General features: G+C 44.7%; 1 protein-coding gene across 1 annotated transcript; it reads left to right on the top strand.

Moving 5' to 3' along the window:
• The first annotated feature begins 31030 nt into the window (after positions 1 to 31030).
• On the top strand, positions 31031 to 70579 carry TMEM35B (transmembrane protein 35B). The gene is made up of 3 exons (XM_040337300.1): positions 31031 to 31226; positions 51158 to 51338; positions 69874 to 70579. The coding sequence occupies exons 1-3, from the start codon at positions 31119 to 31121 to the stop codon at positions 70002 to 70004; spliced, it is 420 nt and encodes a 139-aa protein (XP_040193234.1). The 5' UTR covers positions 31031 to 31118; the 3' UTR covers positions 70005 to 70579.
• The last annotated feature ends 1510 nt before the right edge of the window (positions 70580 to 72089 follow it).

The raw sequence follows: 72089 nt of genomic DNA, 5'->3' as shown, positions 1-72089 counted from the left end.
TTTGTCCTTGCCGTCTTCTGCAATCCAGAATAGTTTCTACCACAAATTCCTCGCAGCCATCGATATGGATCGGTTCAGGAGGTTTGGTTCCCCTATTAGGGAAGGGATCAGGAACTGCGGGTTTTAATAAAGAGACATGGAACACAGGATGCACTTTAAGAGAATCAGATAAGGATAGTTCATAAGAAACTGCATTGATCTTTCTCTTGACCGGAAAAGGTCCCAAAAATTTAGGTCCCAATTTTTTGGACGGACAAGCTAACCTGAGGTTGTTTGTAGAAAGCCATACCTGGTCTCCTGGTTTCAGATCCAGCTCTCCTCTCCTTTTCCTGTCAAAGAACCTCTTACTGTCAGCCTGGGCTTTGGTCACAGCTTTCCGTAATAATTGGTTGTTGCGGTTGAGGAACTCCACGGTACTCTGTACTGCCGGAACTGAGGACTCTGAAAGAAAATCTGGTAAGAAGGTTAGGTTGAAACCATAATTGGCAAAGAAAGGAGATTGTCCAGTAGCAGAATGACTGGCGTTGTTGTACGCAAATTCTGCTAGGGGTAGCAGAGAAACCCAGTCATCTTGGGAAAAGGTTGTAAAACACCTGATGTACTGTTCCAAAGTCTGATTAGTTCTTTCAGTTTGCCCATTGGTCTGGGGGTGATAGGCTGAGGATAGAGCGAGTTCAATCTGTAGTGTTTTGCAGAGGGCTTTCCAGAACCGAGAGGTAAATTGAACTCCTCTATCTGACACGATGTTGGAGGGCACCCCATGTAGCCTGACGATTTCTTTAATAAAGACACTAGCAGTTTCAATGGCAGAAGGCGTATTCTTTAAAGGAAGAAAATGGGCCATTTTGGTCAAACGGTCCACGATCACAAAAATTGCGGTACAACCTTCAGAGCAAGGAAGTTCTACAATAAAGTCCATGGCGACCATTTTCCATGGTCTATCGGGCACAGGTAGTGGTTTCAGTAGTCCCCAAGCTTGGTTCCGGGGTGTTTTGTTCCGGTTACAGATAGGGCATGAGTTAATATAGGATCTGCAGAAATTCTCCAGGCCAGGCCACCAGAAGGTGTGGCGCACTAATTCCAGCGTTTTACGAACCCCAAAATGTCCTGCCAGCGGATGATCGTGAAGGTGTTTTAGAACCTCTATTCGGGTATCCTCAGGTACAAAAATCAGGCTTCCTTTCCAAAATAATCCATCTCTGGACTCTAAAGAGATATTGGGAGGTTTGGAAGAATCCGAAGATGCTCCCCTGAGCAGAGAAAGCAGGTCGGTATGTAGTATTAGGAAGCTGTTTTCCGGTAAAATGGTGTCAGGGATAGAGGTATCTTTCGGGTTGTCAAACATTCGGGATAGAGCATCTGGCTTGACATTCTTTGATCCTGGATGGTAGGTGATGTGGAAACAAAAACAGGAGAAGAAGAGAGCCCAGCGAGCCTGTCGGGGTTTCAATCGCTTGGCAGATCTTAAATATTCCACGTTTTTATGATCCGTATAAATTAACACGGGATGTGCAGCACCTTCCAATAAATATCTCCACTCTTCCAAAGCGGCCTTGATGGCCAATAATTCACGGTCACCTATGTCATAGTTTCTCTCCGCAGGGGAGAGTTTTCGGGAGAAGAACCCCACTGGGTGTATTAAGTCCTTGTTCCCCAGTCGTTGAGAGATAACGGCCCCCACTGCGATTTCAGAAGCGTCCACCTTCAAGAGAAAAGGTAGAGCCGGGTTGGGGTGACTGAGAATTGGGGCAGACGTGAAGAGTCCCTTCAGGGTGTCAAAGGCCTTCTGGGCCTCAGGGTTCCAGCGGAAACAGAAATTTTGTCTGGTGAGCTGTGTAATGGGGGCAACGATTGTAGAGAAACCTTTAATAAAACGTCTACAGAAATTTGCAAATCCTATAAATCATTGTACCCCCTTTTTATCCAGGGGTACTGGCCAGTCCAGACTAGCAGACACTTTCTTTGGGTCCATCTCAATTCCCGTCGGGGAGATCACCAGGCCCAGGAACTGGATGGTTTGTAACTCAAATTCGCATTTCTCTGCCTTTGCGTATAAGCCATGCAAGCGGAGACGGTTCAAAACTCTGCAGACATGCTCCCGGTGTTTGTCTAATGAGCCAGAGAAGACCAGGATATCATCCAGGTAGACGATGACGAAGATGTCTAAAAAGTCTCTAAACACATCATTGACAAAATGCTGAAAGGTAGCGGGAGCGTTGCATAACCCGAAAGGCATGACTAGGTACTCGTAGTGGCCATACCGAGTGCGAAAGGCAGTTTTCCACTCATCGCCGTCCCTGATGCGGATTAGATTATAAGCCCCCCTCAGGTCCAGCTTAGTAAAAATAGTGGCGGATCTCAGTTTTTGGAACAGTTCGGGTATTAGGGGCAACGGATATAGGTTTTTAACCGTGATGTTGTTGAGCTCCCGGTAGTCGATGCATGGGCGAAGGGTCTGATCCTTTTTGGCGACAAAAAATATTCCAGCACCTGCCGGTGAGGTGGATGGACGAATGAACCCCTTATCTGGGTTCTCATCAATGTAAACCTTCAAAGCATCTTGTTCCTTCTCGGATAGTGGAAAAATGCGCCCAAATGGGATTTCAGCCCCAGGAAGTTCTATCGGGCAGTCATAAGGACTGTGAGGTGGAAGGGAGTCGGCCCCCTTTTTACAGAACACATCGAGGAATTCATGATAGTGTTCCGGAACAGACTGGAGCAAACTAGGGTCAGTGTTCAGACATAGCAGAGTGGGAGAAAAACTGGGTAGTCCGGGTAAGCAGTGTTCCTGACAGCAACGGGAAGGAAACCGTATAGTTCCAGAAGACCAATCGACCTGGGGGTTATGAACCCGGAGCCAGGAAAAGCCAAGAATCACTGGGAATAGGGGAGAGGAAATCACGTCCAGAATTAATAGTTCCCTATGGTCAGCAGAAGTAGCAGCAGGCAGAGGAAGGGTTTCTTGGGTTACTTGACCTGATTTAATGTGGGATCCGTCGGCCAGAAAGACGGAGAGTCTGAAGTCCTTTTTTCGGAGAGGAATGTTGTGCAGGTTGGCGAAGGTGGCATCAATGAAGCAACTGCAGGCGCCAGAGTCAATAATTGCGTTGACCGTGATCATTCTTCCTTGGAGCTGAAAAGACAGAGAGAGAGCAAGGTGGGTTGTATTGGCTGAGAGAGCGTAAGCGTTGATAGGGACAGAGGAACGTCACTTACGCATTTTGATGGGGCAGTTGGCGACGTAATGACCAGGCTCACCGCAGTAGAGGCACAGGTTTAGTTGATGATGATGACTCGTTCTTCAGGAGGCAATGTGGGTCGCATGACACCAAGTTGCATGGGCTCAGAAGTGTCTGGAGGAGAACTGGCAGGACTTGGGCAGACAGGCGGTTGATAACGAGAAGCAGGCATGGGTGCTTTAGTAGTGACCCATAATGGGCGGCTTAGATGAGAAGATCGCTCTGCTCGTCGCTCCCGTAGACGTCGATCAATCTGTATAGCCTTGTTGATCAAATCCTCCAAGGTGTCAGGGACCCCAATACGGGCCAACTCATCTTTCAGGGCTTTTGAAAGTCCTAAGCGGAACTGATGTCGCAGAGCTGGGTGTCCGCACTCCAGCAGCGGAAGTCCGTAACATACTCCTCGACCGCTCGGCGGCCTTGCTGGAGTGCAAGCAGGGCGGCCTCAGCAGTGGTAGTCCTCTGAGGATCATCATATAGTTGTGCCATGGTCTGAAAGAAGGCAAGTAAAGTCTCTGTACTGGTGCCATTTTCCTCCAATAGTCGGTGCGCCCAGGTTAGGGGCTCCCCTTGAAGAAGAGAAACCACAAATCCCACTTTTGTGGCCTCTAAGGAAAAAGTCCTTGGTTGGAGGGCAAAATATAATTGACAGGCATTACGAAAATCCCGGAACTTGGAACGGTCCCCGGTGAACCGCTCTGGCATCGGAACCCTGGGTTCGGGTGGTAGCATCACTATGGTTGGAGCAGCGGCCGATGAAGATGGTCTGGCGGAAGGTGCAGGAGCTGCGTCTCCGGACAGATTCTGTACTTGACCTTCCAGTCGCATATAGCCGTCCTGTAGATTTTTTACTGCTTGGGTGAGGGATGCAAGGTGTTTACAAATCTCCTCCATGGCTGAGGCCACTCCTGAAGGCTCTGTCATGGCTGTCTGATACTGTTATGTACCACGTACCTGGTAGCCAGAGCCTGATGGTAGGAAGAGGCCTCTCTTATGCCCCGTACACACCATCACTTTATGTGATGAAAAAAAACGACATTTTCTGTGAAGTAAAAAATTACGTTTTTGAAACTTCAATTTTCAAAGACGAAGTTGCCTACACACCATCGTTTTTCTCACAATGTTCTAGCAAAGCGAGGTTACGTTCCACCACGTTTTTCCATTGAAGCTCGCTTCATAAGTAGCTTCTGGGCATGCGCGGGTGAAAAAACGTTGTTTTAAACAACGTTTTTTACTACACACGGTCAATTTCTGTGAAGTAAAAGTTGACGTTTTGAAAAACGACACATAAAATTGAAGCATGCTTCAATTTTTTTTGGTCGTTTTTTAGAAGACATAAAACGACGTTTTCCCCCACACACGGTCAATTAAAGTGACGTTTTTAAAAACGTCATTTTTTTTCATCACATAAAGTGATGGTGTGTACGGGGCATTACAACTCCGGCTCGTGAGCTGCTGGATTGGGAACAGCAGACTCAGGAGCCCGGCGGGGTAGGAGTGCCGGCGTGCTGGGTAGGTGAAGCGGGTGCTGACTCCTCTGGAAGGGTAGACTGGAACCACTGAAGCCAGGGACGTGGGTCAGCGACCCTAGTGGAAGGTAAAGGTTCACGACAGCAGGCTGGAGAGGTAAGCTGGTTAATGGACAGCAGACGGAAGCAGGGTCAGACAAGCCGGGTCACAACAGGTAGTTCAGATAATCAGATACAGCAGGCAGAAGAGTAATCGTGGTACAGGCAGGAGGATCTGGCAGCGGTGGATCAATCAGGAGGATAAGTCAATGGAAGCCGAGGTCAGGATCGGAGAGGTACAGATGGTCAAACAAGCCGGGTCAGAAGGTTCAAACAGGTAATCAGGTTTTCAGGTTCAAAGATTGCTCAGAGACTGCAGATCAGACAGCAACGTGTAGGAAGGAAGACTGACCTTTTAAAGGCGTTTTGGCGCCAAGGAGGACTCACGTGCACGCGCGCGCTCCCGCTGCACGCGCACGTCCCGCAAATGCGCACCGTTGTCTCAGCCCAATGATGGGCTGGCGATTTTGAGAGGTAAGTTCCTGACAGCTAAGGGTGCATACTGTTCGGGTCTCAGCCTAAAATGGGCTCCAAGTCCCACAGAGGTGTCGTCAGAGGGTGGTCGTCAGAGGGAAGCAACTGAAGCAGGCTCAATCATATTGGCTGGTTCAAAAATGAGTGACCATATAAAGATGAACTAGATGGTTCAAGGAACAAGGGGACGGAAAAAACCCTTAGGAAGCAACTTAGTGTGGACTATCGATCTAAAATCCCAGCATCTGCTTGCTGTGGGGACACCCAAGCCTAGCCGCTGCTCTGTGTGTCCATTCAGGCATGGAGCCGTGGCTCAGCCCCACCCCTCTCTCTCCTCATTGATTCCTCATCCCCTTTCTTTTTGTCCCCCCTCCTCACTTTTCCCCTCCACCCCAATTTCCCTCTCCCCTTCCACCCTTTTTCCCACCTATCACCACACACACCTACCTCCCTTCTTCCTTTTTCCCTGCCACATCCCTCCACATATTTCTTGGCAGGGCATTTCACATGTCTTAATCTCCACTGCACCACCTATGTTACTCAGACACTGTTTTATTTGGATACGATATTTTAATATTTAGACTTCCATATTAGGCAACATTCTTGGGTATGAGTAAGGCCGCGTACACACGGTCGGTCCATCCGATGAGAACGGTCTGAAGGACCGTTCTCATCGGTTAACCGATGAAGCTGACTGATGGTCTGATGTGCCTACACACCATAGTTTAAATAACCGATCGTGTCAGAACGCAGTGACGTAAAACACAACGACGTGCTGAAAAAAGCGAAGTTCAATGCTTCCAAGCATGCGTCGACTTGATTCTGAGCATGCATGGATTTTTAACCGATGCTTTTGCATACTAACCGTCGGGTTTGACCTATCGGTTAGGCATCCATCGGTTAAATTTTAAAGCAAGTTCTACATTTTTTGACCGAAGGATAACTGACCGATGGGGCCCACACACGGTCGGTTTGGTCCGATGAAAAGGTCCTTCAGTCCGTTTTCATCGGTTTTGACCGACCGTGTGTACGCGGCCTTAGCGTTGGAGGATTTGGTTTTGTTCCCCATGGGCCTGGCAGACTATTTGCTATCAGCTCTTCATGCATTCAATATACAGATAATTATATCCGGTTGATGCAGTGTCTGTGAATTTTAAATAATAAAATAATGACCTCTATCCTATAGTTATGACGGATATTTAGAGAATATACTGCAAAGTCTTTGATCCATGCCTCCCCTTTTTAAATTCATGGTGAATATGATACCTCTATGTACTGTACAGTGAGTTAAAAAGATATATGTAGAATGCTTATGGTGATACTATGCCAGCAATGGTTAAATGTCTCATGTAAGTTTGTATATAATTGCAGCACTTTTATCTAAGGCGGGGTAGCCCACTTAACACATTGGCCAATACACTGGATCCCAAGGCCAAGACAGGGATCTATGGGCCAGATTCACAGAAGAGATACGACGGCGTTTCTCTGAAACGCCGTCGTATCTCTCAGAGTATCTATGCGACTGATTCATAGAATCAGTTACGCATAGATAGCCCTTAGATCCGACAGGTGTAATTGATGCAGTACCTCGGCCGCCGCTGGGTGGAGTTTGCGTCGTATTCCAGCGTCGGGTATGCAAATTAGCAGTTACAGCGATCCACAAAGGTTTTTCACGTCGTTACGTCGGCGCAAGTCTTAGTTTCCCGTCGCAAAATTAGGGGTACTTTAACCACTTAAGCCCCGGACCAATACGCTGCCTAAAGACCCAAGGTGTTTTTACAATTTGTCACTGCGCTGCTTTAACTGGTAATTGCGCGGTCATGCAATGTTGTACCGAAACTAAATTTGCGTCCTTTTCTTCCCACAAATAGAGCTTTCTTTTGATGGTATTTGATTGCCTCTGCGATTTTTATTTTTTGCGATATAAACGGAAAAAGATCGAAAATTTTGAAAAAAAATTATTTTTCTTATAACAAAAAGTAAAAAATATCGAATAAACAAAGTTTTAGTCAAACATTTAGGCCAAAATGTATTCAGCCACATGTCTTTAGTAAAAAAAATCGCAATAAGCGTATATTTATTGGTTTTCGCAAAAATTATAGCGTCTACAAACTAGGGTACATTTTCTGGAATTTACACAGCTTTTATTTTATGACTGCCTATCTCATTTCTTGAGGTGCTAAAATGGCAGGGCAGTACAAACCCCCCCCCAAATGACCCCATTTTGAAAAGTAGACACCCCAAGGAAACTGCTGAGAGGCATGTTGAGTCCATTGAATATTTTTTTTTTTTTGTCCCAAGTGATTGAATAATGACAAAAAAAAAAAAAATTTACAAAAAGTTGTCACTAAATGATATACATGCCATTGTTATATGTGGAATTGCACCCCAAAATACATTCTTCTGCTTCTCCTGAGTACATGTGTGGGACTTTTTGGGAGCCTAGCCACGTACAGGACCCCGAAAACCAAGCACCGCCTTCAGCATTTCTAAGGGCGCAAATTTTTGATTTCACTCCTCACTACCTATCACAGTTTCGAAGGCCATAAAATGCCAAAATAGCACAAACCCCCCCCAAATGACCACATTTTGGAAAGAAGACACCCCAAGCTATTTGCTGAGAGGCATGTTGAGTCCATGGAATATTTTTTTTTTTTCCCCAAGTGATTGAATATTGACCAAAAAAATAAATAAAAAATAAATTACAAAACGTTGTCACTAAATGATATATTTCTCACACATGCCATGGTTATATGTGGTATTGCACCCCAAAATACATTCTGCTGCTTCTCCTGAGTACATGTGTGGGACTTTTTGGGAGCCTAGCCACGTACGGGACCCCGAAAACCAAGCACCGCCTTCAGCATTTCTAAGGGCGCAAATTTTTGATTTCACTCCTCACTACCTATCACAGTTTCGAAGGCCATAAAATGCCAAAATAGCACAAACCCCCCCCAAATGACCACATTTTGGAAAGAAGACACCCCAAGCTATTTGCTGAGAGGCATGTTGAGTCCATGGAATATTTTTTTTTTTTTTCCCCAAGTGATTGAATATTGACCAAAAAAATAAATAAAAAATAAATTACAAAACGTTGTCACTAAATGATATATTGCTCACACATGCCATGGTTATATGTGGTATTGCACCCCAAAATACATTCTGCTGCTTCTCCCGAGTACGGGGATACCACATGTGTGGGACTTTTTGGGAGCTTAGCCGCGTACAGGACCCCGAAAACCAATCACCACCTTCAAGATTTCTAAGGACATAAATTTTTGATTTCACTCACACAAATCTTGAAGGCGGTGATTGGTTTTTGGGGTCCCGTACGCGGCTAGGATCCCAAAAAGTCCCAATCTTATATATGATGCAGAATTAGCAAGAAAACAGTATGAGTAAGATAAGTAATAAAAAGAGGGGAGGGAAGAGGGAGGAAGTGTTAATATAGATCTCTCAATTTAATATAATTTTTCCTTCTGAATATCATTTATTATAATGTTCCTACAGTATCAGAGAACATTTAAGTAATACATTATACTCTTCAAAGTATATCCAAATGAATTGGGTATTGATGTAATGATGTATCATATGCAGAGCTACCAGGATTAGCTCATCCATTTTAAAAATGTAACCTATACTCCAAAACAAATCTATTATATTTGGAGTATAGTCAAGATGTCCAGTACAAGAGGATGAGTAATTTCGCTCCATTTCTCAAGTGAATTGTTAAAGATTTTTTGGAGTAAATCTTTATTTATAAAGTTTTAACAACGAGAAAGACAGAACATGTACAATGTTTAACAAAAGGTAGTATAAAACAATCAATATGTAGTCCACAGAGCCTGAAAGTCAATATAGTTAACAATGGTGCAAGTAACCCAGGACATTGGAGCAATATAAAAACAAAGGCCCGGATTCAGTAACAATTGCGCTTTTTTTACGGAGGTGCAGGACAACGTTTTTGTCCTGCGCCCCCGCAATTTTTTTGCGCTGCCCTCGATTCACGGAGCAGAAGCTCCGTAAATTGCGCGGGCGCGCCGGCAAAATGCCCGGCGTAAGCGCGCGCAATTTAAATGATCCCGTAGGGGGCGGGAATCATTTAAATTAGGCGCGTTCCCGCGCCGATCGTAGAGCGCATGCTCTGTCGGGAAACTTTCCCGACGTGCATTGCGGCAAATGACGTCGCAAGGAAAAAACCGCCGTACGGAAACGACGTAACCTGTGTACGCAGGGCTCGCGCAACGTTGTGAATCGGCGTTAGTATGCAATTTGCATACTATACGCTGAGCACAACGGCAACGCCACCTAGCGGCCATCGCAAGAATGCAGCCTAAGATATGTGGGCATAAGAGCCTTATGCCGCGCATATCTTAGGCTGCAGTCGGCGTAACGAGGTTCCTGAATCAGGAGCATTCGTTACGCCGGGTTCTTTTTCTGTTGCTTGCAACTGTAAATGACACTTACTTCAGGCCAGGATTTCCTGTGATGTGATGATGAATAGGCAGGGCCGGCCTTTAGATGTTCAGGCACCCTGTGCGAGATAATCCCGTGGCGCCCCCCCCCCCCAATGGCCCCTGTAAATTAAAGTATAGGGTGGTATTGGGCCGGCTGGGGCGATATAGGGCAGGTTGGGGTAATATAAGGCAGATTGGGGTAATATAAGGCAGGTTGGGGTGATATAGGGCAGGCTGGGGTGGCATAAGCAGGATGGGGTGGTATAGAGCAGGGTGTGGTGGCATAGGGCAGGTTGCGGTAGCATAGGGCAGGTTGGGGTGGTATAGGGCAGGCTGGGGTGGTATAGGGCAGGTTGTGGGGGCATAGGGCAGGTTGGGGTGGTATAGAGCAGTTTGTAGTGGCATAGGACAGGTTGGGTTGGTATAGGGCAGGTTGTGGTGGCATATGGCATGTTGGGGTGGTATAGGGTAGGTTGCGGTGGTGTAGGGCAGGCTGGGGTGGTATAGGGCAGGTTGCGGTGGTATAGGGCAGCCTGAGGTGGTATAGGACAGTTTGTGGTGGTATAGGGCAGGCTGGGGTGGTATAGGGCATTATTGTGGTGGCATAGGGCAGGTTGGGGTGATATAGGGCAGACTGATGTGGCATAGGGCAGGTTGGGGTGGTATAGAGCAGGCTGGGGTGGCATAGGGCAGTTTGTGGTGGCATAGGGCAGGCTGGGGTGGTATAGGGCAGTTTGTGGTGGTATAGGGCAGTTTGTGGTGGTATAGGGCAGGCTGGGGTGGTATAGGGCAGGCTGAGGTGGTATAGGGCAGTTTGTGGTGGTATAGGGCAGGCTCAGTTAGTATAGGGCAGGTTGCGGTGGCATAGGGCATGTTGGGGTGATATAGGGCAGACTGATGTGGCATAGGGCAGGCTGAGGTGGCATAGGGCAAGTTGCAGTGGCATAGGGCAAGTTGTGGTAGCATAGGGCAGGTTGGGGTGGAGTATAGAGCAGGTTGCGGTGGCATAGGGCAGGTTGCGGTGGCATAGGGCAGTTTGTGGTGGTATAGGGCAGGTTGGGGTGGTATAAGGCAGGTTGTGGTGGCATAGGGCAGGCTGGGGTGGTATAGGGCAGGTTGCGGTGGTATAGGGCAGGCTGAGGTGGTATAGGGCAGTTTGTGGTGGTATAGGGCAGGTTGGGGTGGTATAGGGCAGGCTGGGGTGGTATAGGGCAGGTTGCGGTGGTATAGGGCAGGCTGAGGTGGTATAGGGCAGTTTGTGGTGGTATAGGGCAGGCTGGGGTGGTATAGGGCAGGTTGTGGTGATATAGGGCAGGCTGGGGTGGTATAGGGCAGTTTGTGGTGGCATAGGGCAGGTTGGGGTGGTATAGGGCAGGTTGCGGTGGCATAGGGCAGGCTGGGGTGATATAGGGCAGGTTGCGGTGGTATAGGGCAGAATGATGTGGCATAGGGCTGGTTGGAGTGGTATAGGGCAGGTTGTGGTGGCATAGGGCAGGCTGAGATGGTAAAGGGCAGTTTGTGGTGGTATAGGGCAGGCTGAGGTGGCATAGGGAAAGTAACAGTGCAGTAACTAACTTGAAGCATGCCTGGAGATGCTGCTGTGTCCCCGTTTCTTTCTCCTTCAGCTGTGGGATCAGCCAGAGTGAAGGAGTCTGTGGGAGGATCTCGGAGGAAGCAACCACACCCCCAGCTACGCCCACCAACTCAGGCTGCCTCCGGAGACATTGAAGATCCCTGAGGGACAGCATTAGATGGGAGAGTGTTGCAGGCAGCCCCCCCCCCCCCCCCCACGGCTTGTGGGGCGAGGGGGGGGGACCAGGACAGACCTGGGAAACAGCGCGGCGGATGTGAGCTGCGAGAGAGACACCAACAAGGGGGAGGAGGAGGGAGGGGAGCACTCTGGCACTTGAGCGCCCCCACCTCTGTGGCGCCTGGGTGAACTGCACCCCGTCTAGGATTGGCCCTGATGTGACACACATTCTGCAAACTGTGTGTGCCGCACGGCACCCCTGTTTGCCATGGCGCCCTGGCCAGCTGCACGGCTTGCACACCCCAAAGGCCGGCCTGGATCAGAGTAGGCACTGGCAGCGTATCACTCCGCGGCTCAGCCACTGACTGCACTGAGTGGGCGGTGCTGGTGCTGGCTGGATCTACACAACATTTACACAGGCAGGCAGCCAATTACTGCATTTACTTCCTGGAATCCACCTGCCTTATCTCATGCATGCAAGCAGGGTGTGCTTAGCTGAGAAAGCCTCTCCTCCCCTACTGAAGACTCCTGGGATATATGACATAATTTGCCTAGGCATAGAAAACAGGAGGTGACTAAGGAAATGTAGAAAATGGCCCAGATTCACCACGTAGATCGGCGCATCTTTGTGCCGGCGTAGCGCATCTCATATGCGCTACTCCGATGTAACTTAGAGAGGCAAGCTCTGTAATCTCATAGCAAATGCGCCCAACTTTGCGCCGGCGTAACGTAAATTCGTTGGCGTAAGGCGGCGTAATTCAAAGTAGGAAGGAAGTGGGCGTGATCCATTTAAATGAAGCGTGACCCCATGCAAATGAAGGGCCGAACGAACGGCGCATGCGCCGTGACGTAGACGTATGTCCCGCGCCCCTCTGCGCATGCTCACAACTACGCCCGGCGTAACCCCTGAGATACGCCGGCCCACCGCTTACGCCCAGGGTATAAATACGCCCAGACATGCGCCCGTCGAGTGCAAAAGTACACCCGTCTGTTTGTTAGTGGTGTAAGTACTTTTGCTTTGTCTTGCTTTGTGCCATGCCTGCTCCTAGGAGTGATAAGAGGAAGAAAAACTTCTCCCCAGAGGAGAGGGCGATTATATCAGCCATGGAGAGGTATGATGCTCGCCTCCATGGGGCAGAGAGTAAAGGCATGAGTAAGGCCAAGAGGGATGAGATCCTGATGAGGATCACCACCCAGGTCAATGCCCTTGGGAATGAGGTAAGGAGGCCCAAGGACATTTTGAAAAAGATGAATGACCTGTGTAGGAAGGTCAAAGAGAAACTGGGCTAGATGAGAAAGCATGCCAGGGGCACTGGAGGTGGACCAGCCTCTGGTCTTAGGCTGACTCCTGAGGAGCAGGTGGTTGCCCGTTGTCTTAAGAGGGAGCAAGTGGAGGGAGTAGAGGGCTATGACTCCATTGAACCGGCCTTGAGGACAGGTAATTGTGTTTTATCTACTATCTGGTGTGTAGCATGTGAGGGGGTGGAAGGGAACATGTGACAAGTGTGTGGGTCCACCAACATGTGAATGTTTTGTGTCATCCACAGATGTCCAGGAGGGAGCGGGGCCATCTGCTGCCTGTGGCCGTCCCACACCATCATCCCCTGAACATCCTGTACCTCAGCCTGACCCCCTGGGAAGCCAAGAGTCATTGGTGGAGGGGAGTGCCCAGACCTCAAATCAAGAGGTGGTTGAGGAGGATGCGGTCCCTATGGATCAGGAGGTGTGCCTCTATTTGGAGGAATCCTCCCTATCGACTGGGCCGTCTCGCACTTCCAGCCTCATCTCATCAAGCGCCTCAGGATCCATTGCCATCCCAACCTCTCCCTCAAGGGCCACCCCATATACAAGGGCCCAAGCCTCTCCTGGCCCCAGAAAGGCTACCAGGAAGACAAGGGGGGTTCCTGACTTCCTGCCGGAAAGTTTAGCAAGGGCACAGGACTGCCAGACCCGCCATATGGGTGAAGTAGCTGTGGAGATGCGTCGTGTGGCAGACAGCCTGGCCTCCACGGGCCACATAAATGACGCACTTCTTGATGTCGGTGGCAACAGTGCAGCGATAATCACCTGCCTGGGGGAGCTGCAAGCCACAACGGCTACCCTCGTGGCAGAGGTGAAGTCCCTGACAGAGGCCGTACAGGGCAATACAGCTGCCATTGAGGCGGAGGGGAGGCAAACGCGGCTGGTGCAGGCGGAGACCAATGCCATACTCACCCGCATTGCAGTGGCTTTGGAGGGCAGGCAGCCAGCCAGGGAGAGACCAGGGGATGCTCTTCCACCTGATAACCCACCCCCCCCCACCCGAGGCTTCCACCAGGCAATTACGAAGCCAGGGCCGTAGCTGTGGCACCAGGCTTGGCCCACGACAGGGCACATGATTTTGTTGTTGTGCCTTAGATTTGCTCAGGTGATGAGCGTTTTTTGTTTGGTTTTGCTCACGTCATGATTTTTTTTTCTTAATTACTGCACACGGTGAGGCGTGTAGACTTTAGTGTGACTGGTGTGTGAATGTGGGGGTGACACTCCTGACAGTAAGGTTTGTCACCCTGGGTCGTCGGGGAGAAGTTTTCCCCACAACCGTGTGAATGTGGTATGAATGAACAGCGACATAATTGGGGCCTTGGCGTGGCGTTGCTGCTCCCAAGTCCTGCATGGTGGACTTGGGCTAATCCAATGTGATGTGGATGTGGTGTGTGTGAGCTAGGGACCACAGTGGTGTGCATGCGTGCATTCTCCTTGTGCCATGATGAATGTGTGTGTTTAACGTGCAAAGATGCGTTCCACGAGGCAATTCCTGACTGCTGTTCCTTCAGCAGACGGGGTAGCCTCGGGCAGGGGGGGATGTCTGGTTCGGGGGTCAGGTCATCACATATGTCAATCTCCAGGCCCTTTCTCACGGCGAAGTTGTGCAGCATGCAACAAGCACCGATGATCTGGCACACAAAGTTTGGGCAATACAACAGGGTACCCCGGACTTATCCAGAAACGGGACTTCAGGAGGCCAAATGTGCGTTCCACCACTGCACGGGTACGTATGTGTGCAGCATTGTAGTTTATCTCTCCTCTGGTTTGGGAATTCTGTTCGAATTCTGTTGGGATGGTGCTTTGACGGTATATGTAGCTGTCGTGGCTGGCCCCGGGGTGTTTGGCACGGACGTGCCATATGAGGCATTGGGCATCAGCTATCACCTGTACGTTGATGGAATGCCAATGCTTACGATTGCGGTATATCTGCTCTGTGGCACGGGGAGGCCGTAGTGCCACATGGGTGCAATCAATGGCCCCCACGGTGCGTGGGAATCCTGCAATTCTGACAAAATCACCCCTTGCCTTCTGCCGCAGATGCTCATGGGTGGGTCGGATGATGTGGTGGGACATGCTTGTGAGGATTGCGGGGACAACCTGGTGCACACATCTGCTCATGGTGGTTTGTGACATCCCAGCCACTACTCAACTTGTACGCTGGAATGATCCACTGGCGAGGAAATGGAGTGTTGCCAGTACCTTGACCAGTGGCTGCACTGCATGTGAGCGGTGTGTTGGGCTGGTGATGTCATCATTCAGGGTTGTGGCTATTTCCAGGATGGCAGCAGTGTTGAATCTGAAGATGCGATACACCTCTGAATCCCCCATGCCAAAGACGTTCATGCGCATTCGGTAGATCCTCCCGTGCCCTCCTCCTTTTACGCGCCTCTGAACACACTAGTAGTGCTATGACCATGCCTGCCCCTGGCATGTTGACATACGGATGTGTTGTCCTGCAAGTGTGGTTGCTCAGCTCGTCCGTAACAGTGCTGCTGAAGCTGCTCTTCAGCTGACCTGCACACGTCTGGTGCAAAGTTACCCCTGCTTTATGAGTAACTTTAGGCCGAACGTACAGCTTACGCGCACCGCGCGTAGCCTGCGTCGGGCGCATGTACGTTCGGGAATCGGCGTATCTCCCTCATTTGCATATTTGAATACAAAATCAATGGAAGCGCCAGATGCGTCCAGCGTAAATATGCGCCCACGCTACGCCAGCGCAGAAAAGTTACGTCGGTCGGAAGAAGCCTATTTTCAGGCGTATCTGGTTCTGTGGGTAAGGCGCATAGATACGCCGGCGTATATATACACTTACGCCGCACATTTTGAGATACGCCGGCGTAGCTTCTTTGAGAATATGGGCCAAAAAGTTTAAAATAGGCAAATATGATGTACTTTCCTATCCATTTACTAATGCTAGCATCATAAGGATTACAAATAGTGAATGTTGATTAAGGCCGAAAGCCAAAGTGAATCTGCCCATTAGGGACACAGACAGCAATGAAAACATGACAAAGGTTCTAAAGGCTAGTACACACTATGGGCTAGATTCACATAGATCAGCGGATCTTTAGATCCGCGTGATCTACTGTATGTGATTTAAGATCCGCTGCCGCAAGTTTTAGAGGCAAGTGGGTAATTCACAAAACACTTACCTCCAAACTTGCGGCGGCGGATCGTAAATCCCCCGGCGGAATTCAAATTCCGCGGCTAGGGGGAGTGTACAATTTAAATCAGGCACGTCCCCGCGCCGATTTAACTGCGCATGCACCGCCGGCGAAATTTCCCAGTGCGCATGCTCCAAATGACGTCGCTAGGACGTCATTGTTTTCAGCGTTAACGTAAATTACGGCCATCCGTATTCGTGACCGACTTACGCAAACGACGTAAAAAAAAAAAAATTTACGCGGGAACGGCGGCTATACTTAACATTGGCTGCGCCTCATAGAAGCAGGGGTAAGTATACGCCGGGAAAACCGCTACATAAACGTCATAACAACACTGCGTCGGGTCCGCGTACGTTCGTGAATTGGCGTATCTCGCTGATTTACATATTTCTCAGTGTAAATCAGCGAGAACGCCCCCCGCGGCCATTTTTAAATTGCAGTTAAGATCCGACGGTGTAACACAGTTACACCAGTCGGATCTTAGGCATAACTATGCGTAACTGATTCTATGAATCAGTCGCATAGATACGACTGGCCTAAGTCAGAAATACGACAGTGTATCAGGAGATACACCGTCGTATCTCTATGTGAATCTGGCCCTATCATTTTTTTTTCCGTTCAATCAAGTGGGCTGAATGAAAAAAAATATGGAGCTCAGGAAGAGAACCTGTACTAACAATCCGATGTTAGTACATCGATATCCTCACTGAGCTATTCTGTCCTCATAGGGGGACAGCTCATAGGGGAACATACTGGGCTAGATTCAGATAGGTGAGCGGATCTTTAGATCCGCGTAACCTATCTGATTTACGTTACGCCGCCGCAAGTTTTTCAGGCAAGTGCTTTATTTACAAAGCACTTGCAAATTCGGCGGGTAGGGGGCGTGTATCATTTAAATGATGCGCGTCCCTGCGCCGAATGAACTGCGCACGCGCCGGCCGCGACTGAATCCCAGAGCGCATGCTCCAAATGACGTCGGCAAATTTGTCATGCTTTCGTCGTGAACGTAAATTACGTACAGCCGTATTCGCGATCGACTTACGCAAACGACGTAAAAAATTCAAAACTTGGCGCGGGAACGACGGCCATACTTAACATAGGATACGCCCCACATACCCCTCATATAGCAGGGGTAACTATATGCCGGAAAAAGACGAACGCAAACGACGTAAAAAAAAAGCGACGGGCGTCGTTCGTTTCTGAATCGGCGTAACTCCTCATTTGCATATTCCTCGCGTATACAAACGGAAGCGCCACCTAGCGGCCAGCGTGAGATTGCAGCCTAAGATCCGACGGCGTAAGTCACTTACACCTGTCGGATCTTAGGGATATCTATGCGTAACCTGATTCTAGGAATAAGGCGCATAAATACGACGGCCGGACTCAGAGATACGCCGGCGTATCTCTTTTCTGAATCCGGCCCACTGTCTTAGCCTTTGACTGAGAGCGCTGATCGGATGCAGTTCGGCAGAACTTTTTTGTTGATGCTCCTTTGACAGAAGCCGTACGTTTGGCTGGCTTCAGTTGGACCAGCTGCCGTACACACAGACTGAATCTTGGCCAGTTTCTATTGAACCAGCCGATACCACCCAAAATGCGGCCCATGTGTGGCTTAACCCTTTTACACTCTATCTAAATTAAAAAACAAATTGGGTTTTACATACACTTTAATATTTTAGAGGGAGTGAGTATAATGTTAGGTTGGTTTGTGTTAGTATTACATAAGCTAAGCAGGTGTTTAAACACATGGTGTTAATATTTCAGTAGTTAAATAATTCAGTACTGTATTCATCTTAAATAGAAGATGAAGAGCAGGTGGAAATGGCTCACAATGGCTGCAGTGAAGAGGGGTTATACATCAAGGACAACAAATTCTTCAAATGAGAAAGGAAACATGGGAAAAAGCCAAAATCGTGCTGTGGTTCCTTGCAAACATCTAACGGTCACTCCTTGCTTAGAGAATACAGTACACTTATACTGACCAAATGTCTTCTTACCCCCCTTAGTTATGCACTTATTAAATATTCCCCCCTCTTGGTTCACAGTATTGCTCCCCTTGGGGGTGGATTGAGAGGGGGGACTAGCCTATTGGTCGTTCTAAAGGCGGTTATATTGCACTTTAGCCCTTTCTACATATGTAGTGATAACAGTTTATATCATACCATGGACTTTCCCTGATTCAGGTACAAATGCGACTTTCCCGTTGGAGGTGCTATTACCTATTTCACAGTTGGCTTTTTGCACATTCCAATTTATGTTTATTAGCAACATTAAGATTAAGTAATAACCGTCCATTTTACCGTACTGCGATACGGTCTATATTACAGTACTGTATATGCTTTCTGCTACTGCAAAAATTTATAGAATGTACTGCATATCCTGTTATACTGTTTTATCTCTTGAATAAACTATTATTCTGGAAAAAAAAAAAAGAGAATACAGTACACAGATTAGCAAATGAAAAGAAAGCATCACGTGCTACACCTGCAAGTGCAATCAATAGGTAAGTTATAACTACCTTTCTGTTAAGACATTGTATTGTTTCAATACTGTTATGCCCTGTACACACGATCGGTTCATCTGATGAAAACGGACCGATGGACCGTTTTCATCGGACGAACCGATCGTGTGTGGGCCCCATCGTTTTTTTCCCATCGGTGAAAAAAAATAGAACCTGTTTTAAAATGTTCTGATGGTTAAAAAAACGATAGAAAAAAAAAAAACGATCGTCTGTGGGGAAATCCATCGGTCAAAAATCCACGCATGCTCAGAATCAAGTCGACGCATGCTCGGAAGCATTGAACTTCATTTTTCTCTGCACGTCGTTGTGTTTTACGTCACCGCGTTGGACACGATCGGATTTTTAACTGATGGTGTGTAGGCAAGACTGATGAAAGTCAGCTTCATCGGATATCTGATGAAAAAATCCATCGGTCCGTTTTCATCGGATGAACCGATCGCGTGTACGTGCCGTGGCATTAGTATTACTTCTTCGGATTTTGTGAAATGTTGAACGTAATCAGTTAGTGGCTGCATCCAAAATATTTAATACAGTATAGCTAGTATAACTGTATATGTTTACATTATTCCTATAATAACTTATTACGGTGCCTAGAAAAAAGGATATACAATACAACAGTGCAATTGAAAACAATGATATTTTATTCAAAAAACAGCTCCAAACATCAAAGGGAATAATTTGGGAAACTGCTATACTATAAAGTATAAAAACAACATAGCTTATTTTAACCACCTCCAGTCTGGGGCAATTCTGCCATTTCTCTCATACATGTCAAATCTGCAATTGTTTTCTAGAATATTACTCAGAACCTCCAAACATTATGATTTTAACCACTAGCCGACCAGTTCATGCAGATATACTGCGGCAGGTCGGCTCTCCTGCGCGAATCGACGTACCTGTACATCGGTCCGTGCAAGGAGGATAGCGGGTGCACGCCCCCGCCGGGCACCACGGGAGCGGGCGCACGCTTTCGCTGGGCACCGCGGGGATCGCGGTGAGGTGAAGCAGGACGGGGAACTGTCTATGTAAACAAGGCGATTCCCCGTTCTGCCAGATCACATGGCAGAGATCTACTGTTCCCAGTGATCGGGAACAGTGATCTCTGTCATGTTCCAGTAAGCCCATCCCCCTACAGTTTTAACACACCTAGGGAACACACTTAACCCCTTGATCACTCCCTAGTGTTAACTCCTTTCCTGCCATTGGTCCCAAAAAAGTGTCATTTGGGGTCAGATTTGTCCGCCGTAATGATGCAGTCCCGCTAAAAATCGCAGATCTCCGCGATTTCCAGTAAAAATAAATAAAAATAAAAGTCCCTTAATCTATCCCGTAGTTTGTACACGCAATAACTTTTGCGCAAACCAATCAATATATGCCTATTGCGATTTTCTTTATCAAAAATATGTAGAAAAATATATATCGGCCTAAACTGAATAAATTCTTTTTTTTTAATTTTTTTTTTTTTTATATGTATTGTAGCAGAAAGTAATATATATATATATATATATATATATTTTTTTTTTTTTTTTTAATTGTTGGTATTTTTTTGTTTATAGTGCAAAAAATAAAAAATGCAGAGGTGATCAAATACCACCAAAAGAAAGCTCTATTTGTGGTTAAAAAAAGGACATCAATTTTGTTTGGGTACAGTGTGGCACGACCACGCAAAAAATTGCCTGGTCATTAAGGGGGGCAAATCCTTCCGGGGAGGAAGTGGTTAAAGCGGAGTTCCGGCCACAATTTCACTTTTTAAATATAAATACCCCTGTAATACACAAGCTTAATGTATTCTAGTAAAGTTAGTCTGTAAACTAAGGTCAGTTTTGTTAGGTTGTTACAGCATTTAGACACTTTATAAAATAGAAATTGACTGGGGCCATCTTAAGTGTGGGCATCATGAAGCCAGGCTGTATGACTTCCTGGATTTCAGCCTTGCAGATCTCGCACATGCTCAGTGCTGCACAAGCAGTGTAATAGGTTTCAGATCAGGTTTCAGCACCTGTACTGTCCAAGTCACATGATTCTTCAAGACTGGGGAGTGCACAGACTCCTGGAAAGTTACACCCACTACATTCCCAGGAGTCTGTGCGGTGTAGGTTAGGAAGCTTAAGCACCTAGGTGCAGGAAGAGGGAAGATTAACTATTCTGCCTAGCAACAACACTTTAAAGGCATCTAAAAAAAAAAGTTTTTTTCTTAAAGGACTAATGACATTTTTTTAAAACTACTGATGTAATGTTATATTTATGGGTGGAACTCCACTTTAAGCAGAGGCCCTGGGGAATAAAATGGCTGTGTTGATACAATTTTTTTATGTCACACAGTATTTGTGCAGTGGTTTATCAAATGCAAATTTTCATGAAAAAAATACACTTAAACAAACTTTACAACATATTGTAAGCTCTAATGAGCAGGGCACTCTGATCACTCCTGTATTGAATTGTATTGTAACTGAACTGTCTGTCCGCATGTTGTAAACTGTTGGCGCTATATAAATCCTGAATAATAATAAGGCTCCATGCACTCAGAAGCTGATAAACTGCAGTTTATTGGCGTTTTGGCGTTTTTTTTTTAAAAAAGCCCATAAACTGAACTCTATGTTAGACTATGTGCCCCTTTTTTTTTTTTAGTGTTAATGAGCTTTGGATTTTATTGTCATTTTTCTGAACACCCGAAATTTGCAGTCAAAGTGAAGTTTTTCGGCTGGAAAAAAACTCAAAAATGCCGAAAAACGCTCAAAAACGCTGGTGCCAGCGTTTTTTTTGCGTTTTTTATCCATTGAAAAAAAAAGAGCTAAAAAACGCTACACTAAAAAGCTCTACACTAAAAAACGCTAATAAAAGCTATTGCAAAAACGCTAAAAAACTTTGACAGGCTCCCTGCAAAGCTACTGGCATTTTTTTATAGCTTTTTTTAGCTTCTGTGTGCATGGAGCCTAATAATAATGATAATATTATAATACCTGTTTCTGGTAAACGATTAAATATAATGTTACACCAAGTAAATAGATACCTAAGAGCCGCTTCACACTGGGGCGGCACGACTTCGGGGGCGACTCGGCCAGGCGACCTGAAGACGACTTCCAAAGCGACTTGCAAAATGACTTCTGTATAGAAGTCAATGCAAGTCGTCCCGAGTCGCCCCCCGAAGTCGTACAAGAACCTTTTTCACACTGTGCAGGGACCGCCCTGTCTTTTCTCCGCTCTCCCCTATGGGGGGATTGGGTGAACACGGACCGTCTGTCCGTGTTCACCCAATCCGCTCTGCAGACGGAAGGAAAAATAGGGTATTCTTCCGTCTGCAAAATCGGATCTTTGCGGAGGCGGAAGAGATCAGATGTCAGCGGATGTTCATCCGCTGACATCCGCGATCTCATAGGGACCATTGTATGTCCCTTTTTCATCCGCAAACGGATGGATGAAAAAGCGGACATACGGTCCGCACGTGTGAAAGGGGCCTTAAAGCGTATAAGAGCCGATGTTCAGGAATACATACAGTAATTCAGTACCCTTGATAGTGTAATGAAAAGAAAAGCTAAGCCAGACTGTGGTGAAAAGAGAGAGGAGGAGGAAAAAACATTTTGCAGATGTAAAAATACAATTTCTAAAGGAACCTTCTACTTGACAACAATTGTTGCAGACACTCTTATTAAAGCCTAGTACGCACTAGTAGTTTTTTTTTCATTCAATCCAGCGGGCTGAATGAAAAAAAAACCTAAAGAGCTCAGACGGAGTACTAACAATTCGATTTTAGTACGGAAATCTCCCCCACTGAGCTATTGTGTTCTGACAGGGAGACGGCCCCCCGCCAGAACACACAAGTTGAAATATACAACTGTATATTTGTATATATATATACAAACTGTACAATAGTAGCGGCTGGTGCTCACTATTTTAGGGGGGTCACAAACTAACTCCATCACCCCTCCTTCCCACGCAGGAGATGGACAGCGGCAGCAATGCTCTGTGCCCCATTTTTTTAAGCCTATTAGAGCCTCTGACTCTAATCACATGCTTAAAAAAAAATACTGGAATCCTTGGCCCAGATTCTCAAAGGGCTTACGACGGCGCAACGCCATGTACGCCGTCGTAAGTCCTAATCTGGGCCGTCGTATCTATGCGACTGATTCTTAGAATCAGTTACGCATAGATAACCATTAGATCTGACAGGCGTAAAGCTCTTACGCCGTCGGATCTTAAATGCAATTTTTCTTCTGTCCGCTAGGTGTCGCCTCCGTCTTTCTCCCCGTCGAGTATGCAAATTAGCTAGATACGCGAATTCCCGAACGTACGCGCGGCTGACGCAGTAAAGTTACGACGTTTACGTTAGGCTTTTCCCGGCGTAAAGTTGCCCCTGGGTATATGAGGCGCAACCAATGTTAAATATGGCCGTCGTTCCCGCGTCGAAATTTATAAATTTACGTTGTTTGCGTAAGTCGTCCGTGAACGGGGCTGGACGCCATTTACGTTCACATCGAAACCAATGACGTCCTTGCGACGTCATTTGGAGCAATGCACCCTGGGATATTTTACGGACGGCGCATGCGCAATATGTTCGGTGCGGGAACACGCTTAATTTAAATGCTACACGCCCCCTACCCGCCTAATTTGAATTAGGCGGGCTTGCGCCGGGTGATTTACGCTACGCCGCCGCAACTTTACACGCAAGTGCTTTGTGAATAAAGCACTTGCCTGAAAAACTTGCGGCGGCGTAACGTAAATGAGATACGTTACGCCCACCCAAATTTACTCCATTCTACGAGAATCTGGGCCCTTGTGTCTGGCGCCCCGCATGTAGATTAGAGGGCTGGACGCATGGATTGGGGGGGAGGGGAGTATTTAGATGGGATAAAGAAAAAAGGAGTACCACAGAACAGAATCACTAATAACACAGGAACAGAAGGAAATACCTTAGCAAGTGTTCCAGTTATGATGAAAATCTCTGCAACCATCACCACCCATTTTTGATGCATTTGAGTAGTCTTTATTGTTTATTCTTCAACACTATGGGCTAATGGTTTGGCCCCAGCATGAGTTCGGGCCGAACATTGGCTGTTCCACGATCAACCAAATTATCAGGGCGTTTGACCATTTGTTCGGCCCGCCGAACGACCACAATGCACTGCGCTGCCACACAGTGCAATGAAAAAGGCCAATTCTTGCTTTCATCAAGAGTACCTCTATAACGTTACGTTGTGAAGGTGCCACTGACACCAAAAGACCATGGGCTAGATTCAGATAGGTTAGCGGATCTTTAGATCCGCGTAACCTATCTGATTTACATTACGCCGCCGCAATTTTGTGCGGCAAGTGCTGTATTCAGAAAGCACTTACCTCAAAAATTGCGGCGGCGTATCGTAACTCCCCCGGCGGAATTCAAATTCCGCAGCTAGGGGGAGTGTAGTATTTAAATCAGGCGCGTCCCCGCGACAAATTAAATTCGCATGCGCCGTCCGCGAATTTTCCCGGCGTGCATTGCTCCCAATGACGTCGCTAGGACGTCATTGGTTTTGGCGTGAACGTAAATTACGTCCATCTGTATTCGCGACGACTTACGCAAACGACGTAAAAATTCAAAACTCGGCGCGGGAACGATAAGAGCGATAAGAGCCATACTTAACATTGGATACGCCGCATATAGCAGGGGTAAGTATACGCCGGAAAAAGCTGAACGCAAACGACGTAAAAAAAAGCGACGGGCGGGCGGGCGTTCGTTTCTGAATCAGCGGATCTCCTAATTTGCATATTCGTCGCGTATACAAATGAAAGTGCCACCTAGCGGCCGGCGGAAGATTGCAGCCTAAGATCCGACAGTGTCACGGATCTAAGGGAGATCTATGCGTAACTGATTCTTATGAATCAGTCGCATAGATCCGACCGGCGGATCTCAGAGATACGACGGCGTATCAGGAAATACGCCGTCGTATCTTGTTTCTGAATCCGGGCCCATATGTAATATTTTGGGATTATAAATGCAATTATTTCTGCAGCAGCTTCTATACACAGTACAGATGTGCCACTTTACAGGTAGACTTAAGGGGCCCCTCATGCACTATATTGAAAGGAATTTTTCATTTTTATGCTTTTATTTTAAGCATAAATTACTGCTCATTTAAAAAATGTAATTGATACATGTCCTCCAGGGCAGTACCCGGACCCCCATAACCATTGTTTGCCCAATTACTTGCATATAAACTTTCAAAATGGGCACTTTTTTCACGTTCAGGTCCCATAGACTTCAATGGAGTTCGTTATTCGGTTCCGAACTTTCGCGCTGTTCGTAAGTTCTGTTGCAAACTGAACTGGGGTTCGTCCGGCCCATGCCTACACATTTACTACCAGGCCATGACAGATAAAAATTAAAATCTGTTGCATCTCATTACAAAAATCCTCTAATTTTCACCTCAGTCTACAATAAATTATTAATATAAAGTTTAAAGTCCAGTTGAAATATCACACCTTTTTCCCCCCAGATAATGATATCATGTTTGTGGAATTTCTGCACGCAATGCCTAGCAGAGACAAATGATCAAGCAGGAAGCATAGCAACAAACATAACACCCCTGATCGGAGTTATCGGGCCAGATTCACGTAGATCAGCGGATCTATAGATCCGCTCGATCTACGTGATTTAAGATCCGCTCCCGCAAGTTTGAGAGGCAAGTGGGTAATTCACAAACCACTTACCTCCAAACTTGCGGCGGCGGATCGTAAAACCCCCGGCGGAATTCAAATTCCGCAGCTAGGGGGAGTGTATTATTTAAATCAGGCGCATTCCCGCGCCGATTTAAATGCGCATGCGCCGTCCGGGGAATTTCCCGGCGTGCATTGCTCCCACTGACGTCACTAGGACGTCAGTGGTTTCGACGTGAGCGTGACTTGCGGCGCGCGTGTTTGTGAATCGGCGTACGCAAACGACGTAAGAAAATTCAAACTCGACGCGGGAACGCCGGCTATACTTAACATTGGCTGCGCCTCATAGAAGCAGGGGTAAGTATACGCCGGGAACGCCGCTACGGAAATGTCGTAAGAAGACTGCGTCGGGTCCGCGTACGTTCGTGAATTTGCGTATCTCGCTGATTTACATATTATTCAACGTAAATCAGCGGGAACGCCCCCGGCGCCATTTTTAAATCGAAAATAAGATCCGACAGTGTAACACATTGTAACACTGTCGGATCTAAGCCCTATCTATGCGTAACTGATTCTATGAATCAGACGCATAGATAGGACCAGTGTAAGTCAGAGATACGATGGTGTATCTGTAGATACACCGTTGTATCTCTTTGTGAATCTGGCCCATCATGTTTGTGTTCTAGGAGGCTGAGGAGAAGTCCCTGAGGATAGTTAATTGTGCATGTATGTCCAAATACGCGTGGACGTCTATGTTTCAAAGTTATCAGTTGTGACAGTTTTTACCATATGAAAGATTCTATTAGCAATTGGATGTAAAAATTACTAATGAGTGTTGATAATTGACCTCCTGATGGGTAGGAGTTGCTAACAGACCCCTGTTGCCAGCATGGACACTCAACTCTCTGACTCACCCCATGCTTTCTCAGTCCCTCTTCTATTGCCCTCAACTACATTGTGTCTCCCCACTGCTCTACACTTTTATTCTTATTTTCTTATCAGAAATCAAATCCTTTGCTCTTTATTTCACTTCCTATTTTCTTTTCTGGTATTTAGTAAGGCTAATGCCCTGTACACACGATCGGTTCGTCCTATGAAAACGGTCCGATGGACCGTTTTCATCGGACGAACCGATCGTGTGTGGGCCCCATTGTTTTTTTTCCCATCGGTGAAAAAAAATAGAACCTGTTTTAAAATGTTCTGATGGTTAAAGAACTGATAGAAAAAAAAAACGATCGTCTGTGGGGAAATCCATCGGTCAAAAATCCACGCATGCTCAGAATCAAGTCGACGCATGCTCGGAAGCATTGAACTTCATTTTTCTCTGCACGTCGTCGTGTTTTACGTCACCACGTTGGACACGATCGGATTTTTAACTGATGGTGTGTAGGCAAGACTGATGAAAGTCAGCTTCATCGGATATCTGATGAAAAAATCCATCGGTCCGTTTTCATCGGATGAACCGATCGTGTGTACGTGGCATTACATATCCACAATATCATAACCCTACTAACCCCAATTTTTCCTCTGCATTGTCCCATTGAGTCATACCCAGTTATGCTTCTAATTTATTGGCCAAAGGGGCCTTGTACATCATTTGTCTTACTGCCTTTGGTGTCTTCGTGACCATTATTTTCCCACTGTACATCGGTACAATCTGTCCTAACACTAATCTTAGTTAATGCTCAAAAAAAATATGCTAATAAAAATCATCAGAAGTATGACGGAAACCTTTAGAGGAATACAAACCAGCCACTAAGACCACTGAGGCATAAAACTTTTAGACCCCTTTCACACTGAAGCGTTTTTTCAGTGGTTCAGCGTTAAAAATAGCGCTCTTAAAACACTCTCCATGCATCCCAATGGACCCTTTCACACTGAGCTGCAAGCAGCATCTTTGGAGCAGCTTTTGAGCACTGAAAAAAACGCTCCAAAAATGCCCCTCTCCATTGAAATGAATTGAAAGCGCTGTAAAAACGCCTTACCCTTTTACACTAAGGTGTTGAACTGGCGGGGCGTTGAGAAAAGTCCTGCAAGCAGCATCTTCGGAGCAGCTTTTGGGTGCTGAAAAAAAACGCTCCAAAAACGCCCCTTTCCATTGAAATGAATTGAAAAGCGCTGTAAAAATGCCTTACTCTTTCACACTGAGGCACTGCAAAAACGCCCTAAAACGTTGGGGTCTTAGCGGTGCTTTACCAGCAAATTGGGATTGCAGATGAGGCTTTGCTCGAATAATGCTGTAATAACGCTCGAAAAACGCTCGAATAACGCCCCAGTGTGAAAGGGCCTAAGTGTAATGGTATTCTATATTTTTTACAGGTATGAGTTATACCTCATTCATGAGTTCTACTCTATAGTGCATGTTTTTGTCAATAATGTGGTTAATATAAAATAGACTACTTTTATAGCATTAAGGACCCATTTATAACTGTGAGCCATGCTACTGTGTGTTTTCCATGCGACAGCATAGTGGTAGCCCATTCACCTGACTGGGCTACCCTACATGTGCCAAAGAAGCTTCCACATGCTTTCGGCTGTGAGCGTTATGCGTTTTGTATAACAAAACAAGTGTTTCCTAGCCATGCCATTAACAATTCATGGCATCGCAAGGGCGATGTGCATTTTTTATATGTTCCTGGAACGTTTAGTTGTGAATGTGAAGTTAGTTATTAATGTTAAATACTGTATTTCATGCATTTTTTTTTATCACTCTTACAGGTGCAGATCAGGAGTATTAGCCCTTGAAAGCAATAATTACCCTCAGTGGTTGTTATACAGGAGAGAACAAAAAATGATACCTTCTTCTGCAACCAACAGTGGTGTCTTCACTGCTCCTCAGGGCCCTGTAACTTATCTACAACTCTGCAGACCCATTGTGCCTCGAGTACGCAAAGTCCATTCTGAATACAGGACATATAAGCCCTATCTTTATAAGCCTAAAATGGACGAGGCAGTAAATTGTCCAAAGGAAGATGCTGCATTGGTAGTTCATGGGGTTCCATTTGGGAAGTCAGTTCCATGCGAGAAAAGCCTCCAACAGGGTATAGAAAGAGTACACCTTCATGTTTATCTGCCGTGTGAACAGCAATCAGACAGGGAGAGCATGAGGTCGCAGCCCGATGAAGAGGAAGCTTATTCGAAACTCAATAATCTGAGCCTTCAAGAAGGCAAAAATTCAGAAGTGCTATAAAGATAGTAAAATAAAAAAAAAGTGCAAGTTCAGTTTTTAATGGAGGATTGTATGCCACCCAGATTGGTGTTCTTTAACGTTATTAAAATATATTCCTCTTAATCTGAGTTATTATTTGCAGGTATACTGTGCTGTTGGTTAGCTTACTTCACGTACCCCTTGATGTGAGTCCATCTAATGCAAGGGTCTCAAACTGGTGGCCCTCCAGCTGTTGTAAAACTACAAGTCCCATGATGCCTCTGCCTGTGGGAGTCATGCTGGTAACTGTCATTCTTGCAATGCCTCATTGGACTTGTAGTTTTGCAACAGCTGGAGGGCCGCCAGTTTGAGACGCCTGATAATGCCTCTACCCTGTTAGTTGTGTATAATAGCTTTCAAAACACACCTCTGTAAATATGATCTAATAAACTATAAATATGATCATATTTGCTATGCCTTTAAACTGTTAAAGTGGAGGTTCACCCGAAAACTTAATTGTTAACATTAGATTGAGGCCCGTTTTGTCAAGGGGAATCGGGTAGTTTTTTTAAATCAAAGCCGTACTTACCGTTTTAGAGAGCGATCTTCTCCGCCGCTTCCGGGTATGGTCTTCGGGACTGGGCGTTCCTATTTGATTGACAGGCTTCCGACGGTCGCATACATCGCGTCACGATTTTCCGAAAGTAGCCAAACGTCGGTGCGCAGGTGCCGTATAGAGCCGCACCGACGTTCGGCTTCTTTCGGCTACTCGTGATGCGATGTATGCGACCGTCGGAAGCCTGTCAATCAAATAGGAACGCCCAGTCCCGAAGACCATACCCGGAAGCGGCGGAGAAGATCGCTCTCTAAAACGGTAAGTACGGCTTCGATTTTAAAAAAACTACCCGATTCCCCTAGACAAAATGAGCATCAATCTAAGGAAGGTTAAAAAAAAAAATTCGGGTGAACTCCCGCTTTAATCTAAAATGACCCTCTGTACCTTCAGAATAAACCTTTGTGTAAACATTCTGCTTGTTGAGAAACTCTGAATTGAGTATTATGACATTTTAATTTTTTTTTTTAGCTCTGGTACCTTGATAAAAAGCTTTGTCCATGGTGTGTGGTTTTTTATAAAGCAACTCTTCGGCTTCATTAAAAAGTTATGGTGAAAATACCTGCAAAGCAAGCATTTAATAATTACTTATAAGGCTGTCAGAGCTGCCAAACTTTGCCGGTTTAAGCCTAGGTTCACACTGATGTGGTGCAGTCTGAATTTGTTTTGCATTGTGATTCGAAGGAGCAGCAGAAGTGCGAGTTCAGATGCTATTCTGATGCGTTTTTCATGAGATTTGGAAACAGCTGCCATTTCTGTTCTCTCCCTTTTCCACACAGGTCATCAGCCAGCAGGACCCAAATGTTAGTGGCCAGCACCCAGCAGGACCCAATGCTGCGGGTCCTGCTGGCCGCTGACCTGTGGGTTCTGCTGGCCGCTGACCTGTGGGTTCTGCTGGCCGCTGACCTGTGGGTTCTGCTGGCCGCTGACCTGCGGGTTCTGCTGGCTGACACTGTCTCTGGACCAAGTCTGTGCCCGATTTTTGTTTCCACTTTGCAGGGCCAATCCTGGGCGGGTGCACCGTAAGCTGGGGCAGAGGGAGACACCCAGGGCCGGCCCTACCATGGGTCCCATTGGGCTGCCTCGGAGGGGCAAGCGCACCGAATCACACAGAGCGGGGACCTCCCGCTTACCCGGCGGCCGCTGTCATACGAAGTTCTGCCTCCTGGACCAGTTCCTATGATAGACAGCACACTGGTGACGTCTATCATAGAAGCCGGTCCAGGAGGCGAGACTTCATATGACAGCTGCCACACCGGGTAAGCGGGAGATCTCCGCTCTGTGTAATCCGGCAGCTCTTCTCTCTCTAATTCCCATACACTGAACAGACTGCATTGATAGGCACTTGTGAGGCTGCATTGATAGACGCCGATGAGGCTGCATTGATCAGCTTGAACATAAAGCTCATCCCTAATCGTCAAGAATCGAAATCGCAATCTTTTTCCCTTCCCAATCTAACAAGTGCAGAGAGTTCTCACAGCTGGATAAACAAAATCCAGGCAGCCTGCCAAGTTTTAATACAACACATGAATACGTGGAAACAAAGTATCTTTTTGTTCTTTTATCAAAGGAAAGAACTCCTTGAAGTTGAAGGTGAAGTTTAACCATTTAAAGACCAAACCTTTTCTGACATTTGTTGCTTACAACTTAAAAAAAAATCATTATTTTCTGCTAGAAAATTACTTGGAACACCCAAACGTGATATACATTTTTTATCAGCGACCCTAGAGAACAAAATGGTGGTTTTTCAAATGCAATTCTTTTTGAAAAAATACACTTTAATGAATAATAAAAAAAAAAAGATAAACAGCAAAGTTAGCCCAATTTTTTTGTATAATGTGAAAACAGGTGTTACACGCCAAATCGTGCAGCTGTAATATACACCGATACGGGCCACATCACTCATGTGATTGAGCCCCAAGACCTCATTTACACACAGGTCTTTATTTATTACCTCAGTTGTATCTTTTAGATTTAGCAGGATTTTTTGTAAGTTATGTACTGATTGTTTCCGCTAATATATATATATTTTTCTTGTAACAATATTGTTTTGATATTTTCGGGGGGGAGCTGTCAGGTAGGCTATACGGGGCCCAGTGATTTGCCCTGAAATTGTTGTGAAGTTTATGTGTAGAAGTTGGGTGGAGGGAGTCCACATGTCTCCTCCTCCCTCCATGATGTATTGCCCCTTCAAGTCCAGCAGTCTCTCTCTATGCTGTGTGTGAGACAGAGAAAGGGAGGGGATAGACATGGCTGTTGTGTTCACTGCAATAAGAGTTCTCCTCGGCTTCTTCTTTGCCTTCAGCGGACTGATTAAACTGACGGACCTGGTCTCAGCCGAGATCTACCAGCACATGGTAAGTAGAGCTCGGGGTGGGGTGTGTGAGGAGGAGGAAGGTGTGTGAGGCGCCCGTGTGAGGGGTTCTTCTTCAGCGCTGTGGCGGGAACGGGCTTAGATCACCTGTGCGGTAATAGCTCGCTATGCGGTATGTACGGATGGCTGGAATGAACAGGAGCTGAAAACAAGGCCTGCACGGCCACTTCTTGTGTGCCCCCCCTCGTACTGCATTACTGTAGCGGGGAGCTGGCTGGGCTGTGTTCTGTTCCGTACTGGGCTGTCTGTGGTGTCAGTCAGGAGATACTACTTCACCATTGGCGTTCCCTTCTGTGTATTGAGGAGAGGCGGGGGAGGCTGTCATACAAGGCAGAGCCCATTGTACAATGCACTATATGGGTGTCTCCTCATCCCCTGTGCACAATGAGGCTTCCTCTTGTTTCTGTCTATAATATACTTCTCTTTTCTTTATTTTTGAAAAGCAGGGAAGAGTTTTATTTATATATATATATATATATATATATATATTAGTGCTTGGGGGGTTCTAAGTAATTTTCTAGCTAAAAAAATATTTTCACTTGTAAACGCCAAGTTAAAAAAAATAGGCTTGGTCCTTGCGTAGTTAAAGTACATCTGTGATGTCACTTGTCACACCGAAGAAGTACAGAAGCTTCTTTGGGGAAGAGGCACACATTTTTGGCACGTGGACTTCCATGGAAGCACCTAAGTAACACACTCAAGGGTCAACCTTGCCGCAGTCTTCCCATTTGCAGATTCCTGTAAATTAGGGTGACCAGACATCCCCAGTTTCAGGGGACAGTCCCCTGATTGAGGGCACTGTCCCTGGGCCAAGTCTGTCCCTGGTTTTGGCCCCAGATTGGATTTATTGGGGGCAGGGGCAATTTCAAAGACAATCCGTGCAGAATTAAAATAAAAAAGTTTGAATTGCACACCCCCGCTCCGCCATGCCTACTAGCATAGGGGGGTGTATTTTTCCCATTATCTGTGCCCCTTTCTGATGATCATGTGCTGGTCGGAGCGGAGGGAATATTTCTGCAGTTTCGGGCGCATGCCCATTCAGCTTTGCTCGCATTTTCTTCTGCCTTGGCTCAAATCCTGGCCAGCCACCTGCCTATCTCCTTGCCTTCCCTGGCGGAGTGATCTTCCATCCAGTAGTAGCCGGGGCTCGAAGAGTAAGACTGTGAGGCCTCGTACACACGACCGAGTTTCTCGGCAAAAAACAGCAAGAAACTTGCTGGGAGATATTTTTTTGCCGAGGAAACCGGTCGTGTGTACATTTTCGTCGAGGAAACTGTCGAGAAACTCGACGAGCCAAAAAGAGAGCATGTTCTCCATTTCCTTGACAGGAATAGAGAAAATTGGCTTGTCGAGTTTCTGGACGGCTTCACAAGGAACTTGACGAGCAAAACGATGTTTTTCGCCCGTCGAGTTCCTCGGTCGACTGTACGAGGCTTGAGATGGGCGGCGACGGGCAGAGAGTCTCTGTTGCCATTACTAGTAAAGAAAAAAATATGTCTCCGGATTTTATTTAAAAAATCTGGTCACCTAACTGTAAATGTATTTATAAATGAATGACATTGGCAGAATTTAGGTGTGATAAAGTCAACAATCAACAGAATGCTTCAGGGGGAAATATCCTGTCATTCAGATAAGTGGTGGTTTGTTGGGGCGATGGGACAGGTGGTTGAGAATGGAGGTTATAAGGGATATTTTTCACCAGAATAGATGTTTCCTTTGGGACAGTTGTGGTAACAACTAATGGAAATCATTTTTACAATGTGTCTACCAGTAAGGGGATAACGAGAACCCCCCCCCCCCCCCAAATGGGGCAGAAATTATACTCTCTCCAAAATAAAGAAACTAAAATCGGCTTTAGATGTCTTTATCAGGTGATGGCGAATATAACAACGTGGCAGTGCATTAAAAAAAAAGTCCAAAGTTCTAGCAGTGCCCAACATCATTATCTGTTTTGGCCTTGCGAACTTTGCCCAGCTTCAGAAGAGATAGCAACAGTATATTGCTGCAAGTACAATTTTTTATTTTTTTCCCCCTGTATTAATGACCATGAGGTTCTAATAGAAGTGTGTGTGGATAGAATTAATCGTTGGACTGTTGCCACCAAGAGCTTGTTTCATACATGCAAAGGCTTCATGTACACTAGCAGCTCCTAAGCTTAGGTTCACATTGATGCGATTTGACATGTCAAATTGCATGCCAAATCTACGGCTATTGCCAGCAATAGCACTGTCTGAATCGGTGCGACGCTGACTTTGCGGGCCGCACTGATTCCAAAAAGTAGTTTCTGTACTACTTTTGGTGACTTCTGGGTGCAATCCGCACAGATGTATCTGAAATTGCTCCCGAAGTCAGACTGACGTGGGTATGAAATTGTGCGAGTTCAACTGAGCTTGCATGATTTCTAACCCACTGTCAGTGTGAACCTAGGTTGAACATGCGTTTTAGGAGCTTTGGCCGTTTTTATGCCAAAGCGCCTAAACTCGACAACAGCCTATTTGTCAATGTACACATAGGCTTTTACCAGAGTTTAGGAGCTGCTGCAGTTGGGGGAGCATCAAACCCCCCCCCCCCCCCCCACCAACGCAGAAGAATCACGTTCAGGATAGAAATGTTTTTGACCACAGGGCGCAGGAAAAAAACAAAACACGACAGCATTGTTTTATTTTTATTTTTTTGCAGCAAATGACGACCAAGTGTACATGAACAGGCACAGGGCTTGTTTGTGAAAACCAGTTCAACTGAAACCACCATGAGCAGCCAGCCACATCTGCTGGTTGCTTCATATGCCAATATATATTTTTTTTCTTCTTCCCTGAATGGGTTAGGGAAGGAATCCCTTTTTTATTTTTTTCCCCTGTCCCACCAAGCAGGATTCTATAGAAACATCAGGGAAAGTGAGGCAATCTCTCCAAATTGAGGACCAAACTATCCCCTATTTTGTAGACGCTATAACTTTTGCACAAACCTATCAATATTGCGACTTTTTTTTTTTTTTTCCCTACCAAAAATATGTACAATGAGTATCTGCCTAAACTGAAGAAAAAAACGTTTTTTTTTTTATGTGATGTTTATTAAATCAAAAAGTAAAAAATATTGTGTTTTTTTTATTTTTTTTTCAAAATTGTCACTCTTTTGTTTATAGCGCAAAAAATAAAAACCGCAGAGGTGATTAAATACCACCAAAAGACAGCTTTATTTGTGGGGAAAAAAAAACATAAAGATTTCATTTGGGTACAGTGTTGCATGACCGCGCAATTGGTCTAGGCAGGAAGGGGGTGAAAATGCACTACATTGAAGTGGTTAAACACTACAGTATTCACACACAAAAAAAATCGGAGGACCGCACATGCTCAGAAATGAAAGAATACATTACTATACAATACATCAGGGGTAGGTAACCTGGGGCCCTCCAGCTGTTGCAGAACTAAGTCCCATCATGCCTCTGGGAGTAATTGTAACTGCCAGCCTTGCAATGCCTCAATGTAGTTCTACAACAGCTTAAAGCGGAGGTTCACCCTAAATCTAAACTACAGCTTATTCAGACCAGCTCAGACATTTTGCTATCCAGAATTTTTTTATAGCATTGAAATACATTGAATCTGGAGACAATAGCAGGCACTTCCTGGTATCCCTCCCGCGGAAGTGGGCGTGTCTCTTCCATGTCTCAGCACCCCAGTGTTTGCTGGGACTAGTTCGCAATGTCTCCTGGGAGCACAGTGTCACGCTTCCCAGGAGACGATTCATAACACAGAATGACGAAATATTGTGGGATTTTACTTGTCACGTGACTCATGAAGCAGGTCACATGATGAGGGCATTCACCGATTCCCGTAAGTATTTGCTTGTGGGCTTCACAATACACACAAGCAAGATGGAACTTTCCTCCACTAAATTTTATAAATGTCATTGCGGATGCATAGAAAATGCAGACAAGCGAGTACACGCTTAAAATTACAACCTTAAAAGCAGTAGATGCACATGTTAAAAAATAAATAAATAAATGATTTTCCGCAGAACCCCCACTTTAATACCAAAACGTACAGGCGGTACATTTAGGAGCATTCTAATTGGTCGTCGCGGTCACATGGGCGATATGGGGATTAGAGGTTAAGGAAGGCATACTGTGTAAGTTCACCTTACAGATTTTTCTTGAACTTGCACTTTAAAGCGGGGGTTCACCCTATAAACCCCCCAAAAAAATTTTTTTTTTCTTCTACCATAAAATCAGGCATTGTAGCGCGAGCTACAGTATGCCTGTCCAGATTTTTTTTTTTTTTTTTTATCCCCGTACTCACCGTGTACTCGTACATCGAAGATACCGACTCCCCTCGGGGAATGGGCGTGCCTATGGAGACGGAGGATGATTGACGGCCGGCTCTGGCGCGTCACGCTTCTCCGGAAATAGCCTTGGCTCTTCACGGCGCCTGCGCATAGCCTGTGCGCAGGCGCCGTGAAGAGCCGAGACCTACTCTGGCTGTCTTCGGGGAGAGTGACGTGCCAGGGCCGGCCGTCAATCATCCTCCCTCTCCATAGGCACGCCCATTCCCCGCGGGAGCCGAAATCTATAATGTACGAGTACACAGTGAGTACGGGGGTAAAAAAATCGGGACAGGCATACTGTAGCTCGCGCTACTATGCCTGTCTCGATGGTAAAATCGTGTCACTGAGGGATTTAGAGAATATCTGTATAAAATAGCCAAAATCCCTCCTGAGATGTGTGCAAACCTGGTAACCAACTACAAGAAACGTCTGACCTCTGTGCTTGCCAACAAGGGTCATGTTTTGCTTGAGGATCAAGTACTTTATTTACTCAGTGATCTGCAACTCAATTTATTAACATTTGTATCATGTGTTTTTTTTTCTGGATTTTTGGTTGATATTCTGTCCCTATCATTTAAAATGGACCTATGCTAAAACATCATATACCCTTCTTTCCTTTGTAAGTGGGCAAACTTACAAAATCTGCAAGGGATGAAATAATAATTTTCCCGCTGTTCACACTCGCATACTAGGGCCAATTTGGAAAGCAGCCAGTTAATTTACCAGCATTCTCCCAGAGAGGGTCCTCAACAGATTATTTCCCCTCTATTCCTGTTTTAGTGACAGCTCAAAATGTTTGTATTGCCAAATCAAGGGGCAGTGTAGGCTGTAGAGTTCTCATTCAATAGGAGTATGAGTTCAAGCTAGATTTCTTAAGAAAAGATAGGGAATTTTTGCACGCTCAGTCACTATATGTACTAAGTTGTACAAGTTGGAACATCAGCATGCTATAAATACTGAAATGGCCATTTAAAGGGCCGCTTAGTATATTCAGGTGCTGGACCAATCACATATTCATCTGGATTAAACATGGCACTAAGAGGGGGCGCCGGCATTCAAGACCAATGTCCCGCTGTAACAGCGAGGGGAAAAAAAAGACAGGTAAGGTTGTTACAGTTCACCATCTGTCGTTTTCGTCAGCCTGGCTGCCCTTCAGTTGTGCGTCCTCAATCACTGGAACAATCCTTTCATGGGAAGCAGTACTTGCAGGTCCCGTATGGTCAGGTATGTTTATGTCCAGCAGGAGATACTAGCGTGCACTAGCAATGGTCTGTTCAGGACAGCTGCTTTGCAGGGAGTCCATGCAGTTATCTGATAGCAGATCAGTATTCAGGCGTACAGCAGTGTGAGTGCCGTGTTTCAGCTTGGCACTATCCAAGGATGAAAGTACTAGTCATATCTGAAAGTGATTAGGTGCTTGGCTGTGTAGGTGGGACACCCATGTTTGGACTACAGCAAGTGTAGTGGCAAATCGCTTACATGTTTTGCTTGATAACAAGCCTGTCAGCCTCTCCACTGGTCAGAGCTTTTCGCCCCCTTTCGACTGCCCCCCCCCAATCCAGCGGTGAACTGGGGACAGCGGCTTCTCCAATTTAGCTCACCGGGAAGATGGCGAAAAACATCACAAGGAGGAGTTGGCAGTGGGCCCCAGCTCTGCCCGATGGTAGAGAGTGACCCAGCCAAGGTGGGAGTTGGGAGTGGGAGTTGGGTCCCATGACACCCACTGACACACAGCTCCTTTCTCTATCTGCAACGTAGAGAGCGTCCTGACTCTCCTGTAGTCCAAGGGAGGGGGCAAGCACGACACTCCACACCAGGGAGAAAGCCTCACCTTACGGTGTTGAGTTACAGACAGAACAGGAAGTAAAGATTTCTCAGAAGAAATCAGGACATTTAAAAGCAAAATGGAAGGATGAGGTAAGTGAGGGAGGACTACACTAAGGTAAAGGAAGCTATTTAGGGGAATTTTTTTTTTTAACCTTTACAACCCCTTTAAGGAAGAGTCCCACAACTTCCAAATCTACCATTTCTCATTGGGTCAGTCAGCCTACGGTCAAAAGAGCAAAGTTGCACCATTCTTGGTTACGGCTCATTCTACCAGGAGTGTTGGTGCTTCCTGGCCTATTTGACATCAAGCTTTGGTTGCTCAAGTTTGTAAGACCCTGTACACACTATACAACTTTTGTTGTCTGGTTTCCTTTAGATTTACCAAAACCATGCAATGCAAGGGCCTGCCTGATTGCATACAAATTGAAACTCTAATGCCCCGTACACACGATCGGAATTTCCGATGTAAAGTCTGGACTGTGTAGCCCCAGACATCAGAGTTTGAGTTTTTTACATTGGAAATTCTATTGGAGTTTAGATATAGAACATGTTCTATTTTTTTTCCGATGTGATTTGGCCAGGCAAAAGCCTGATCGTGTGTACACTTCAATTCAACTTTTCTACAAAATGTTACCAAGTGGACATTCAAGCCTCTGATGGTGCAACCTTTGGTTGGCAATTCATGCAGGCTGCTATTTGAAGTTGTAACCTGTTCTGGTTTAGTTGTTTTGGGACCTTGTTGGCTTGTCATTAATGGATATGAAGATATCCTGTGTCTAGGAATGTATGCTAGAAAGTGGAATTTTTGTCTTGTCCTGTAAAACCTTATCCCATGAACAACAAGCCTTTGTTGTTCATGGCTTGCTAAAAAAAACGAGAGAATTTTCTGTCTCTCGGACAGTTTTCAGTCACCTGAAGGTGGCAGCATAACCCTATTGTGATGGATATGAAGTGTGATGTACTTCAAGAAATAGATTTTACATGTAAACTGCAAAAGATGTTTTTTTTTTTTTTATTGCCCCCCCCCCCCCCCCTCACTTTCTTTACTGTTGATGGTCACGACTAAATATCCCTAAAACACCCCTTTCACACAGGTGGCTGGGGAGGGATGGTTGAACTGCTGTTTTACTGCCCACCTAAAGCCTACCATACCACCAGGGGGAGCTATTTACCTCGACACAAAGCATTGCAGTAAGCTGGCACAGCTTGCTCATTCAGGCCAACTGGGCCACACTGGACCACATTTGCATTGTGGTTGATTAGGCCCATTGAAAATTGCAGTTTGACAAGAAAAAAAAAAACGGGGGGGGGGGGGGGAGGGGGATTAGGGAGCTGGCAACATCACCTCCTGGATGCCTGACAGCAGCATCTTATCTGCACTCTGAAAACCATTCCACTGTGAATCTCTTTTCAGAGAACGCTCAATTGTGAACTTGGCAGAACTGAGACAGAGAAAAAAAAAATAACTTTACACCCTTTTCAACTGTTGTTCAAGCTTAAGAACATTTTTTGCTTTAGTTTAGATCAACTTTAACCTTTTTTATCTTTTTATATTTCATAGGAAACTTGAATTATGTGTGTAGATTTTTTTTTTTTCCCTAGTAAACTATTGTTTTGCAATATAGTTGGCAGCTGTCGGAGTAAAGGGACCAGAACTGATCTAGGAATTAATTTTAGCAATTAAATCACCCTTAAAATGTATTTTGTTAGTAAGATCTTGCTGCCCATAGTCCTAGGTTCCCCGCAGCTGCCTTAGTAGTCACACTGCTTCTGCTGCTAGAGGGTTGGAATACAAGTGAAAACATTAGCCTTTCCCTGAGTCACTGAGAGATTAAAAAAAAAAAAGCTGGTGAGTGTTGGCAATATCTGGCAGAGATTTAATAAAAAAACAAAAACAAAAAAAAAAAATTGGTTTTAGGTGCAATACCTGGCAGAAGTTTTTTTTGACTAAATATGAAAGCCAGTTTAGATGAAATGTGTTTTAGATTGAAACATGTACATTGTATGACCTAATGTATTCTGTAGTGTGAAAATGTGTTAGCTGCCACTCAAACTTTCTTAATAGTAATCTGATATCACTATTTTTATTTTACAGTACCATTAACTTTTTGTTTGCCTAGCATCCTTCACAGCAACCGTGTTTCTTCAAGAATATTGTCTTACAGCTCTATCTAGTGGCCATTTTGTTTATGGACAGCATCCTCTCTGAATGATATTGTTGATTTTTATAGTAAACGTGTTTAAAAGTAACAAACGCTCCTGCCACCCCACCCACTCTTAACGCATTACTGAAGCAATAATAAAATCTAAAGACCTAAATGTGCATTCACGTAACGTGTGCTGGATTCCAGGTCTTTTCCTCACTGCAGAGCGGGAGGGTGGCTCCCATGTAAATGGGCACAGTCCTCCCTAGGCTCCAGGAGCATGATGATTTTTCAGGTCTCTACACATCTAATTGCACATCTGAATACTGCAATTTTTCTACATTTGCAAAACTGAGAAAGCTCTGTCAGGTTACAAAAAAGTTATACAGTGCACATTCTTTTTCAAGGCCATCCACAAATTTTCTGTTGGATCAAGCTATTGACTTCTAGAACATTAAAGCAGACCTTCAGTAATTTTTTTCATATTTCCAATCTATTAAATCCTCTGCCCTTGTTTTAACTTTGAATAGTAAAACATATTTTTTTCTGCCAGTAAATACCTTTTTACAGCCCACTTCCTGTTTCTTGTCTGGTAAAAAGCCTAGTCTTATGACATCATGCACAGCTCTCAATCTTGTGAGAGTTTGCCAGGGAGCGGGATGAGTCATAGGAGGGCAAATGAGGGCTGCAGAGCTGGAGGTGTGCGCCTGTGTAAATCCAGGAAGTGAACAGGCAGCAGCTTCAGCTGCCCATAATTAAAATGGATGCAGCCAGACTCCGTGGAGGGAGATTTCTGCAGCATATTTGGCAAGTACAAAATCGCAATATATATAAAATAATATGCAAAGTGGTTGGAGGGAAGCTTCAGAATGGCAAAGATGGTTTTGCTACTCGCTACACCACTGTGATATGATTCTTGCAGAGTGGAAGGAACCTGAGAGGAGGTCATTCCAGTCTAAAGGGCAAAAAAGGAGACACCTTTTTCATTCTGAATTCGAGGAGACTTTCTTTAACCACTTGCTTACTGGGCACATAAACCCCCTTTGTTCCCAGGCGAAATTTCAGCTTCCGGCACTGCGTCGCTTTAACTGACATTTGCGCGGTCGTGCGACGTGGCTCCCAAACAAAATTTACGTCCTTTTTTCCCCCACAAATAGAGCTTTATTTTGGTGGTATTTGATCACCTCTGCGGTTTTTATTTTTTGCGCTATAAACAAAAAAAGAGCGACAATTTAAAAAAAAAATATCTTTTTTTTACTTGTTGCTATAATAAATATCCCAATTTTTTTTTTTTTTTTTTAAAACTATATTTTTTTTCTCAGTTAAGGCCGATACGTATTTTTCGACGTATTTTTGTAAAAAAAAAAAAAAAAAAACCCGGAAGCGGCGGAGAAGATGCATCTCGTAAATGGTAAGTACGGCTCATTATTTAAAACAACTAGCCGATTCCCCTAGACAAAACGAGCATCCATCTAAGGGGAAAAATAGTTATGTATGGGTGAACCTCCGCTTTAAGCAAATGTTAACATGTGCACAGCATACATGAACGTGCACACTGCTGCTTCTGTAAACAAAGAACGCATAGTTGGTGACGCAGGCACAAAATTAGCTCAGCATTTACTCATTTAAAAGGACTGAAGGCCGAAATCATTCTGTTTTCACCTGCCACTGCTGCGCACACGTTGTTAATGTTTACATCTCCTCTGAATACGTTTTTTGTGTTGGACAGGAGCAAAACGACCTTGGTCTTTAGTCATTTAGAATGGCTGAAGGTCGGAGTCATTCTGCTTCATTGCTGCGCGAATGACTCCTTCAACCAACAATGTGTAGTTGGCATCACTGTTCTAGAATGATTGTACATTCTGCACCTATACAGAATTTTTTGGTGCCAGCATGATCCTATGCAGGGTGAATTTGATTTAAAGCGGGAGTTCACCCATTTCTAAAAAAAATTTTTTTCTTCCCCTAGATTCCTGCTCGTTCGGTCTAGGGGAATCGGCTATTTGTATTAAAATAGGTGCAGTACTTACCCGTTTTCGAGCTGCATCTTCTTCCGTCGCTTCCGGGTATGGTCTTCGGGAGCGGGCGTTCCTTCTTGATTGACAGTCTTCCGAGAGGCTTCCGACGGTCGCATCCATCGCGTCACTCGTAGCCGAAAGAAGCCGAACGTCGGTGCGGCTCTATACTGCGCCTGCGCACCGACGTTCGGCTTCTTTCGGAAAATCGTGACGCGATGGATGCGACCGTCGGAAGCCTCTCGGAAACCTGTCAATCAAGAAGGAACGCCCATTCCCGAAGCCCATACCCGGAAGCGACGGAGAGGATGCGTCTCGTAAACGGGTAAGTACTGCACCCATTTTTAAATAAATAGCCGATTCCCCTAGTAATAACGAGCAGGAATCTAAGGGGGAAAAGTGCCCTCTAAGGGTGAACCCCCGCTTTAAATCAAGTCGATTTTAAATCAACTCGGGTTTTTTTTTTTTTTGTCCTGCAGCAGATCCTCCTGTTGATTCACCGACCGTCCCATTCACTTTAATGTGACAGCTGGTGATGCGGCAGTGACACAAGGTGAAGGGTGTGGCGGCAGCAGGTGAGTGGGTGCCCGCTAACATGCGCTGCTATGATGGATTTGAAATGACAGGTGCTCTTTAAATGTAAGGACTTGCTGGTAGTTGGAATCTTTAATATTTGCAAATAAATTGAAGGTCACCTATTTAGAATAATAATCTGTCAGGTTATTAAAACGGCGATCTCAGAAACGATTCAATCATACAGTTTGCAATGTACATAGATTGTAAAACAATGGGATAAAGGAATATTCCTGAACTTTGTTTTATCTCATGGTTACTGTGAAATTGGATAAATGCAGTCCATGTTATCTTGGCTTGCAGTGCTTGGATACATTGAATGAGTTTACCAAAAAGTAAAAAATTGCAGAATATTCAATTAAATTGAATTATTAATATCTAAAATAGAAAACCATCTTTTATATATAATTTTTATAGATTTTTTACTCCAAAAACATTTCCTTTTTTAAAATTGATGAATCAAAAAATCTGATTTTTTTTTTTTTTTTTTAATAATAATTAAAAAAAAAAATCATTGCCACCCTAATCCTATGTAAGTTTGTATATGGTTGTGAACATGAGGCATTAAAGTGGTTGTAAACCCACTATTTGGACTTTTACCTACAGGTAAGCCTACAACATGGCTTACCTGTAGGTAAGGATAATATCTCCTAAACCTGCACGGTTTAGGAGATATTACCCCCGCAATGCGGGCGGCGCATGCGCAGGGGGGAATCCACGGCTGAAGGACCGGCATCGCCGGACCCTGTCGATTTTAAATCTCCCGCGCGCACGCGCGGGAGTGACGTCATCGCCGCTCCAGCCAATCACAGCGCTGGAGCGGCGATACCCGGAAGACACGCCGGAGCAAGATGACATCCTGCTCGGCGTGGACCAGGTAAGGGGTACACACCTCGTTCCGAGGTAAGTATTTCATAATAGGCTAGTATGCGGTGCATACTAGCCTATTATGCCTTTTGCATTGCAGGTTTGGGGGGGAAAAAAAAAAAGTTTATGCGGTTTACAACCGCTTTAATGTATTAAAATGTATGGTGTGTTTGTTTTTTTTTTTTTTTTCTCCCATCATAATTAATTTAAAATGCTTTTCATTGATCTGTTTTTCATTGTGACATTCAATTATAAATCCCTGTCGATCAGTTAAAAAAAATAAAATATTAATTAAATCCAGTGTTGGGCATTATAAAATATTATTTTTTATAGCAATTTGTATTTCTTTTTGGAGTAAAAGGGGGCAAATAAGGTGGGAAATAACATCATAAGAGTCTCTACACACTCAGCCACTTATTTTTAATAGCCCCAGTGAGGTGAAATTTGACCGCTTAACGCCTGAACATAGATTTGCATTTTTGGCATGTGTTCGTAAAATTGTACATATCGTCACCAACAAAAGTTCTCCTCCTGATGTTTGTTGTGATGCCATATTCAGCATTTGTATAATGTGTTTGTATTTTTAGTCCTGTTAAACAATAGTGTGTGTGTGTGTGTGTGTGTGTGGTGTTTTTTTTTTTTTTTTAATCCTACCTAAAACATACTATCCCTGAGCTTTCACCCTGACCTTGATGCAGACTCTTATACTTAAAGGTGAGTTCCACCCACAATTTCACTTTTTAAATATAAATATCCCTGTAATGCACAAGCTTAATGTAGTCTAGTAAAGTTGGTCTGTAAACTAAGATCCATTTTGTTAGGTTGTTAGAGCATTTAGTTAGTTTATAATCTAGAAGTAGACCGTGGCCATCTTAAGTGTGGGCATCATGAAGCCAGACTGTATGACTTCCAGGATTTCAGCCTTGCAGATCTCGCACATGCTCAGTGCTGCACAAGCGATGTAATAGGTTTCAGTCAGGTTTCCATAGCAACGAGAGTGTCAGAGGAAGTTGCCGCCCCTTCTCTATGCAAATAGGCTATTTGCAAGGACTACTGGGATACATGATGCCTATCCCAGAAACCCTTGCGAATAGCCTTGTGACTTAATAGCCTAGGCTAATAAGGAGGAGGAAGTAACGAAGGACTACAAAATAAAGGTATTTACAAGCAACAAAATAAATAAAAATTGTCCATTCTGAACACTGAGATTAGGGCATGCAGCACAGACAAACATAAAAAAATGGGTGGAACTCCACTTTAATATAGATTACGCTCTGCTTACAGGCTACTGCAGCTATTAATGTGCTCGGGAGCCGGTCCTCCTAGCTCCTGATCGTTCGTATGACACCAGGAGCTTTCAGCAGCAGCTCAGTCTTCATGCTGGGAGAATACAATGGAGCAGGTTTCCAGCACAAATGCTCCAACTACTCTCAATGTACATGTAGAAATAGGTGTATAAGTGGGTGCTGCTGTGACCAATGGCTGGAACTGAAGAGGGCGAGAAAATGTCACCAGCGCACCATGAATCTCCAGAATGGGTCCAAAGCTTTATTCAGCAATCGCATTGTTACAGCAGAAGGCCCACCTCCTTGACACTGCATACGTTATGCCATCAACTAGTTAAAGAGAGATTCTTGAAGGACCCAATGTTATATATACTCATTGATTATCTGCAATGTAAGACCTTTACCAAGATATACCCTAGAAATCTGTTGGTCCAAGCATGCCTGTTTGTATAATTTGGGTCCCAACATAACTCAACCTTCTGTTCTGGAAAATTAGGGGGTGACCTTGGGACCTGAAGATTTGATATCCTCACAACCTGTTCTTCTGTCAGCAGCTGGCTGTGGACCTCCATTCACCTCTGTATTGAATGAAGGTTACTGTAGGACCTGTAGCATGTCGGGTCTATGTATGAGCAGACCAAAAATGTATGAAAATGCAGGTGGTAAACTGCAACTTTTGAAACTGCTTGAAAAATCTCTTCTGAATTTAAGACTTTCCTCTTTGATATATATATATATATATATATATATATATATATATATATATATATATATATATATATATATATATATATATATATATATATATATATATATATATATAGGGAGTGCAGAATTATTAGGCAAATTAGTATTTTGACCACATCATCCTCTTTATGCATGTTGTCTTACTCCAAGCTGTATAGGCTCGAAAGCCTACTACCAATTAAGCATATTAGGTGATGTGCATCTCTGTAATGAGAAGGGGTGTGGTCTAATGACATCAACACCCTATATCAGGTGTGCATAATTATTAGTCAACTTCCTTTCCTTTGGCAAAATGGGTCAAAAGAAGGACTTGACAGGCTCAGAAAAGTCAAAAATAGTGAGATATCTTGCAGAGGGATGCAGCACTCTTAAAATTGCAAAGCTTCTGAAGAGTGATCATCGAACAATCAAGCGTTTCATTCAAAATAGTCAACAGGGTCGCAAGAAGCGTGTGGAAAAACCAAGGCGCAAAATAACTGCCCATGAATTGAGAAAAGTCAAGCGTGCAGCTGCCAAGATGCCACTTGCCACCAGTTTGGCCATATTTCAGAGCTGCAACATCACTGGAGTGCCCAAAAGCACAAGGTGTGCAATACTCAGAGACATGGCCAAGGTAAGAAAGGCTGAAAGACGACCACCACTGAACAAGACACACAAGCTGAAACGTCAAGACTGGGCCAAGAAATATCTCAAGACTGATTTTTCTAAGGTTTTATGAACTGATGAAATGAGAGTGAGTCTTGATGGGCCAGATGGATGGGCCCGTGGCTGGATTGGTAAAGGGCAGAGAGCTCCAGTCCGACTCAGACGCCAGCAAGGTGGAGGTGGAGTACTGGTTTGGGCTGGTATCATCAAAGATGAGCTTTTGGGGCCTTTTTGGGTTGAGGATGGAGTCAAGCTCAACTCCCAGTCCTATTGCCAGTTTCTGGAAGACACCTTCTTTAAGCAGTGGTACAGGAAGAAGTCTGCATCCTTCAAGAAAAACATGATTTTCATGCAGGACAATGCTCCATCACACGCGTCCAAGTACTCCACAGCGTGGCTGGCAAGAAAGGGTATAAAAGAAGAAAAACTAATGACATGGCCTCCTTGTTCACCTGATCTGAACCCCATTGAGAACCTGTGGTCCATCATCAAATGTGAGATTTACAAGGAGGGAAAACAGTACACCTCTCTGAACAGTGTCTGGGAGGCTGTGGTTGCTGCTGCACGCAATGTTGATGGTGAACAGATCAAAACACTGACAGAATCCATGGATGGCAGGCTTTTGAGTGTCCTTGCAAAGAAAGGTGGCTATATTGGTCACTGATTTGTTTTTGTTTTGTTTTTGAATGTCAGAAATGTATATTTGTGAATGTTGAGATGTTATATTGGTTTCACTGGTAAAAATAAATCATTGAAATGGGTATATATTTTTTTTTGTTAAGTTGCCTAATAATTATGCACAGTAATAGTCACCTGCACACACAGATATCCCCCTAAAATAGCTAAAACTAAAAACAAACTAAAAACTACTTCCAAAAATATTCAGCTTTGATATTAATGAGTTTTTTGGGGTTCATTGAGAACATGGTTGTTGTTCAATAATAAAATGAATCCTCAAAAATACAACTTGCCTAATAATTCTGCACTCCCTGTGTGTGTGTGTGTGTGTGTGTATATATATATATATATATATATATATATATATATATATAACATTATCGTTTCACATTAGTAATTGAACATTTTGTGCAAAAGATTAATAGAAGTATTAAAAACTGGAGAGTTTTTTTTCTTCTGCGTGTAAAGAAAACTCCCTTGGGTGGTAATTACAAAGCTCTTACAGAGAATAGTGTACAACTGCACATATGCTTGGCTGACAAAAAATAATCATTAAAATCTGGTTTGTCGAATACATCAATGCAGTTTTAGTTATACTCTTTAAAGCAGAGCTCCAGATCTTGCTGATCTACCTTTTATCAACTATGCCATCCATGTTGTTCCTGAGCTCTGTAGTTCCTCTGCAATAGCCTGCTGATTTTGCTGAAAAACAGTGATTTCCTGTTGGTAAGACCGCTGGCTGCTATTCCTCCTGTACTCTCAGCCAGCGATCTTGTCACTGCCTAACAGTTGTTCTCTCAAGCTGAGCAGGGGTGTGTATTTCTGCACTGCTCGCTGTAGTGGGCGGAGCAGCCCCCAGTTTGTGCCACCCATAGAGGTGGTGTACTCCTCCTTCTCCTCCTCGTCAGCACCGCCAACACCTCCTGCCATATTTCTACAGTGCAGAGCAGGAATAGTTACCGGAGATCTCGGGCTGACAGGTCTTGTATGTGAGATGCTGATCGCCATAACGTCCCGCCTCCCGTACCGGCATTGGAACAGTGCACTGTTCCATCACAATGCCAGCCTGGGAGGCGTGACGTTATGGCTAGCAGTATTTTCACATGCGACACTTGTCACAGCCCAAGATCTCCGCTCTGTCATGTGGATGATCTCTGGTAACTATCTCTGCGCTGCACTGGTGAGACTGCACTGATAAGCTGCACTAATGGGCACTGAAAAGCTGCACTGATGAGCAGTGGACACCATCCCTGCAAAGTTTGCAGTAATTTGTCTTATTTTCAGAGTTGTGTATTTACATGTGGTGTTGCATATTGCAGAGACCGGTATTGCTAATATTGAAGTTTATTGAGATTTTCATACATTAGCGGGTTCCACCATTATTGTGTTATTGATTAGTAGGTTAGCGTTAGTATTTTTTTTTTTTTTTTCTAATGCTGACATTTACTTGTGCCACATGCTGATGTACAGCATCACGTCCCAGCTCTTTCTGTGGTGCGGTTAGGCATGTGCTCATATACACCATACAAGCACGGATTGCTGTTAGAAAGATATCAACACTGCAGCACAAGGAGGAATATTTCTAATACTGAATTACAGCAGAGTACAGAGGGTAATATAAATTATGGGTCTGTGCCTACAATTCAATTAGACCTTTTCTCTTCAATGGTGAGGAATTTTACATCTGTAATAACTGTTTAGTGTTTTGTGGGAGTGTACTAAGGATTTTTTTGCCGATCACCGGAGTTCTGCTTTAAATTTTGTACTGGCTACCAAGAATTGCTACTTTCTTTTCACATACCCGCCATTTTGATAAAGCAGTATTTCTCTACTTTAATAAATTATGTATTTTTCCATACCAGTGTGTGTTTTTTGTATTTTTATTTTTTATCTCAAGTATCCCTATGGATATGTGCATTTGTGTATGTGACCCCCCTAATTGTATATAACTATTTTCTAAATGATCCCTTGTGGTTTTGATAATGGCTAAAAATACTTTAAACTAAAATGTTGTTCTCTAAAATGTCAAAACTGGGATTCTAAATTCTTTAATACTTAATAAACTTGTCAGAAGTGGCCCTTAGGGTACACATACCACTAGCTGAGAACCTGTTGGATAAAGCACAGAGAGATGGCTTCTTGCCTATCGCTCCATCTACTATGTATGTAATGAAACTGATTAGCTAAGCAAAAATGTGATACATTGTCAGGCAGAGCTCTGTTGGAGACATCTGCATTCACAAAATCATGATTATCTGGATGTTTTAGTTAACAGAGATTTTTGACTGTTCCCTTTTTGGCCCCAATTCTACATTCTTGTTGCTGAAGGGAATTAGGAGCAGTACAGATAAAAGGGGAACTGCAGAACAAGTTCCGCAGATACTTATCGGCAGTTATTTTTAACAAGCGTGGATGTGAAACGTGTGCTTTTTTAGCTGGTTCCTAGATTCTAAGCACATTTGTCAAACCCTGGGTTAAAGCGTATGTAAACCCATTTTTTTTTCTAAATGGGTTCCCTTTTAAGCTAGTGCATTGTTGGTTCACTTGCCTTTTACCTTAAATTTCCCTTTTTTTTTTTTTTTTTTTTTTTTTTTTTTTTGAATTTCTCACTTCCTGCTTCCCTCAGTAAGCTTGCCCCATCATCCGAGCTGTTCTGGCTGACTAACCCCCAGCCAGAACAGCTTACTGAGGAGGAACAGGAAGTGAGAAATTTAGACAAGGGGGGGGGGGACATTTAAAAGGGAAATTGAAGGAAAAGGTAAGCGAACCAACAATACACTAGCTTAAAGGAGCCCATTTAGAAAATAAAAAACAAACCTTTACAACCCCTATAACCACTTCCTTACTGGGCACTTAAACCCCCTTCCTGCCCAGAGGACTTTTTGCGATTCGGCACTGCGTCGCTTTAACTGACAATTGCGCGGTCGTGCGACGTGACTCCCAAACAAAATTGACGTCCTTTTTTTTCCCCCACAAATAGAGCTTTCTTTTGGTGGTATTTGATCACCTCTGCGGTTTTTATTTTTTGCGCTATAAACAAAAATAGAGCGACAATTTAGAAAAAAATAAATACATTTTTTTTACTTGTTATAATAAATAGCTCAATTTTTTTTTTTTAATCCTCAGTCTAGGCCGATACGTATTCTACATATTTTTAGTAAAAAAAAAAAAACGCAATAAGCGACTGGTTTGCGCAAAAGTTATAGCGCCTACAAAATAAGGGACAGGATTTTTTTTTTTTTTTACTAGTAATGGCGGCGATCTGCGATTTATTTATTTATTTATTTTTTATTGCGACTGCGACATTATGGCGGACACATCGGACACTTTTGACACATTTTTGCCACCATTCACATTTATACTGCAATCAGTGCTATAAATATGCACTAATTACTGTATAAATGTGACTGGCAGGGAAGGGGTTAACACTAGGGGGTTAGGAAGGGGTTAAATGTGTACCATAATATTAGTGTTCTAACTGTGGGGGAAGGGGGGGGGGTGACCAATCTGTGTCTCTATGTACAAGAGACACAGATCCGTCTCGTCTCTCCCTGACAGCACCGCTGTCTGCGAGAGCCGGCAATGAGAAATGATCTCATATGTAAACATATGAGATCATCTCTCATTGGCCGCACAGATCACCTAGGAAACGACCACTCCGATTGGCCGTTCACGGCGATCTGTGATTGGCTGTGTCCAAGGGACACGGCCAGCACAGCAGTTCCCCGCTGCACGCTCGGAACGAGCAAAGGGGCGGACGTCAATTGACGGCGCCTCAGAGAATTGGAACCACCCTGCGGCCGTCAATAGTCGTACGGCTGTTGGGAAGTGGTTAAACAGAGGCTAAGATGGCAACTTCCTTGGCTGAAAACAATAGTTTACTTCCACTTTAATAAGGAGGATGTCTGTTTCCTCTCCAGCATCCTTGGTTGACCCTTCTCTCCCTCTCTCGGCACTGGGGTGATATTAGCTGAGTAATAAAGAGAAATAGAGGGAGAAAAACATTGGAATACTAGTCAGTGTCAGTGTGCAAAAGTGTTGTTTTTTCTTTGGGAGAATAAATCGCCTCTAACAATGAGTGTCCTACATGGACATGTGGATGTTGCTGCATTACGTAAAGCAATTTGAATAGTCAACTTTTTAGAATGGGGAGCCTTTAAAGATTGTCCATAATTTGAAAGGGTGCCTTGAGATTGTCTGTCTATAATTTTAAAGGGTGCCTCGACTGAAAATAGGTTGCGAAGCACTGATATATGGCACTGTCTTTGCCAGATAGGAAGGTTTAGTTCCACTTTGTTATATGAAGTGTTGTGCTGGTCTCAATCATGTGTGAGTAAAAACGAATTTTCTTGTTTAATTTTCACTGCACATGATTTTGTTTTATTTTTGCAATGTGAGTTTTGGGGGGGGGGCAAACCATGCAGGGTACCACACAGTGTACACCAGGGGTCATATGTTCACTGTGGCTCACTGGTGTAAATTGTGGGTCCAACGATAAGTGCAAATGCACTTTTCAAGTGACCTGTACTTTTGGTAAATGGGGGTCAAAAAATGACTGAACTGAAACGAGTGTAAGAATTATTGGATGTCTTGTTTGCTGCATGTTTGTTTGTGACCAAGGCCTCCATGACTGTATTATAGGCTGTACTCAAGCAGGTAGGATAAGTGAACAACCTGAGTAATTTATACCATTTACAGCATTGATCATCTTTCTGATCTGCCTTTTATATAACAATTTGACATGGAGTTATTACATTTTATTATTAAGTCCTAATTTTTTTATTTTATTTTTCTCCTCCTTTCTGTCTGCAGAAATCACAGTTTGTCCAGTTCGCAGATGTCTTCCCTCTGAAGGACTTTGGGTTCAAACCAGATCCATATCAGTACCTGCAGGCAGTGGGATGGGTGGAACTGGTAGCTGGAATACTGTTGGCTGTCGGTCCTCAGATTCTGCGAGAAATCAGCAACTTTGTGCTTTGTGTAATCATGATTGGTGAGAGATACAGTTTTTATAATTAAATAAACATGTCATACATGCTTGCTCTGTGCAATGGTTTTGCACAGAGCAGCCCTGATCCTCTTCTTGGCGCTACTGGCTCCTTTCCCCTGCTGAGTGCCCACCATAGGAAGCTGCTTCCTATGGGGGCACTCGTGCATGCTTGGTCCTGAGCCGGGCAGTTTTCGTCTTCAGACACACAGCCTGGCTTGGTCCTGTCCTCTGCTCACAGGTTTTGGTTGACCGCAACAGGAGACGATGGCTTGGCTCAGCCAAGCCTGTGAGAGCAGGATAAGAGAAGAGCTGCTACAAGCGTGAACCGCACTGGATGGAGATGGGGCTCATGTAAGTATTTAGGTGGGGGCTGGGGGGGGGCAGCTACTATTAAGTTTTTTTTTTTTTTTTACCTTAATGCAGAGAATGAAAAAAATCTTTTTACCTTTTACAACCACTTTAAATATATACCATGTCTGTTTTTTAAAAGGCATGGCTAAGTGTTGGCAGCCGCAAGTTGTTGGATGGTTATTTAAGTTGCACGTTTCACAGCAGAGCAAATGGATTTGTATTTTTTACATTGAACAGACAAACTTTTTTTTTTTTTTTTTTTGTGGATTCCAGAGAAAAATCATTTAGATCTGTGTTTGCCAAACTAGCCCTTAGGGGCTGCTATTAGGTTCTGTTTTACAGATCTCTTCACCAAAATAAAGAAGAGAAATAAAAATGGACTTTTATGACTGATTTACACAGTTGTGCAAGTGGTTTGGGGAAACCTGTTTCCACAGTATTTGCTGGGGAAAGATGATACGAATTAACATTATTATTCAGGGTGCTAATACCAGGCATATACACAATATGTGAAATGGTCCCCCACGGCTACTAACAGTCTGTTGGTTTACATATTGCATTGGACTGAAATATTTAGGCTAGTTACTATAGCTGCAATTGTTCCAGGGTGGTACAAGGTGCCCTGAAGTCCAGAAAGTCGGTTGAGACTTGGTAAGAGGCTGAACCCTGCCCTGTTCTACCCAGTTTAGAGGAATCTATATGAGCTTGCACGCTAAACCAGCTATATTTCTCCTATCACCTTCCAGGACGGCACCTGAGAGATGATGGCTCCTCCCTGCAGGAAACACAATCACATGACAGTTTAAAAAGCCCCACCCTTCCCCTTGCTCCCCAGTATTGATTGTGTTTCTCCGAACACAGCGACACGTTTGTTTTGTTAAGAAAAACCTAGAGACTGGGGAGGGTCGAAGGTACACCTGTGAGACCGGTCTTAGGGAGGGCTTAACTAACCTGTAGACTTCGGTCCAAACTCACAGGTCGCCCCAGGCGCGCACCAGTGCTCTGAGCTGCGGGGAGGCGAGCCATCACTGGGTGCTGTTGAACCGCCGCCATTCAAATCGCTTTTTCCCGGGTCTCCTAATTCAAACGCCGCGCTCCAAGCCTCACTCTGAGAACAGGAACCGCATCACAGGAAGTGGGCGGTTCCCAGCGGCGCAACCCGGAAGTTCCTGTCGGCAACGTGGAACAGCGTTGGGCGGTGGAAAGGTCGGCTTGCGGACAGCTCGTTCAGGAGTACCGGCAGCCAGGACCTAGTCACCCTCCTCATGGAAGAGGATGGAAAGACGGACACGACCGCTGGCAGATCCAGGTCGGGGGTCGGTGAGTACTAATCCCCCTGGAAAGGGAGGAGGGAGGCAGTGAGAGTTCCCAACTTTTAGGGAACGACCAGAGCACGATCTGGATCCCTTCTTGTCTGCTTCCTCTCCTCCCCAGTACAATCCAGCAGTCTTGGGGAAAGACAGAGTAATGTATGTGTATCTCATGTCTTTCAGAATCCCCCAGCGGAGGCCTCAGTTCCGTCTCCTGCCGCTACAGGACATAGTTCCTCTAAAAACTGTGGGAATTGTAAGGAGAGGCTCCCTAAATCCTACTCAAAACCCTTCTGCTATAAATGTATTAATATTCTAGCAGGAAAGGAGGCTGCTGCAATGATGAAGAGTTTTCTCGCATCCATGCAAACGGAAATGTTGGCTACAGTGAAAGCTTTCCGGGAGGCAGCTGGGCAGTCAGTACAGACCGAGACAGAGGAACTCACCCCCAGGGAAGGCACTTCTTCCCAAGAAAGCCCTTTCTCTAAGGATCCAAGTGCTTTCTTTACACCTTTACAGATTCCCCCTCTGAATCAGGCAGAGGATGTAGAAAGTGAGGTAGCAAGTCTATCCAGATCTAGGCACAGCTCAGGGGAGGTAAATGGAGACTCCATTAGTCAGTCTCAGGAAGACATGCGTCTAAAGAGACACCTCTTCGCTGTAGAAGATCTTGAGAGTCTCCTCCAGGCAATTTACGCCACAGAGGAGATTCCTGAGACCCCTAAACCAACCTCGGCGCAGGATAAAGTTTATAGGGGCTTGGGTGACACCCAGTCTAAGGTATTCCCTCTACACCAGTCCCTTAAGGAGTTAGTCCTACAGGAATGGAGAGACCCTGAAAGGAGAATAATCAAACAAAAAACCTGGAAAAGAAGGTTTCCCTTCTCCCAGGAGGACGGGGAAGTCTTTTTTTTTAAGCTCCCTAGGCTTGATGCGGCTTTGTCGCAAGTCACTAAATTGTCTGATCTCTCCTTTGAGGATGCGGGTAACATCAAAGATTTGATGGACCGTAGAGCAGAGTCTCTCCTTAGGAAGGCTTGGGAGGCCAACTCGGCAGCTATGAGTCCAGCCTTGGCAGCAGCATGTGTAGCCAGGAATACCGATATATGGGTGGAGACACTCACCGAGCACCTGGCTCAGAACTCTGAGGCAGAGGAGGTGGTTGAGTCACTTACAGTGATAAGGAAAGCGATTGCTTACCTGGCAGATGCAGCAATTGAATCTGCAAGAGCATCAGCCAAAACAGCAGCCCTCGTTAATTCAGCTAGGAGGGCAGTTTGGATCAAGGCTTGGGAGGGCGATGCAACATCCAAAGGTAAACTTTGTGGCATCCCCTTTCAGGGTTCCCTTTTGTTTGGCAAAGGCCTAGATGATGTCCTGGCTAGGTCATCAGAAAGAGGCAAACAATTTCCAGTTAAACCCAAAATAGTAGGTTTTAGGAAAACTTTTCGGGGCCCCCAGGGGCAAGGTAAACAAAAAGCCAAAAAGGAACCTTACAGGCGTTGGAACTTTGGTAAAGGGAATAAGAACAACCTGCTTTTCCCTCCTCCCAAAACCAGCGACAAACAGTCTAAGTGACGCCGAGATCAAAGTGGGGGGTCGACTGTCCCAATTCTTTCCCCAATGGGAAAAAATTTCGAACAGTTCTTACATTCGCCGAATAATTCAAAAGGGCTATCATCTAGAATTCTTGGCAACACCCCCCTCTATGGTCACCCTTACACATCTTCCCAGGGATGCCCTGAAGAGGTCTGCCCTCCTAGAGGGCATACAGGAGTTAGCCGAGCAATTAGTGGTAGTGCCAGTACCAAAAGATCAGTGGTACCAGGGATTTTATTTCCATGTATTCGTAGTTCGCAAACCATCCGGAAAATACCGTCTAATAGTAAATCTGAGAAACCTGAACAAGTTTCTGGAATACAAAAGATTTACTATGGAAAGTATCTATTCGGTAAGGAAGAACCTCATGAAGGAAGCCTTCATGGTGACCCTAGACCTCAAAGATGCCTACCTTCAAGTGCCAATTCATGTGGATCACCAGGCGTACCTGAGGTTTGCGGTCGTGGTGGAAGGAGAAATCCTCCACTGGCAGTTCAGGGCACTACCATTTGGGCTAACCTCCAGCCCAAGGATATTTACAAAAATCCTAGCGGAAGCAATGGCATTTTTGCACCTCCAGGGTATATCCCTTATACCCTATCTGGACGACTTACTGATTTCAGGGAAGTCAGCCATCCAAGCACATTGGATTCTAACAAGGCAATAGCAGTCCTGGAGAGTCTAGGGTGGATAGTCAACAAAGAAAAATCCTCCTTCAAACCAGAACAGGTCAAGACCTTTCTGGGATATATAGTGGACACCAGGCAGCAGAGGCTCTTCTTGCCAGAAGACAAAGTGTTAAAACTAGCCTCAGCAGCAGGGGACCTGATAAAGAACCCCAGACTCTCCAGAAGAAATGTTCTGAGAGTCTTAGGCCTTATGTCAGCAAGCATTCCAGCGGTAGTCTGGGCTCAGCTTCATGCCAGGACACTGCATTTCTTCTTCCTGTCTTCGTGGGACAGAAAGAGAGTCCCTGGATCAGGAAATGCTGCTCACCCCTCAGGTCCTGACTTCCCTGGAGTGGTGGACGATTCACCAAAACCTGAAGGAGGGGCGACCATGGGCGCAGTGGAACCCAGTAAAGGTTACCACCTCCTGCCACCTGGAAAAGAAAAAAGCCCAGGGGCAATGGGACAGCTTACTAGCTCACAGGTCATCCAACTACAGGGAACTAAGAGGAGTGGGGGAATCCCTAATAGCCTTCCAGGAAGACATCAGGGGCAGAGAAGTCCAAGTAAGCTCCGACAACTCTACAGTGGTAGCGTACCTAGGTCACCAGGGAGGGACCAGATCCAGTCCCCTACTAGAACTATCCAAGAAAATCTTGGAATGGGCAGAAGGAAGAGTACTCTCTATTTCAGCCATACACATAAAGGGGACGAGCAATACAGAAGCAGACTTCGTCAGCCGTCAGCAGTTGAGGCAGGAGGAATGGGAACTGAACCCAGAGGTCTTTCAAACCCTGGTTCAGTACTTGGAAATCCGGAAATAGACTTGTTTGCCAACCGACAAAACAGGAAGGTAGAAAGGTGTTTCTCGATTTCCCAAGAACTACAGTCGGAGGGTCTGGATGCACTATCCCAGACCTGGCGCTTCGGGCTGGCCTATGCCTTCCCGCCGGTGGCGCTTATTCCGCGAGTTCTTCAAAAACTCAGCAGGTCTCCCGGCCAGATTCTTCTGATAGCACCATGGTGGCCAAGAATAGCTTAATTTGCAAACCTAAGATCCATGGCGTTAGTGGAACCACTAAAACTCCCGTACAGGGCAGATCTCCTCAGGCAGGGCCCAGTACTTCACCCAAAGCCGGAATTCTTTCAGCTGGCGGCCTGGTTAGTGAGTGCTAGATCTTGAAACGTAAAGGCTGCTCAGAGAAGGTCATAGGTACTCTCCTCATGAGCAGGAAACCAGTAACTCAAAAGATTTATTTAAAAGTGTGGAAGACCTTCTGTTCCTGGGGTAAGGAAAGACAGGTATCTTCAACTTCTATCCCGGTTATCCTGGACTTCCTCCAGGACGGGATAGACTTGGGATTAAAAGTTAGTACCCTTCGGGTCCAGATAGCGGCCCTCTCAGTCTATCTCGACCAAAGATTGGCTAAAGAGGACCTTATTAAAAGTTTTTTGTTAGCAAGAGAAAGAGTTTCTCCAGTCCAAAAATATAGTTGCCTGCCTTGGGACTTAACGCCTCTAACACCCTAGTTATCTATCTATACACCCATTCGAACCTATTGAAAAGGTTTCCCTTAAATTTCTAACTTTTTAAAATTAACTTTTTTGTTAGCCATTACTTCGGCCAGGAGGGTAGGGGATTTGCAGGCGCTATCCATGAAAGAACCCTTCCTGAGGGTACAGGCAGATAGGATCACTCTGATAGCAGACCCCCCTGTACCTACCTAAGGTGGCATCCTTATTTCATAGGACGCAAGACATAATATTGCCGTCCTTTTTTGTTCTGAACCAAAGAACGAAAAAGAAAAGTCACTGTTTAGATGTAAGAAGGTGTCTTCTCACCTATTTAGAGAGAACTAAGGCCCCGTACACACCATAGAATCTATCCGCAGATAAATCCCATCGAATGGGTTTCAGCGGATAGATTCTATGGTGTGTACACTCCGGCGGATATTTATCCGTGGATATTTCCGAATTCCAGCAGATAAATATTTGTCGACATGCACAGAATATCTATCCGCTGGAATCGGATCCCACGGATGGATCCGCTGGCCTGTACAGACTCACCGAATCCATCCGTCCGAAGGGATCCCCCGCATGCGTCGTAATGATTTGACGCATGCGTGGAATTCCTTATATGACAGCGTCGCGCACGTCGCCGCGTCATAATCGCGGCGACGGCGCGACACGTCATCGCAAGAGGATTTCGGAGCGGATTTCAATGCGATGGTGTGTACACACCATCGCATGAAAATCCGCCGAAATCCACGAGAGGATTTATCCGCGGAAACGGTCCGCTGGACCGTATTCGCGGATAAATTCTATCGTGTGTATGGGGCCTTAGAGTTTTAGGAGATCCAATCACCTATTAGTTCTACATGCTGGGCCCAGGAAGGGGACTGCAGGCATCAAAAGCCTCAGTCTCAAGATGGATTAGAGAAGCTATATCCAAGGCCTATGTGTGCACTGGAGCAGCAGCCCCCATTAAAATCAAGGCTCACTCTACTAGATCCTTAGCAACTTCCTGGGCTGAGAAAGCAGGGGCCTCCTGGGAACAAATCCGCAGCGCGGCTACCTGGTCCAGCCATCATACATTCCTGAAGCACTATCGTGTGGAAATGTTGTCACAGCAAGACTTAGCCTTGCTTTTTTAACAAAAATATGTGGAATAATACATATTGGCCTAAAATAAGGGGATATTTATTGTAGCAAAAAGTAAAAAATATTGGCCCAGATTCAAGTAGAATCGCGCAATATTTGCGTGGGCAAAGAGCAATTTTTTTCTCTGCGCCCACGCAAATATTGCGCTTTGCCCGCGATTCACGGAGCAGTTGCTCCGTAAATTGCGCGGGCAATATGCTAAGCAGCCGGGCGCAAGGCTGCCTAATGTAAATGATCCCGCCGGGGGCGGGAATCATTTAAATTAGGCGCGCTCCCGCGCCGAGCGAACAGCGCATGCTCCGTCGGGAAACTTTCCCGACGTGCATTGCGGCAAATGACGTCGCAAGGACGTCATTTGCTTGTAAGTGAACGTGAATGGCGTCCAGCGCCATTCACGGTTCACTTACGTAAACGACGTTAAATTTGAACGTCGCGAGCGGGAGGCGCAGCTATACTTTAGCATTGGCTGCGCCTGCTATTAGCAGGAGCAACCTTATGCTAAAGGCGCCGTACGGAAACTCCGTACCTTGCGTAGGCAGGGCCCGCGCAACTTTTGTGAATCGGTGGTAGTATGCAATTTGCATACTACACGCCGATTACAAAGGCCGCGCCCCCTAGCGGCCAACGCAAGAATGCAGCCTGGGATGTGAAGGCATAAGGAGGCTTATGTTTATCACATCCTAGGCTGCATTCGGTGTAACGAGGTTCCTGAATCAGGAGCACTCGTTACACCGGAGCAAGTAAGCACTTGCGCCACGCAACTATGGTTGCGCGGGCGCAAGTGCTTCTTGAATCTGGGCCATTGTTTGTTTGTTTTTTTGGGGTGCAATTGTCGGATAAATCCATGCATTGCCGTATCGCAAAAAATGTCCTGGTCATTAACCACTTCAATACCGGTCATTTTCACCCCTTTCCTGCCCAGGCCAATTTTCAGCTTTCAGCGCTGTAACATTTTGATTGACAATTGCACGGTCATGCAACACTGTACCCAAATTAAATTTTCTAAATGTTTTACCCAAATTTAATTTTCTAAATGTTTTATCCCACAAATAGAGCTTTATTTTGGTGGTATTCGATCACCTTTGCATTTTTTTTTTTTTTGAGCTATAAACAAAAAAAAAAAGCGAAAATTTTGAAAAAAAAAAATCTTTTTTTGTTTTTGCTATAAATATCCCAGTATTTTTTCTTTTTACTTGTAATGGTGGTGATCTGGGATTTTATTTTATTTCATTGTGACTGTGACATTGCGGTGGACAGATCAGACACTTTTGACGCTGTTTTGGGACCATTAACATCTATACAGTGATCGGTGCTATAAATATACATTGATTACTGTGTAAATGTCTGCTGGGCGTGCACCCTATACCGCCGGGAAGCCGAGGACATCACATGACGCCTGCCCAAATAGGAGATCCCACCTGCGGACATCATATGACAATATGAGGGTAATGAAGTGGTTAAGAGGGGAAAATCCTTCCGGTCCCAAGCTGCTAGTAGGTTCAGCTTTCCTCAGACTCGACCTGCAAATGCGGTGTACAGAGGCAGACCGGGAATCTTCCAGTGTAAACTAGGCGATTTCCCCGTTCTGCTAGATGACATGTCAGATCTTCTGTTCCCAGTGATCTTTGTCATGTCCCTGGCAGCCCATCCCACCTACAGTTGGAACACACCCAGGAAACTCTTCTAACCCCTTGATCGCCCCCTAGTGTTAACCCATTTCTTGCCAGTGTCATTTATACATTAATCCAAGCATTTTTATAGCCATGTCACTGGTCCTTAAAAAGTGTCATTTGATTTGAACGTCGCAGTCCTACTAAAAAATCGCAGATCGCCATTACCATTAAAAACAACAAAATAAATAAATAAAAAGTCCCTAAATCTATCCCATAGTTTTTCACCAAAAATATGTAGCAGAATACATATCTGCCTAAACAGATGAATTGTGTGTGTGTGTGTGTGTGTGTATATATATGTGTATGTATGTGTATATATATATATATATATATATATATATATATATATATATATATATATATGTATATATATATATATATATATATGTATGTATGTATGTATGTATGTGTATATATGTGTGTGTGTATACATACATACATACATACATACATACATACATACATACATACATACATACATACATACACAATTACATAGCGCTACCCCCGAAGGAGCCACTGATTTGTTGTTGGGATCGGCATATTAAGTTACCTTGATGTGGCCCAGGGGTGCAGTTGTAGAAACAAGTAGTGAGCGAAGGTCCAGACCGTGAATAAAGGTTTTTCCAATGCTTTATTTCCAGGCCAACATCAACATCAAATAGGAAGAAAAGGGTGATGACGAGAAAGGGAGAACCTTGCAGTATCAGGCCTGGATAGGAACCAAGCAATCCTGCTCTCAGTAGTATCAAATAGTGATTCTAGCCAGAGTGGGTGAAGTGCCCCCGGACAGACCCCTCTCACAAGCCTGGCAGCCGAGGTGTCACTTGGGATTTCTGGGAGGAACAGGTCTCTCTCACAGACCTGGCTCTAGGGCCTTTGCCACAGGCCAATTACTTTAAGTGAGCTAGATGGATGAATGGAGCGAATCCTCCCAGTAGGTTTTAGAATAGGTCACCAGATGACAGCAAAGCGTACCTGTCAGCATTCCGGTCACCAGATCCCCGATTGGTTCGTTCAAGCCCTGTTGGACAACCTGCCTCCGGGTTCTCCTCAAGCCGCCCCCCCCCCCCAATCGAACGGCACCCAGCCTGGGATCCTCTCAATAGAACTGGGGACCCAGTAAGTCCCCTTTTACCTCCGGATGAGGTTCTGTGTAGCTTGCAATTCTGGCCAGATAGGCCGCGCAGGCGGGGTCCATTGATGCACGCACCCTGAAGGTGGATGCCGCACCTGGAACCGGGAACCCGCAAATATTTTGGAGCACATGACACCTGTCACAGATATACTCTCCCCCAGCATGCCCCACGAGGGGAAAAACTCCTCTGATTGGCTGCTGGGGAAAACTTGCTCTGCCAGAACCCCTCTGGCGCCAACTGCTGGCCAGGGATGGCACCGCATCCCTGGAGTACAGACTGACCCAGTGGACATTTCTGGAATGACAGAAAGTACCAAATTAGTAAATTGCGAATGGGAGCAAACTAACTCTCCCATTCCCCACTAACTTTAGCGTAGTGCCCATACTGAAAGTAAGGGGGCGCTATATATATAAAAATATATATATAGAAAAAATAAAATGGGGGGGGGGGGCGGGGATATGTATTATAGCAGAAGTGAAGAGAAGCTCCTTCTTTTTTTTTTTCTTCTTTTTTTTTTTTTCAAATTGACATTCCTTCCTTCATTCTTTTTTTTTTTTTTTTCGTTTGATAGTGCAAAATATAAAAACTGCAGAGGTGATCAAATTCCAGCATTGCACAACCGCGCAATTGTCAGTTTGCAGTGCTGTTTCGCAAAAAATGGTCTGGTCGGGAAGTAGGTAACTCCTTCTTGGGGCTGAAGTGGTAACAGGAAGTTCTTCCTTTGGGCTTTTAATAAAGCGTCCTTGACTCTGCTCTTATTAAAGCTAAAGCCACATGTGCAAGGCTTTGGAACAGTATATATCCATGTATAAAAGAAGGAAAACTATTTTTGACCCTTTCTTGCTTTGTCCACAATGAGTGGAAAACCAGTGAACTTTGCAATTTAAGATGTTTTCCGATGATTACAATGGCTTGGTAATGAACACAGAAATGTTCCAAAATGTGAAAAATCTTGGTGCTAGTGTGCTGCAATTATTCTCTTTTCTATACAGAATTGCATCTGTTCTGTGAATGGATTAAAGAACCATATTGTATGTATATGTGTGCTTTTTATGTGGTTGGTTGTCAGGGTTGCACAAACTATGCTTACTCTTCAAATCACACCAACTGTTATCTTAAAAAATGTACATCTGCAGAGTATTCAGAATGCTAGGTAAATAATTAAAGTATTGCGGTCTGAACCAGCCTGTGAGCTTTCACCTGGATAATAAATATTGCATCATATGTAGCACGTTCTATGCTTCCTGCTGCAGAAGTGTTCATATCTTTCTTTTTGCATTTATCTTCAGCAGGGGGAGCCAGTGAATAGTCGGCAGCATAGTAATGTGCTGAGCTTTGCTTCTCATTCCTTTTACAAGTTCTTCACCAGTCATTCAGCTGCAGCTGCATCTGATTGGTGATATTCTTTACTGGCCATAATTTTATCATGCGTGTTTTCACTGGAAACTTGTAATGAGGAGGAGGCAGTTGGAGGTGGTTGACTAAAAACGGTAGATGGAATGCACTTCCGTTTTTATCTTTTTTTAAATTAACTATACTAAGTGCTGGAATACTAGAATTCAGTTCCCTAAATCTACCTTTAAAGTATTTAACCCTTCATGACTGCAGGTGTTTCATACTTCTTTTTTTTTTTTTTATTTCCCCAGATTGGTATTTCAGTTATGTTGTTGCTAATTAACTTGTTAATGAGTGGGCCTCTCTACGAAACAAAAGGGTTAAATACGTTATTTAGTGGTTAGAGTGGGCGATGTGTGGCATAAGCGTCTAATGTGCATAAAATATAAGGACAGTCCAACCCCCCCCCAAATGACCCCATTTTGGAAAGTAGACACCCCAAGCTATTTGCTGAGAGGCATGTTGAGTCCATGGAATTTTTCATATTTTACTACAATTTTTTCTTTATCATACATCATGGGGCACAGAGCCTTGTTAATTACTTAATGGGTTATATCTCGCCTTCAGGTGCCGGACACTGGTGTGATCAATTACACAGGAAGTTTCCTCCCTATATAACCCCTCCCATACCGGGAGCACCTCAGTTTTTTGGTGTTGGTCACGGTTAAAGAATGTGCTAAGAAGAAGCTCTGCTAATAATCCCTGCGGGGGTTTAAGGAGTTGCACAATCGGATCCATCCAAGAAGGCCAAAATAACGCCAAAGTGGATGGTATCCGTGCCTCGCGGAGTGAGGTTTTGCCTGTAATGTCGTGTGTGTTTTATTTTTTTATTTTTAAGGACTGGTCTCTGGGATCCAGCACTTTGTGGCACAAATTAAAAAATGCCCAAAGGTTTCTGGCAGAGTGCCTTACAGGTCCAGGGAAGAGGCCTCCTTTTAAGTAGGAAACCAGAACCCTGAAGGTTGGCACAACACAGCCTGCCGTGATAGGTGAAGGTTGGAACTGGCTGGTCATCAGCAGTATCCTGCAGCGGGAATAAGGTAAATGAAGACAACCCTCGGTAATTCTTGGGGTTCTCTTCTATGAGTAGTTGCATGTCTTACCGGTTTTCTGCATTCCTCGTGTTTTTTTTTTTTTTTTTTTTTTTTTTTTTTTTTTGCATGCTCTCCAGAATGAAAGCTCAGTGCAGCCGGTCTGTGGATCTGCTCACTTCTTCAGCTTCAGGCTGTGCCACATAAAGGTTGAAGGGGGGGTCCCACGTTGTCCACGGTCCCACGGCGATCCCCCTGCATAAGGTCACCTCTCCCCCGCTTTCTGCCGTCCTTATACGCATGCATGTGAGTGCGCTTTGTTTCTATACTGGAGCAGCGGGGCCATGGTTGCCATGAGCGCGCACGTTCTACAGCGCAGGCGCAGGGCGGGTGTTGTTTAAAAACCCCCAGACGCCAAGAGACCTGTAAGCGAAAGGACACAGCAGCTTGTATGGGACACATAAGCACCTGTGTGGATTGGATTCAGGCATACTGAAGACACCTACTCGGCATCAGGCTGTGCAGATTAGCATGCATGTGTATATTGCCAGACTAGGTTCAGCAGTTGATGCACCTATGTTGATACCTCTACCTTTTGATTTAGGACTATAAGCACGGCACAGAGCACTTTAACTATTGAATCACAGTCATATATTGTACATATTCTTTATCTTTTTATTTATTTTGTATTTCTAAATAACCGCACAGATTCACTCATTTTTATTTTTTATTTCTTTCTTTCATGATTTAACATATGGTTTGGTTCACTTACCGCAAGTAGACTAAGCTATAGCATTATACGTGAGAAGTCTTGTATTTACCATTTATTATTGTGTTTTTCACATATCAGTTAAGAGGCGCCAACACCTACTACCTCACCCCTCCTCACATTCCATATTCCATTTAGGTGGAATTTCACGTAGGGGCTGCCACTTAAACAATTTGTACACACCTACTAGTATCACTGCATCACTTTGAAAATATTAGTTCCGTAGCGCGGGTTCTACCACCCCTCTTTTACATTGACTTAGGACTATGTCTCCCTGTAAAGGGGTTCAGGGGTAGGAAAAGGGGGGCACTAAAGTGTCGCGATCTGGATCTAGGGGTTCTAGACATGCCTGCTTGATACCATCCTCCCCTGAGAGACCTGAGGCAGCCGCACAGGATGAGCCATTGGCCCTGTCAGGCACTGCAGCCTCTCCCAACATTGCAGCCCTGCATTTGTCATTGAGGACGCTTTTGCATTTGCATTGTTTGGTTTATAAGAGAGGTTAGCTTCTATAATTGCAGCATCCTCGCAAAAGAGCAGAAAGTGGGGTAGGTCCCCTTCCCCTGCTCTAAATCCTCAAACAGAGGATCAACAGTCTGATGAAGATTCACCATCAAGGAACAGGTGCAATCTGACGAGGCGGAGGGATCGGAAGCCTCACAAGCTCTGAAGTCGCAGCTGCAATCTTTTACAGAAATTCATGCTGCTGCTTAACCTCAGCCCAGGCGGCCGAAGCCTATGTCTCTTGCCTGGGTCTTTTAAATTCCCATAGGTTTCTTGTACCTTCCCAGTCTGTCCATTACTGGAACAGTTGTTTATGCTGATTGGGCACTCGCATAAGCTGTTTTTTCCCCTCAGTTTCATTACTTTATCCGAGGGGTATAAGTTGCTAAAAACCTCCACAGGATCCTCATGCAGGTTCTTGCTTACAAGCTAGCCAAATGCACAACTGCTGGGGATGCACAGTTGCTACTGCACATTGTTGCTAATCGACTAAATCTTTTCTTTTCTTTTCTTTTCTTTTCTTTTCTTTTCTTTTCTTTTCTTTCTTTCTTTCTCATAAAGATACATGATTATGAAATGTACATAATGCATGTTGGGTAAAAACATGTTTATGATTAATCACCTAGATGCACGTTTTTTTTTTTGTATGAATATACATGGTTTTTACATATGATGAGAGCCTCTGGGGTAAGGTATGTAAATACTATCATAAAAGGTCCCATCATCCTTTAGAAATTGAGATATAGAATAGTTGGATCTGAGGTCCCCGAACCGAAGAACCAAAATGAAGAAAGGGGGGGGTTTACATAGTCGCATGAGGATGCTTGATCGCATTTAGGTGCTTGAACGCATAAACATGCTTGGACGCACAAGAGTGCTTGATTACTCAAGGATACTTGATCATACAGAGGCTTTTTTTTTCACAGAAATGCCTAAAATCGCATTAAAAATGCTTGATTGCATAAAGATGCTGGATCACACAAGGGTGTCTGATCATACAAGAGTCCTTTTGTCACACAAAGGTACTTCGCACAGTGGTGCATAAAATGCTGAATCGCATAAGGATGCATGATCGCCTAGTTTTGTGTGATTGCATAATGAGGCATGTTATTATAGGTCTCCTTAAATATACAAGATTGCTTACGTTCGCATAGGAATACGTGTCTGCAACACGTTCATAAACGTTTGCAAAGATGATCATGCATGTATACAACGCATTTTTTTTATGTTTTGTCTAAAGGACATTTGTATGAATTCATACTTCCATGTATGTACGCTGCCATAGGGGCATAAGGCTTTAACACAGGCCACATACACATATGGGGAGCTAGTTGCACGTGTATTTATTTGCATGGCATTTCAGAAGTTGTCTGCGTTTTTCACAAGGGAACAGCACCTCTTCCAGTTGGTGGTCTTGCCCTCCGGATATTCACCGTGCCCCGGGTTTACAATGTGCTAGGGCTCGCCTTTAGCAGGACTAAAAGGCCCCGGGTTATAGCAGTAATGGCATACCGAGGCAATCTGCTACTGATGGATCAATCTGTAGCATGGCTGGGCCTATGTGTGTCCAGCATGCTGCCTAGGGCCCGCCCCTCGAGCACTCGTGGCCACACAACAAGTCAGAGGTGCCCAACCCGCCCACAGCACGCACCCCCTCCACCATCCGGGACTAGGCTGGTTCCGACGACGGCAAATACCTGGAACACCTGGGTTGGGATCCCAGTCTAAAGGTACATTCTTCTTGGTAAGAAGCTTGGAGTGTTTTTTAACTGTGATACCACTCTGTTTATCTGCCATTTTCTATATGTTTTTTGTTGCATTATTTTTCTACTTGATAAAATTCATTGTTTTTTTCCATAGTGTTCTAATATTGGTGTTCTTTGGGGGAACTATTTTCTCTCGTTTTTGTTGGTGTTTGGGACAAAGCCCAAGAAGAGTTTTTTTTTTTTTTTTTTTTTTTCTTGCCTCAAACAAAATCAGCACTATAAGAAAGCCGGTCTATATGGTAAAGGCAAGAAAGAGTTCCTTCCATTCACTCTTTTTGCTTAAGGTGCTAGGGAAGATGGTAGCTTCATTCAAAGCGGTCCACTATGCTCGGTTTCGTTTAAGGCTGCTTTGAACATAATTTTGTCTGCCTGGAACAAGAAGATCCTAACCTGGCATTATCCAAAGGGTTTTGTCCCAGGGATACGCCACAGTCTCAGTTGGTGGTTCTTAACCAAAAAGATTGGCAGAAAGGAAGGTCCTTCATAGCGGTTACCTGGCTGGTAGTGAATACGAACGCTGGCCTCAAGGGATGGGGACCAGTCCTGGAAGAAACCACTGCCCAGGGGAAGTGGTCAAGCTCCAAGAAAGCCTGGTCCGTCAACATTTCAGAGCTTCGGATGGCATGTCTGGCTTAATGGCCTGGGTGCTTAGGTTGCAGGTTTGTTCTGTCACAGTACAATCTGACAATGCCACACCAGTGGTTTACTTCATTTACCAAGGAGGCGCTAGAAGTCACGCGGCCAGAAGGAAGTGAGCCATGTTCTGGGTTGGGTAGAGGAGCTTGGGCCTTGCCTAGCGACAATCTACATTTCATGAAATGGTAAATTGGCAGGTGGTTCTCTGGAGCCGTCAACAATGGTTACTGGGAGAATATCTTCTACACGCTAACCTTCTTTCTTCTTTTTTTTTTTTTTTTTTTTTTTTTTTCTGATCAGATGCCAGGTTCAACAAGAAGTTGGACAGCTTTGTGTCAAGGACAAAGGATCCACTCGCATATGGGACATTACTGTGCAGGGATCGCAAGGGTGGGTGAATCCTCACCCAGACTTTTTTTCCTAAAAGGATCTAGTTTTCATTTGAATCAAGATGTTTCTTGCCTTCCTCTTTTTCAGAACCTTGCTCTACGGAAGGAAATGTATTCCTTTTTTCTCAAAATTGAGATCAGTTAAGTCTATCCAAAGGTTTCAGATACAGGAAACTGACGTTTTGTTTTGTTGCCAAAAGACACTAGAAATGGGCAGGCGGCGTTCAAATCTGATATTAAAATGGTTACACTCTCTCGTTGTAATGAGAGCAGTTAAGGCCTTCCTGAAGCGGCTGCTCAGATATGGAAACCATTTGTTGCGCTACCAGGAGGCCCCAGCAAAGGGCCTAAATCAACTGTTTTAAATGTTGATTCATCAAGTTTAGTCAGGCTTGTGGTTTAAAGAGAGGGTTTCCCCCTGTTTCTTTTAGAGTGCACTCTACCAGGACAGTAAGCGATTATGCGCGGTGCAGTACCAAGCCTTTTGAGACAGGTTTGAAAGGCCACAACTTGGTCGCCGGTGCATATGTTCACTAATTTCTTTCAGGTGAATGTAAGACGGCAATAGGATGCCGCTTTTTGGCGCAGTATGCTGCAGGTCCTCGCGCCCGATAGCGTTCTGCCTCCCCTGTATTGGCGTATTAACACTCACTTTTTCACTCTGCAAATCGATTGCAAATAGTGTGTGCGTCTTATACGCCGATACTGCAATTTGGGCTGCCTCTGAGAAAATGGGGAGGGGGGGCGCGGGACGAGCGCCGTCAGATTACATACAGCGAGAATCTCCTGTTTACTTAGCGGCCTATGTAATAGGAAGTCCCGTATCCTGGGCCAGCATTGGACCAGTGCTCTGTCTATCATAGAAGCCGGTCCAGGAAGCGGGACTTTGTATTAAGTAAACCGGAAATTATCGCTGTATGTAATCTGATGCCGCTCATCCCCCCGCCCCCCTTTCTGAGATGGGCATTGATCAGGCTGTATTCATGGCAATGGGGAGGCTGCACATGGGCATTAATCAAGCTGCATTGATGGGCAATTGTGAAGCTGCAGATAGGCATTGATCAATCTGCACTGATGGGCAATTTTGAGGCTGCAGATGGGCATTGACCCTTATTTTGCTTCAAAGTTCTTTTATTTAAAATTTGTAAGGTGGTTGGTTTTTTTTTTTTTTTCTGAAACTTCCCTCTTAAAATTAAGGTGTGTGTGTGTGTGTGTGTGTGTGTGTGTGTGTGTTCTATGCCTGTGCGTGTTTATATGCCGATTTATATATGGTAATTGACAAGGCTCTGTGTCCCGTGATGTCCGAAAAAGAAAATAGTATTTTTATAACAAATCCCTTTCTTGGAGTACATCATGGATCACAGAGCGCCCCCCCTCTTATTTGAGGATTTTGGGACACTTATATTTTTGCTACAAAAACTGAGGTGCTCCCGGTATGGAAGGGGTTATATATGGAGGAAACTTCCTGTCTAATTGATCACACCAGTGTCCAGCACCTGAAGGTGGAATATAACCCATTAAGTAATTTTATAAGGCTCTGTGTCCCGTTATGTACTCCAAGAAAAAGATTTTTTCAGGTAAGCTATTATAAAAATCCTATTTTTGTCACAAGTTCCCCACTGTTGACCCATTTCTCACACACACACACACACACACACACACACACACCCTGTTCCCCACTGTGCTACCACCCTTAACCCCTTTCCCCCTCTCACACACTCACAGACCCTTTTCCCACTGTACCTTCTACATACCTGCACCCACCTCATGGTTTCCTTCCTCATGTTAAACATCCGGCTGCTGGCTTCTCTTTGTCCAGGCTCTCTACTCTAATGCTCAAGCTACACTGCAGCCTGGGGATGGAGTGGAGACCCAACATAAGAGCGCTCAGATCCTACAGGGAGCTCTAATGGCAGTTGCCCCTGGTTTTAATCACGCTTATCTGTCAGCCAGCAGGGAAGCCCACTGACAGATGAATGAGTCATTAGATGTTAAGGATGCGGCAGCCCCGCTCCTTAACCACTGAAAATTGCTGCATTCTTTTGTGTAATTTTCCGTTGTCAGCAGGAGAATCCCTCTGACAGCTGAAAGAACCGAGCCGGTAGGTTTTGGTGCATTTGCACTAGTACTGTTACTCGTGCAAATGCTTGGCATCAGCACCGGTATAAGTGCAACTCTATTTGTAAAGTTTGCCTTTTAACATGTGCCATCCAGAATGTTAGACAAATGTTAGTTAAAGAGTTATTTAAAGGTGACTGTATGACAAGGTGTTGGGTGAAATAAGTTTTAGGACATTGCTAAACTGCCTGTTCAGTTTAATATTCTGTGGGTGTACATTTTTTATTAGGAACTTTACACAGATGAAATGGTTATCAGAATGGCAAAATAAAATAAAAAAACATCAAAACAAGTGGATGATTTCTAAATACAACTTTAAACAAGAACATACAGAATTTTGTATATTCAATATGTAAACAAATTACTTGGATTTTCAACAGCCAATTTTGTTAAATAACTACCATGCTTACTGTCTTTTCTTTCATACTTCTTTTTAAATCACCCTTATCACTAAACCACATTTTCCTTTTGCAGGTGTCTTAATACTTATGTGTAATCCTTCTTTTTTTTTTTTTTTTTTTCATTCCAGGTGCCATCTACACCCTTATAGTACTGCAGGAACCGATTGCCATGTGTGCTCCAGCTGCTGTCTGCCTTGGGCTTCTCTTGTTGCTGAACATTCGTGGGCAAGGCAAGAGATCCAAGTCTAAGTCTGCATAAAAAGACTTGGAAGTCAATCTGTCCCCCATGGGACCAATGATTTGTTTTTTTGTTTTTACTATAAACATCATGATAACACTCTGGGAGCTGTTAAGATACTTAAAAAGAATCTGCCAGGGTGGAACTTTGAAAGCTGCCATTGACTTTTTTTTTTGCACAACCTCGAGGCTGTCATACTCATCTTTTCTTACTATTTGTTGAGTCTTCAGTCGCCAAATAAAACACCTATAGGGATACCAGCAGTCTTGGATTTTCAGTGTCTGCTTGTTTTAAGGTCCGTGGCTCACTAAATAGTTAAAGGGTGGATATGATAACCCTGAAGTATGCACACTCAATTCAACATTTGCAGCACCCTGTTTCCTGACTGGTTCTCTTTTAGTTCTATAATTAATTACTCTGCTATCGTCTACACAAGTGTTTTATCCACCCAGTGTTGATCTACTATTTGTCAATATTTGGAGTTTCACCTATCAGTGTCACAAAGTCTGCACTGGGTTTAAACAAAAATTGCTGGCTATGTTATGTTCTGGATGGGTGTCAATAATCTGATAATAAAACCATATTTTTGAACAAAGTCTACTTTGTACCTCCTTTTTTGTGATGCATTGATTTTTGTGATGTTTTATGAAGCTATGTACATGCTTGGCAACCACCAACTTCTATTTATAACCTGTAGTGTGAAGCCAAACTTCAGGTAAACCTCCTATACTAAGGTGACCAGATTTTTAAAATGAAACCTGGGGACAATTTTTTTTTTTTTTACTAGTAATGGCGGCAATCAGCCCGACACCGCCCGCCTCGCAGCCTGTCAAGTCTTACTCTCCGGGCCCCGACTACTACTGGGTGGGGTGCGGAGGAAGATCACTCCACCAGGGAAGGCAAGGAGATAAACAGGCCGGCGGCTGGCCAGGACTTGAGCCAAGGCAGAAGAACATGCGAGCGGAGCTGAATGGGCATTCACCCGAAACTGAAGAAATATTCCCTCCGCTCCGACCAGCACATGATCATCAGAAAGGGGCACAGATAATGGAAAAAAAATATACCTCACTAAGCTAGTTGGAGCGGCAGAGTGGGGTGTGTAATTCAGATTTTTTTTTTTATTCTGAACTGACTGTCTTTGAAATTGCCCCAGCCCCTTTCCAAACCCGATCTGGGGACAAAACCAGGGACAGACTTGGTCCGGGGACAGTGTCCTCAATCCGGGGACTGTCCCCTGAAAACGGGGGATGTCTGGTCACCCTACTCTATACACCCAGTTGCAATGCATACTATAACCAGTTTACCTGGAAAAAGATTTGTTATTTTGTTCAGTTGTAGTTTGTGCCAGGCATTATAGCCAGGTCCTGCTGTCCCTGCAACCGCTTTGCAGATTACACTACAGTTTAATAATGTACCTCGGTCTAGCACCCAACCCTAGCCTGTAACTGGACAATGAAGGAGCAACAACACTCTCTTCTCACATAGGGATCAGTGTGAAATGGACAGAACTGTGTGACGCAGCATGGCCTGATTGGCTACAGATGCAACACATCCCTGTCCTTGTGTAGAAGGTATTGCAGGATACAGATATCGTGATTTGTTTCAGGTACTGTATACATGCATAACAATTATGTAATTTATTTTTTTTTTTTTGCTAAATTAAATGTGGGCTTTTTTAATCTGCCTGCACTTCAGCTTTAAAAATAATTCCAGGCAAAACCTGAAGGCATTCAGTGAGCTATTAATGCTGTACACTGAAACCGTACTTGGAATTCTTAATCAATTTAACTTAATCTGTGTTATTTATAAACACCTGCAGGAAAAAAAAACCCACACAGCTCCATATATTTGAGATATTTGTATAGCACCAAAAATGTATGCCGCACATTACATATATTGTATATTCACATCAGTCCGGGTCATAAAAGAGCTTACAATCTAAGGGCCCTAACTCTCATTCATTCATTCATTCATTCATTCATTCTCTCTCTCACACACACACACACACACTAGGGACAATTTGGGGCAGGAGCCAAATAACTTGCCAGCACGATTTTGGAGTGTGGGAGGGAACTCATGCAGGCACAGGGACATCATGCAAACTCC

This window comes from Rana temporaria, chromosome 2 (genome assembly GCF_905171775.1).
Source record: "Rana temporaria chromosome 2, aRanTem1.1, whole genome shotgun sequence".
Taxonomy (NCBI): domain Eukaryota; kingdom Metazoa; phylum Chordata; class Amphibia; order Anura; family Ranidae; genus Rana; species Rana temporaria.
This window is presented reverse-complemented; position numbering and strand designations above follow the sequence as displayed.

Coding starts and splice junctions, on each gene's coding strand:
- TMEM35B (XM_040337300.1), top strand. CDS start 31,119: ATGGCTGTTGTGTTCACTGCAATAAGAGTTCTCCTCGGCTTCTTCTTT. Junction 31,227..51,157: donor CCGAGATCTACCAGCACATG/GTAAGTAGAGCT, acceptor TTCTGTCTGCAG/AAATCACAGTTTGTCCAGTT. Junction 51,339..69,873: donor GCTTTGTGTAATCATGATTG/GTGAGAGATACA, acceptor TTTTCATTCCAG/GTGCCATCTACACCCTTATA.